At 37.1% G+C, this 72,089-nt stretch overlaps 2 protein-coding genes and 1 pseudogene across 2 annotated transcripts; 1 reads left to right on the top strand and 2 right to left on the bottom strand.

Annotated features, from left to right (window-relative positions):
* Nucleotides 1–26,230: 26,230 nt before the first annotated feature.
* LOC149245503 (putative disease resistance protein At4g33300) lies at nucleotides 26,231–27,920 on the bottom strand (annotated as a pseudogene).
* Nucleotides 27,921–28,298: 378 nt separating this feature from the next.
* LOC149245502 (putative disease resistance protein At5g66890) lies at nucleotides 28,299–28,994 on the top strand. The gene is made up of 2 exons (XM_089438952.1): nucleotides 28,299–28,697; nucleotides 28,821–28,994. The coding sequence occupies exons 1-2, from the start codon at nucleotides 28,299–28,301 to the stop codon at nucleotides 28,992–28,994; spliced, it is 573 nt and encodes a 190-aa protein (XP_089295078.1).
* A 467-nt stretch (nucleotides 28,995–29,461) lies between these two features.
* LOC149245501 (uncharacterized) lies at nucleotides 29,462–30,554 on the bottom strand. Its single transcript, XM_089438939.1, has 4 exons — nucleotides 30,498–30,554; nucleotides 30,163–30,339; nucleotides 29,954–30,026; nucleotides 29,462–29,826 (listed from the first exon to the last, which is right to left on the bottom strand). Exons 1-4 carry the CDS (start codon nucleotides 30,552–30,554, stop codon nucleotides 29,462–29,464), a joined length of 672 nt encoding a protein of 223 aa, XP_089295065.1.
* Nucleotides 30,555–72,089: the final 41,535 nt, after the last annotated feature.

Raw genomic sequence — 72,089 nt, 5'->3', positions numbered from 1 at the left:
ACTTTTTCAAAGATTTTTTTGCTTTTTTAGAGTAGAGTAAGTTAATTAATTTATGTTAATTAAATTTTTATTTTCAATCTATTGGTGCCTTCAAATACCCACAAATACCTACCTTAATTAGATTTTATAATATTAACATTTAATATATTAAAAATATATCTTATAATATTAATATTTAACATTTTTAAATGTATAAATGGAACAATTTTCATAGATTTAATTAAAAAAACACCCACAAAGTGATAACACAAATTTCCAAATCTTAATGAAATGTTAATGAACGAGTCTTTACTGCATCCTTGGAGTAGGGTTGGGAAGTGGAGCATGGATTGACACCTATGGCACATCCAAAAAGCTTAGGAGAAAATGCATTATAGCATCTTTGTTGTTGACATCATATGCTATAAGGAAACTTTCGATGATTTTACTTCCCACATGTAGAAACCTCTAATGGTTTTTGGTGTGATACACTCCTTCATTTGGATTGGAAAGTTTGAAAAACTTTATGAAAATGCATGCATTCAACAGTGGCCTTTGTTAGTGGTGAGATGACATTCAAATATTCTATTCCTTAGGCATACCTATGTACCTTTAAAAGCAATTATTAATTAATAGTTTAGGATCCTGAGCAATTGTTAATTAATAGTTTAGGATCTTGAGGTATTGGTTCTTCTCCTTTTATTAAGGTCCATAAATTTTGATGCATAAAATGCATTTGTATCTTCATCCTCCAAGTATGAAAGTTTGATAGATCGAACTTTTCAAGAACTATTTGGTTGAAACAACTACAATAATTACGCCATAAAGCGTTTCCCTAGGAGAAAAACTCCTCTGCTACCCACTTGTTCTTATCCATCGATTTGTTTTCCGGTCAAAATCCGGCAGCAATTTTTTGGAATCGCAAGTTTGATAGCTAGTTTCTGCACAATCAAGGCGTCCCAGGGGTTTTTCAGGGTGCTGAATCCAAATATGCAGTTAAAAATCCATTTTAACTGCAACAAATCAAGATTTAACCTCAATTTCTTACGCCGGATTCCGTCACCAAAATCTCCAAAAAGTCACATTATAGACAACTCCGTTTCTTGATAGACCGCCTTGGGTTGTAAATGGCTATGGATTCATCTTGCCCAACGGCTGTAACTGACCAAGGATTCATCTTGCCCAACAATGATATAGTAGCAGAAAATCTGTTGTGAGTCACATATTGTCTCGTTCTCGATGGTTCAGGTGCCAAGTGTCAGGAGATCGTCGTTAACTATTCCTAGGGATTCATCGAATGGTCATCCGATTAATGGGTTCGGTTAAGGTCACTACCAAATCTCTACCCCAACACGACCCTATTTGCATGCTTCCCAATCTCCTACCTTCCATTCCTGCTACACCATGGGTTGCAGCCGTCAGGGCATGAATAACTCCACATTTCTATATTTCTCCACTTTGATTTTATCTCTGAAGGCCCCTCTTTTTTTTTAATCCTAAACCTAGTTTTCTTGTATTAAGCCAGGGTCGACTTCTTATACAGATAATAGTCTAACTCAGAGCTCATAATTAGGCCCAGACACACTCCAACCCACCCTTACCCGACGCATTGAAGCTCCTGTAGATTGGGTTCTGGAACTGGGTGCTTGCTCCCTGAGAATTTGCACAGTAATAATGATGGGCTTTCAAAGTAAGGTTACAAATCCACTGGATTTATTTTTTTAAAACTATTATTTTATTCTTAAAAGAATCATTTCATTCCTCTGTTGCTTCTCAACCAAGTGAATGTTTTCTTTGTATATATATACATTTTAAATTATGTGTTCTTTGTATTCCTCTTTTTATATATATATTAAATTCACCGAGAGGCTAGTCTAAGTCCATGTTATGCATTTTTTTTAACTTATTTTTTATGGTTTCTTCTTTTAGAAAAAGTTATAACAGTCATTCGAACACACCAGCATACATTCTGAGCCGGTTGCTTGATAGATTATGCTAACAGTTATCAGACATTGTTCGGTTGCCTGATAGTTTATGCTAACACATTGTTGAGACACAATTTGGACCCAGAACTATTAAGAGGGTGCCGAAACTACCTGCCTAGGACTAATCTGGACAACAATAAAGTGAAAGCTTAAACAATTTAATAGGTTATTGGATCCCTGTTCTTTTTATTTCCCTGGAGTCATATCATGTTTTTTTTTAGGGAATATGACGTGGACATGTGATACGTTCTCAAATGAAAGTATTGTGTTTGTTTTTAAATGGGTTGCAGTGTAAAGTGGGTATGTTCTAATGTATTTGATTTATTTGTTTTTTAATGGTGTAGTAATAAAAAGTGGGTATGTTCTAATTAATAGGTTTGTTTATAGAATTTTGTGTATTGTTTTTTTTAAGTAATTTTAGTGATAGGAATATGGTTGTTTTTGTTTTTCCTTAGATTTAATGTGAAAAAATATGTTTGGTTGTTTGTAATAAGACTAAAATGTTTAGGCACTCCATTATGATGTCTGAATATTTTTTAATTTATTTTAATGATTTTTTTATTGTTTTTTTTTAAATTTTGATTATTTGTAATTTGGAAGAAAAATGATTAAAAAAATTATTATATTATAGTCAATTTGTTATATGAGTAATGTATAACTTTGCAATAAAATTATAATAAAAATGGTTTACTTTTAAATGTTGATTTTTGTAAACCATCTAAAAATTTAATTACTTTAGTGTTCTTTGAGTGTCTTTTTGCACTCATGAAAGGATGGGCCGATCGAATTCATTTAATGAAATAGATGGACTTATTTCCAACATCTTCTATGGGGTTTCTTTTCTACTCCAGAAATGACAATCAATTTCATTTAATGAAATAGTTGCTATTATTTTTCAAGATCCATTTTCCAAAAGTGAGGAATGGTATTAAGCCATTGAAATAAACATTGGTATAATTGTTGTAGAATGAATATGGGAGGAATTTAAGCTTAGACACAATCAATGTGTGTTGATTCTTTGTTACTAATTGTTGCAGATATGGAAAATGGTAAACCATTCAAAAATTTAATTTTTTTAGTGTTCTTTGAGTGCCTTTTTGCACTCATGAAATGGGTGGATTGAATAAATTTAATCAAATAGATGGACTTATTTCCAACATCTTCTATGGGCTTTCTTTTCTACTCCAGAAATGACCATCAATTTCATTTAATGAAATAGTTGCTATTATTTTTAAACCACCTTCCAAAGCTTCTAGGTTTTGTAGAAATTCGATAGTGCTTGGCAACATTGAAAGATAGGATAATTCATGTCATTTGAGGAAGATATAAACCAGAAAGATCCAGTTTTCAAAAGTGAGGAATGGTATTAAGCAATTGAAATAAACATAGGTATAGTTGTTGTAGAATGAATTGGGGAGGAATTTAAGCTCAGGCACAATAAATGTGGTTGATATAATTTCCATGGGCTCTATTGCAATATCCATATGTTTGGGGCAATTCAGTTTGGACACTCTACATCATGCCTCTCAGGAAGCAAGTCTCATTACTTATAGGATAAATTATAAAAATAATGCAACCATTGCTCTCTCAAATGATTTATAGTGCAAACAAAGAACTTTTAGCAAGATTTTAAAGTTCAAAAACACTTGAAAGTATTGGAAACTACATAAACATGAGATTCCCACAACCATTCCATTTTCATTTCTCACATTAGGGTCTTTTTTACCTCATTTGTTTTCGTATGGGCTTCTCATGATGCATGCAATCTCTTGTCACTTTGGTTGCCTCCAAAACTCAATGAATTACACTTGATACCTTAGAAAGAGTGCAGAAAGGGAAGAAGGCCACACAAGAAGGGTGCACAAACAGACATAAAACCAGTCATTTTGAAGGCTGAAAAGCATAAAAAAAAACACAAATGACTCTAATATGAAAGGCTCTTCCCTTACGCACTAAAAGAATCTAATCTCATCCCTATGAAAACTTTTGTTGCATTACATATCAACTCCACCGACGATCATAGCCATGACCAGTATGCTACCTAATGCAACACTATAACATGAGCTATTTTGGCTTACACGTTAGGGGTTGTGGTGTAGAACATGAGTTGTATTTGGCTTAAGTGCTACATCAAAGGGGTTTCTATTCAGCAAAAATCATCTGGGACTTGCTCCTAGCTTCATCCCTTGTTTGAAATGTGTCACTTTGGTTTAATTTTATATTGTTAATGCTAAAAACTGTGTGTAATTCACAGACTCTTTTGTGATTTTGATTCTGAAAGTTAAGGGTTTATTACATCTTAACAAAAAAAGTCAACACAAGAGAACCATCGCATTCAATCAAGGATCCATACCTACATTCACCAACAATCCATCTCCAAATTTCCAGGCTAGCCAATTTCCTAAAAGGGCATAAAACAAAACTAAAGCTGCAAGTACAATGTTGAAATTGCTAAGCATTCCCTTAATTGACATATTGCAACCCAAATCAATAGGATAGTGAAAGAGGAGTTCAATTTACTTTTAACACCATTTTATTTCTCACTCAAATTGTAACATATCACATCTCTCTTCATCTATACTCTTTCTCCATATGTCATTGCCTTACAACTTTCCTTTGCAACAGTTGGTGCAATTGCTAGTTATTATTACCCTGTGATGGATCCTATGACTGGCTCCTTTAAGCAATAGTAATATGGGCTTCTATTGCTCCACCTAATTCTCAAATTCTTGCGGTGTTGGTACGCACTAAAGTTATGTTTTACCAGAAACGAACTGGACTAAACTCTAAAGTAAGCTTTCGGGCACTCTGCTCTATATAACTGCCCCTAACCTTCGAATAGATAGGGGTAGTCGAGAGTTGTCCAATCAACCCTGGTCGAAAAAAATTATCAATTAAATGGTGGACATTCATTTTTGGGTTGCGCCTTCTGACGACTGAACAATAGAGCACATCTCATATTAGAGCTTGATCCCTTTCTACATCAGATATTGATTGTAATTTCAAGTGCATCTAACTAATCTATGTTCATTGATACGTTATTCCTGAAGGAGCCACCCACAATTACGTCCAAGTAGAAAGAAAGAATTCAATTATTTCTTGAATGCACTGCCAAAACAATATATGACTCTGAATCTTGTTGTTATTGCAAATGATTTAGTCAGTACAAAAAATATTGTTCTCCACTGCAGAGGAACGAGCCTCCTTTGACAATTTTCAAGTTATCAATGTTAGAAAACGACCAGAGGGACGCAGGAAATTTCCACGCAATGGTTGTAATAATGGCCCGGTCGTGAGTGTTGACGGCTTTTTATAAAATGAACCAAGGATCACAAACAACCCACCCTTGGCAACTCTTCGAAAGACAATATCTTCTTATTCCATATCTGATGAGATGCAACAACAAAATTTCAATTCCTCACATTTTCATGGAGGATTTAACCCAAAGCTACCAACTCTGATATTATCATAGAAAATAGACACTTGATGAATTTTTTTTTACACAGAGAGGTAGAAGGGTGTGACTTTCGTGTAGCTCAATTTTGCAGAGCACGCAGCTCGATTTCGCAGACCTATATTTCGTGCACCTCGATTTACGTGCAGCTATACAGAGATTTAGAAACCCAGTATTTACTCATGGCAAAACAAATAGAACAGAGTAAGTCTGGAGAAACACAATAAAAAACTTAGGATTGAATTCTAAATCATGAAAATACATTCACCTGAGACTGTGGCTCATTCACCAAGTAAAACAAAGGTTTTACAGTGATTTACACCTACACGAAATAACACAGTAAAACATAGTAACTGTTGTTTTTCACGCGCCGACCAAAATTTGTGCCACCATTTTCTCCTCAGAGACTCACCCTCTCTTTTTCTCTAACATGCAAAATGATTTTTACATACGTATTTATCTCAACAAACAATTTGACATTAATACATGACAGATCAAAATAATTAACACATTGTTGTTGTTGAGTGTGGAAATCGCACAAGTGTCTGTGGATTATGGGCAATGATCGCAGAATGAATGCTTGCCCATATCTAATTACCAAAATACATTAAATGCCTTTAATTCTTTGCTATGTTGAGGAATGGTTCACGCGGTACTATGTTCTGGCTCCAGTCCTTCCATCTTCAAACAGAGACGCAACATGCAAAAATACTTCTCACAAGTATGGTTGCTATCAGGGTGTTTAACGTGGCGGTTGGGATTAATATTTCCAACACTCCCCTTTAATCATAATTGCCGCCATTGAAAATTCTCAAACAGTTTTTGAGATAAACAAAACTTTCACATGCCAATGGCTTTTTGAAAATATCAGCAAATTGCTCATGTGACCTGCAGTGCTGCAACACAATTTCATCATTGTTAATCAACTCTCTAATAAAATGATATTTATCATCAATATGCTTGGTCCTCTTGTGAAAGACAAAATTCTTTGACAATGCAATTGCTGAGGTGTTGTTTCAGAAAATAGTTGTTGTTCCCTCTTAGTCATGATGAAGATCCCTCACCATCCTTACTCATCCAAACTGCCTGACACACTACTGTTGTTACTGCGACATATTCAGCTTCTGTTGTTGATAATGACAGTATTGGCTGCTTCTTGGAGGCCCATAAAATGGCTCCAGAACCCAAATGAAAAACATATCCTGATGTGCTCTTTCTATCATAGACACTTCCAGCCCAATCACTGTGAGCGTAACCAACTAGCATGAAATCACCTGTTGTTGTGTACAAAATGCCATAATGTTTTGTCCCATTGACATACCTAAAAATCTTTTTCACCGCTTGCCAATGTGTCTCCTTGGGTGTCTCCATAAACCTTGACACCAAACTTACTGCATTTATTATATCCGGCCTAGTGGCGGTCAAATACATTAAGTTGTCTATCATGTTTTTGTATAATGTCTTATTGACATTGCTGCTGCAATCTTCTTTGCTCAACTTCAACCCCACGATAGTTGGAGTTGGTGTGGACTTATTGTTCTGCATTTTAAACCTCTCCAAAATATTTGCCACATACTTTGCTTGAGAGATAAAAATGCCAATTTTTGTTTGCTTCACTTCTATGCCCAAAAGATATCTTAACAATCCCAAGTCATTCACTTCAAATTCACTCTTCATGACTTGATTGAAATCAATGATGAGGAAATCATCATTGCCTATAAAAATCAAATCATCTACATATAAAGCGACAATGAGAATCTTACCTTCGCTCTCTTTGATGTAGAGAGTGGGTTCACCGTCAAATTTGTGGAAACCATTGTCCAACAAGTAGGCATCTATTTTGTTGTACCATGTGCGCGGTGCTTGCTTCAACCCATAAAGAGCTTTCCTCAATCGGTACAGTTCGTCTTCTTGGCCTTCTACCTCATAACTATGTGGTTGCACAACATACACTTCTTGTTTCAGCACCCCATTTAAGAACATTGATTTTACGTCCATTTGACACACTCTCCATTTATGCTGTGCAGAAATTGCCACAACTACACGCACTGTCTCCATCCTCGCGACTAGTGTGAACATCTCTGTGTAATCTATGCCACGCTGCTGCTTGTATCCTTTGACGACTAGACTTGCTTTGTGCCTTTCGATCTTTCTCTCAAAGTTTCTTTTGGTCTTATAGACCCACTTTACCCCAATGACATGTTTTCCTTTTGGAAGGTTCACTAACTCCCATGTGTCATCCTTTCTATTGCTTCTATTTCTTCCTCCATTGACGCAACCCATTTTTCTTCTTTGAATGCATCCTCAAAATGGATTGGGTCATATACATGAAAAAATAAGGAAAATAAGGAATTCAGACCAGTACTACTATCAACTTCTTCTTGCTCATAAATTTCATTTAAATTTCTGAATTTTGGTCTTCTTGTGCTTGCTAAAGATGGGCTTGACATGTCACTTGATGTTGCGCTCTTTGATGTGCTTAGAGAAGCACTTGCTTGGCTACGCGAAGCTGTCCTATCATTTGTTGATGGTGTTGCTTGTTGCCTGCTTTGTTGCACTTGGATAGGAGTAGAGGGAGTCACTGTTGACAAATTACTTGTTGTTGTTAATTCCTCTTTGTCCTCATGTGGTATGCATGCTTTGACATTGGCTGTATTTTCTAAACTTCCATCCCATGCCTCCTCTTCTATAAACTCCACATCTTTGCTGATTATGACCTTCTTGGTTAATGGATTGTAGAGTTTGTAAGCCTTGGATTCATCACTATATCCAACAAATATACATTTCTCCCCCTTGTTGTCCAACTTCTTCCTCAACTCATCTGGGACATGTGCATACGCCACACATCCAAAAAATATCATGTGAGTGACTTTATGCTTTCTTCCACTCCATGCCTCTTCAGGAACTATGTTCTGGACGCTATTGGCTGGACATCTATTCAAGATATATGCTACACAAGTGACATCTTCAGCCCAATAATCATTTGGAAAATGCTTTTCCTTAAACATACTCCTTGCATTTCCATAATGGTCCTATTCTTTCTTTCTGATACACCATTTTGCTGAGATGTATACCTTATTTTGATTTTCTTGTGAATCCATGCTCCCTATAAAAACGAAGGAAATCATTTGAGTTGTATTCTCCACCTTTGTTAGTCCTAAGGACTTTGATGTAGTGTTCACTTTACTTCTCAACAAGAGCCTTGTATTGGCGAAAGCGCTCAAACACTTCACTTTTTTGTTTTAGGAGAAAGACCCATGTCTTCCTTGTGTACTCATCTATGAAGGTCAATAGATAGTGGTTTCCACCAATTGATGGTGTCTGCATTGGTCCACATAAATCTGAGTGGACAATCTTCAAAGGTGCCTTTGCCCTTACTAACTTTTTTGCTGGAAATGTCTCTTTATGTTGCTTTCCCAAGATACATACTTCACATATGCTATGTTTTTCTATGAGTGGCAAACCCTTCACCATGCCTTTCCTATGCAGCAAATTCAAACCTCCAAAGTTGAGATGTCCAAATCTCAAATGCCATAACTATTTTTCATCTTTGACCTCTGCTTGAAATTTTACTTGTATGACAGCTGCATCTTTTCTTCCATTCTCTTGTGAGTTCATTGAGAGTTGTGCTTGTGCACCTTCTTTTTGCAAATTTTATTTTAATTTTAGGGGAAACATTCTATTGTTTGTCATATGAACCTTTGCAATCAGTTGTCTTCTTGGAGGCCTATCCAAAATTGTGCACACATCATTTTTGAAGAAGACATTGTTGCCCTTTCGCATGAGTTGTCCAATGCTTATGAGGTTATGCTTCAGACCGGCGACAAAGTTAACATCTGAAATGTACTTCTTCTCCCCCTTCTTTGTTAGGATATTAAATCTACCTTTTCCCATGATAGAGACTTTGCTATCAGTCCCTAATGTCACTTCAAATTTCACACTTTCATCTAGATTGGAAAACATTTCTTTGTCTCCTAACATGTGGTTGTTGCACCCTAAATCTAGATACCATATATCACTTTGTTTTTCTTGTGTTACATTACAAGCTAAAAACATGTTATAATGGTTTTAATTTTCTTCTGTGAAATTTACACTTGTTTTGTTACTAATGTCATATTGCTTCTTTCTACATTCATTTTCATAATGAATACTTCTTACAGTAATGACATTGAACTTGAGATTTATCATACCTCTGACCTTGTTCTTGATTTTGGCTTGGGCCTTGACTTGGATTGTGATTGTTACCTCTTCCACTTGAGCTTGAAGGGTTGCTTCTTCCACCTCTGTGTGAGCTTCCTCCTCTTCCTCTAGCATATGATCTTTCTCTACCTCTACCTTGACCAAAGGAAACTTGTGTCTTGAAAGCATGCTCCAATGAGAAGCTTGTTTCTCTATTCAGTCTATGTTCATGAGAAATCAGTGATGCATTAAGATCATCCACTGAGAACTGTGAGAGATCCTTTGTCTCTTCTATGGCCACAACAATGGCATCAAACCTTGCTGGCAAACTTCTCAAAAATTTCTCAACTATTATTCTTTCCTCAAGTGTCTCACCATGAGACTTGATTTGAGTAACCAGCCCACTTACATGTGTAAAAAATGAATCTATATTCTCAGACTCTTTCATGCAAAGTGTTTCAAGGTCTCTTCTCAACATTTGTAGCTTTGTTGTCTTGAATTTTTCCATGCCTTGATAGGTTGTCTGGAGGGTTTCCCATGCTTGCTTGGACTTCGTTGCTGTTGCAACCCTTGGGAAAATACTTTCATGAACTGCTTGGAAAATATAGAATAGGGATTTTGAATCCTTCTTCCTGTTGTCCCTTAACAAATCTATTTCTGGTTGAGATAAGGCATTGTATGTTGCTGCATCTGCTAGTTCTTGGAAACCATTCTCCACCAAATCCCAAATGTCTTGAGAATAAAACAGGGCCTTCATTGTAATAGCCCAATAATCATAATTTTTTCCATTGAACTAAGGTATCTGAGGATTAGCCAAGCTTGTGCTTGATGTTGACATTTCCGAGTGAAGGAAAAAAACTTTCTACCTGCTGGTAAATATGCTAAGAACAATCTAGTCAAGCTTGTGCTTGATGTTGCCATTTCTGGGTGAAGAAAAAAAATTTTCTACTTGCTGGTAAATATGCTAAACACAATCTGCCCTCAAAACAATTTTAACTGTTAGTAAAAACACTTGTTTTTACACTAACAGAGTTTAACCCGCTTTGATACCATGATGAGTTTTTTTTACGCGGAGAGGTAGAGGGATGTGACTTTCGCGAAGCTGATTTTGCGCAGCTCAATTTTGCGGAGCGCCTAGCTCAATTTTGCGGAGCTAGATTGCGAAGCGCCTAGCTCGGTTTTGCAGAGCTAGATTTTGCGCACCTCGACTTAACACAGTTATACAGATATTTAAAAACCCAATATTTACTCACGACAAAACAAATAGAACAGAGTAATTTTGGAGCAACACAATAAAAAACTTAGGATTGAATTCTAAATCATTAAAATACATTCACATGAGACTATGGCTCATTCACCAAGTAAAAAAAAGGTTTTACAGTGATTTACACCTACGCGGAATAACACACAGTAAAACACAGTAACTATTGCTTTTCAGATGCCCACCAAAATTTGCTCCACCATTTTCTCCTCAGAGACTCACACTCTCTTTTTCTCTTACATGAAAAATGATTTTTACATACATATTTATATCAACACACAATTTGACATTGATACATGAAAGCAAAATAATTAATACACTGTTGTTGTTGAGTGTGGAAATCACGCAGGTATCTGTGGAGTATGGGAAATAATCGCGGAATGAATGCTTGCCCATATCTAATTACCAAAATACATTAAATGGCTTTAATTCTTTGCTGTGTTGAGGAATGGTTCACGCGGTACTCTGTTCTGGCTCCAATCCTTCCATCTTCAAACAAAGATGCAACCTGCAAAAATACTTCTGACAAGTATGGATGTTGTCAAGGTGTTTACGTTGAAGATAATGGGGAATCCCATAATAGTGTGACTTGGTTCACGAGACCTTAGGATAGGAATTGGTTTCTATTTCTTAGGGTATGGTTCTAACTTCCCTATAGATATGTATGCTATATAATGTTTGAAGTATATTTAGAATTGACGCAGGAAGTTTATGAACAATGAGGTGGTAGTCTTTAATTAGACTAATCGTTAACTTTATAACCAATCAGCTGCACGCAAACAGGTTCTGAACGTGTGTTTTCCTTATAAGGGTCCTGCTTATCTTGACCAATCACTGTCGGTCCCACCTTGAATTTTCCATAGACCGAGTGCTTCAATCTACGTCATTGATCTCACTTCCCTAGATCCAATAGATATCAAGTCATCTTCTTGCAAACTAGCCAGACGATCTCCACCGTCGAAGTGACCCATCCAATCTAACGGTTGTCGCACAATCTCACGCAGATTCTTGCACAGTCGATATCAAATCGAGAGGACGTGAGAAAAGTGGTTTTCCTCAACTATGTGTCGATCTCTAAGGTTAATCATGCGGACTTGGAAAAATACCATTTACAACCATTTTGGCGCACGAGAAACCGCTTCCCACTTATCAAATACAACCCACGTGATTTAATTCATACTTTAAGGAAAAGCACTTAAGGAAAGGTTTTTAGTACTTAAGCTCGATATTAACCTTAACACTAATTGACTGTGATTTATAAATAAAGTTATAAACAGAGAAAATACCCGATTAGGGTCCAAAACGCCGATACACAAATACAATGAATTTCTACACCAGGATTAAAACGCAAAAACACACTTGATCATTTATTCAACAAAAATGGAAATTATAGTCTTGGCCCTCTCGGCTCAATTACAATAGTTTGTTTGACCTCTGTTCAGTCTAAAACCTTATCTCTATCATTCAAACTCTCGCTTGCACACTCTATTCTCAATCATCTAAATCTCTTTGTCATTACACTCTTTTTCTCTTTTATGAATTGAATCCTATCCTAACTGCATTAACAACTCGATCCCTATTTTTATCAATCTAACTATTAAATCTCTATTCTCAAGCTTTGTTACACACCTATACTAACAACTTATCTCTTAGTCTAAAAATAATATAATATTATCATTATTATAATAATTGAGATAAATATTAATTCGAGAGATCCAACTCTCTCTACTAAAACTAATTTTGACCACTCAGGTCAATGAAATTTATCTCTTGTTAGCCACAACATGTGAACATAAAATTACATTGTTGGCTAAGTCCGGATGCTCCTGCATCAGACTTCCAGGGAATAAAAGAATCATCCCTCAGACTTTCAGGGTTTACCCCATACTTCTGCAAGTCTACTGTTGTCAACCAACTAGCATCCTCTATTGGTTGTCCCCTCCATTTGACTAGATACTGAAAATAAACCTGTCCTCTGGTTCTTTTGGATACTCTTTTCTCCAAAACAACTTCCACCTCTTTCTTGATTGTCTTTGGCATTTGTTTTTCCCAGCTTAAAGTTTTAATTTCATCCCCTGCAGGTTCCTTCTGTAGCTCTGACTCTGTCTCCTTGTATGGATACAAATATGCAACATTGAAGATAGGTGATATTCCAATTCCTTTTGGCAATTCAATTTCATAAGCATCAGTTGAAAACCTTTTCACAATTCTACATGGTCCTATCTTTTTCATCTTTAGTTTATCTTAAATCCCAACATGAAATCTTACTTTTCTCGAGTATACCATCACTAGATCTCCCACTTGGAATTCTTTTTCTCTCCTCTTCATATCAACTCTCTGTTTGTATTTGCCACTGCTTTCCTACAATCTATCTTTGACATCTTCTTGTAGTCTATGCATCTGCTCTGCAAACTCTTTAGCTTTTGCACTTCTTGTCTCATGTTTACCCAAATTTATGAGTTCATACACACCTCTTGGATTCATTCCAAAAAAACTGAAATGGACTCATTCCAGTACTTTGGTTTGGAGTGTCATTATAAGCAAACTCAGGTTGAGCAAGTGCTAAATCCCACTGTTTAGGATTTTGATACTCTAAACTTCTCAATATGTTCCCCAAGCTTATGTTTACCACTTCGTTCTATCCATATGTTTGAGGGTGATATGATGAACTAAAACTAAGGTTGGCACCTATTTTCTTCCAAAGAGTTCTCCAGAAATGCCCAACAAACTTTGTATCCCTTTCAAACACAATACTTACATGCAATCCATGTAACCTTACAACATCTGAAAAAAACAGATTAGCAATATGTGTTGTATCAGTAGTCTTTTTACATGCAATGAAATGTGCCATTTTGGAAAATCTATCTACCACAACATAAATGTAATCATTTCCTCTTTGAGTTCTAGGTAAACCTAAAACAAAATCCATACTAATTGCATCCCATGGTCGGTCTGGTATTGGCAATGGCTGGTACAATCCTGCATCTTAGCTTCTCCCTTTAGCATTCTGACATAACCTACACTTCTCAACAAATCTCTTAACATCAGTTTGCATCTTTGGCCAATAGTAAAAAGAATTTATCTGAGCAAAGGTTTTGTCTTGTCCAAAGTGACCAGATAATCCTCCACTGTGTTTCTCCTTTATTATGTTTTCCCTCATAGAACATTTGGGAATGCACAATTTGTTACCTTTAAACAATAAACCTCCTTGGATAAGATAATCTAACCACTGACTTCTGTTATGAACTATTGGATTTTGTACAACTGCATAAATATCTTTGAATTCTGCATCATCTTTATACATATCAACCATTTCTTCAAATCCTACAACACCAACTTTTAGTTCTTGCACAATGAAATTTACTCTGCTCAAAGCATCAACATCTTTGTTCAACTTACCACTTGTGTGTTTTATCACTAAAGTAAAACTCTGTAAAAACTCTATCCACTTGGCATGTTTCTGGTTCAATTTTAGTTGGTTGTTTATAAACTGCAATGTATGATTGTCAGAATATAATACAAACTCCTTTGGTAGAAAATAATGTCTCCATTTTTTTAAAGCTTGCACAACAACATAAAATTCTTTATCATAAGAAGAATACTTTTTCTTAGCTTCATTTAGTTTCTCACTAAAGAAGGCTATTGGTCTCTGTTCCTGACTCAAAACTGCTCCAATTGCAACTCCACTAACATCAGTTTCAACTTGGAAAACTTTCCCAAAATCAAGTAAAGCTAAAACTGGTTTCTTTGTAATTTTCTTCTTCAACAACTTAAAATTTTTGTCTACTGCTTTTGTCCACTTGAATGGTTGATTACTCTCTTTGATTGTTTAATTAATTGGTGCACAAATCTGACTAAAATTTCTGATAAAATTTCTATAAAAACTTGTAAGACCATGAAAGCTTCTTACCTCAAATATGTTTCTTGGAGTAGGCCAGTTCCAAATTGCTTGGACTTTCCCTGGATCCATTTTCAAACTTTCTTTAGAAACTACAAATCCCAAATAGATTAATTCTTCTTTCATGAAACTACATTTCTTTAGATTTATTAGCAGTTTCTCTTTCTGCAGAGTTCTTAAAACCAACTTAAGATGCTCCAGACGTTATTCTTTTCTCCTACTGAAAACTAAAATAGCATCAAGATAAACAATGACAAACTTGCCTGCATATTCCTTCAAGACTTCATTCATTAATCTCATGAATGTACTAGCTACATTAGTGGGTCCAAAAGGCATCACTAACCATTCATACAACCCACTATTTGTTTTAAATGCAGTCTTCCATTCATCTCCTTCTCTAATCCTTATTTGATGATATCCACTCTTCAGATCTATTTTAGAAAAATACTTTGACCCACTCAAAAAATCCACCAAATCATTCACGCTGGTAAAGAAAATCTATACCTAATTGTTCTTTTGTTTATGGCGATGGAATGTGTACACATATGCCATTCACCACCTTTCTTTGGACTGAGTACTGTTGGTACAACACATGGACTAAGACTCTCTCTGATCAATCACTTATGCATCATTTCTTGCACTTGTCTTCCAACTTCTGCATTCTCTTGAGGAGTTAATCTATATGCTACTTTGTTTGGAAGGCTTGCTCCAGGTATTAGATAAATGTGATGACTAATACTCCTAATTGGTGGTAATGCATTTCGTAGCTCATCCACAATAATATCGGCACAATCATTCAACAGAGTTTTGATTTCTTCAGATAAATCATCTAAGTTTGTGGAAGTTAAAATTACCTTAGGTCTCCTTATGATAGCAAAATTCATTTGTTCATCCTTCTTGGCTTCTTGCAGCGATTCTTACCCACTCATTAGCATGACATTGTTTCCAGACGCTTCTTTTCCTGCTTCATCCTTTAATGGCAGTAGTGTGTGTTTATTTCCATCCTTCTCTAGAGTGTAAGTATTCCTTCTCCCATCATGGATAGCTTTCCGATCAAACTGCCAAGGTCTTCCCAGCAATATGTGGCATACATCCATTAGCATTACATCACACAATACCACATCCTTATAAGTACCAATATGTATCTCTACCTTGCATTGTTTTGTCACAATAAGCTGATGTCCTTTTTCTAGCCATGACACTTTGTAAGGAGTAGGGTGTATTGTTTTCACTAGTCCTAACTTGTCCACCATTTCTGTAGAAACAAAGTAGTCAGTGCTTCCACTGTCAATTATCACTTTGCAACATTTTCCTTTGGACTTGCATGTAGTTCTGAATAAACTCTTCCTCTAAGTTGGTTCTCTTGTCTCTTTCTTTGTTTTAAGCAATACCCTTTTCAACAACAAGGATTCTCCTACTTCAGGTGATTCTTCCTTGTCTGCAATTTGAGGTTTTGCTTCCCTTGCCTCATCCAGATTCACATTTATCTGATTTGTTGCTTTATTATGAGGACAGTCCCATGATCCATGTCTCCATTCTCCACATGTGTAACACTGAATTTCTCTTCCTCGGCCTCTTCCTCTGGGTGCAAATCATCCTCTACTAAATTCTCCTCTCTATGGTGGTCTACTACTTGAACTTCCTGCTTCACTCTAATGATGTTTAAATCTTGGTCTGGTAGTTCCTCTACCTCTTGCTGAACTCTTCCCTATGTTCCTTTGATTTTGCTTCCTCAACATCTTCTCTTCTACCTTCAAAGCTACTTGATAGGCATCTCCAATTGTCTTCAGACTCAGCGAGCTGATTTCATCCTGTATGTCGTATCTCAAGCCATTGATATACCTGGCTACCTTCTCTTCATCATCCTCTGCATGTCCTACTCTAATATTCATCTTGTAAAACTCTTCTGTATATTCTTTGACAATCATCCCTTTTTGTCTCAAGTTTTGTTAATTGTTTGAAAAGATTTAACTGATAATCTTTTGGCATAAATTTAGCTTTCAATTTACTTACTATTTTATCCCATTGTTTGATCTTGGACTTCCCATTTCTTGCTCTAGATGTTTGTAATTCATCCCACCAGATAGGTGCATGACCCTTCAATCTAGTAACTGCAAATTTCACCTTATTTTTGTCATCAACCTCCTCCTCATAGTAAAAATACTTGTCTAATGAACTAATCTATTCCATCAACTCTTCTACATTGAGATTCCTATCATACAAAGGTATTTCCATCTTTGGTCTTCCACTTGTTTTGGCCAACAACTTGAGAACTTTGGCAACTTCACTTTCAGTTTCTTCTTCTTCCTTAGAAGATTCTTCTATCACTGTGGCATCTCCTTCATCAATTGCTCTCCTCTGAGCAGTCTCCCTTGTATCCATCCTTGTATGCAGACTCCGGAACTCATCCAGCAAAACTGCATTTGCTATAGGTCTTCCCTGACCTATGCCAACTCCTCTCCTCGGTGGCATGTTTTCTGTAGCAAAACTTAATCTGTGGGCTCTGATACCAAAATGACGCAGGATGTTGACGAAAATGAGGTGGCAGTCTTTAATAGACTAATGGTTAACTTTATAGCCAATCAGCTGCGCGCAAACAGGTTCTGAACGTGTGTTTTCCATCTAAGGGTCTCGCTTATCCTGACCAATCACCGTTGGTCCCACCTTGACTTTTCCACATACCGAGTGCTTCAATTTGCACCGTTGATCTCACTTCCCTAGATCCAACGGATATCACGTCGTCCAATCGCAAACTAGCCAGATGATCTCCACCATCGAAGTGACCCGTACAATCTAACAATTATCGCGCAATCTCGAGCGGATTCTTGCACAGTCGATATCAAATAGAGAGTGCACGAGAAAAGTGGTTTTCCTCGGCTACATGTCGGTCGCTAAGGTTAATCACGTGGACTTGGAACAATAACATTTACGACCTTTTGGGCACACGAGAAACCGCTTCCCGCTTATCAAATACAACCCACGAGATTTAATTCATACTTTAAGGAAAAGCGCTTAAGGAAAGGTTTTTAGTACTTAAGCTCGATATTAACCTTTAACACTAATTGACTGTGACTTATAAATAAAGTGTTATAAATAGAGGAAATACCTGATTAGGGTCCAAAACACCAATACACAGATACAATGGATTTCTGCACCAGGATTAACACACAACACCACACTTGATCATTTATTCAACAAAAATGGAAATTACAGAGTCTTGGCCGTCTCGGCTCGATTACAACAATTTTTCTGACCTCTATTCAGTCTCAAACCCTATCTTTGTCACTCAAAATCTCGCTTACACACTCTATTTTCAATCATCTAAATATTTCTGTCATTACACTCTTTTTCTCTTTTATGAATTGAATCCTATCCTAACTGCATTAACAACTCAATCCCTATTTTAATCAATCTAACAATTAAATCTCTATTCTCAAGCTCTGTTACACACCTATACTAACAAATTATCTCTTAGTCAAAAAATAATACAATATTCTAATTATTACAATAATTGAGATAAAGATTAATTCGAGAGATCGAACCCTCTCTACTAAAACTGATTTTGACCACTTAGGTCAATGAAATTCATCTCTTGTTAGCCACAACATGTGAACATACAATCACATTGCTAGCTAAGTCCGGATGCTCTTGCATCAAGAATGTAGAGCATTCTTCAAACCCAGACTCTCGTGGTTCAAACTCTCCTTCGTAGAGCTGACCAGTGAGTTTTTTAATTATAAATTCAAGCTTCTCAATTTGACATGGTATTAAAGCTTCAGGGCTAAGGAAGCCTGTACCTGAGTGGAGAGAGGCCAATGTGATTGAGGCAAAATCACTGCATATTTTGGTGAGAAAATCGCGTTGGTTTCACTACTAAACTTACGCGGTTTTTTGTATTCAGATCGGTGCGAGTGCTTGGAGGAAAATCGCGCCGACCTTGTGTGAGGGGAAAAGGCTGTGTTTTTTCTGTATTTGAATGTTACGTGCATTTTTTTTTGGTATGGTGGACTGTCGTTTGGGAAGTGGATAGTTGCTAAGTCATGATATGAAAATCCAATCAGCCACTACTGAATCGCTACAAGAGTGAATCCCTGGACGAGGCTAGGAGTAGCTGCTGGTGCAGTGAGGGGTTTCGCTGCCATATCACCGTGGATTTGTGTGTATTGTTTTTTTTGGGGGCTACTGTCTAAGGAGGCTGCGTTGGATGCCTGGAGGTGTGCATCCAATCCAATAGCCTGTTGGATCTGAATCGTTTGTGTTAGGCCAAGCAGGTTTGAGGTTGACGACAACGCTGCGTGGAGAATCCATGGTCAACGCCAGCACTGCGTGGAGAATTCGTGGCCGAGGTCAGCACTACATGAAGCAACCGTGGAGGAAGGCAAGATCGCTTGATCGCAGGAGGCCACATTTTTTTTTTGTGTAGCATTCTGGGTCGCTGTGGATTGTCGTGGAGAGCCTGAATTCGCTGTCAGATCGCAACATTTTTTAGTCGCAAGATGGAGATTTGCCCGGAGGCCACGTGGAGGATCTTCTTAGGGATCATAGGCCGGAAACTTGTTGTTACTGGCGGTCATCCAAGGGTCATGCTATTTTAAAAGTGCAGTGTGCATTCAAAGAGGGAGTCGGGTCTCAGAACACAATGCTTATGTTCTATAAACAAAACAAATCTTCTACCTCGACCAACGTGGGACCAAGCCAACGAAACCAAGACCGGACTTGACCTCTGCTGGATTGGTTGGTACTAGCACCAGTTGGTGTAGACTGTTGTTGTGGAGTCAGTGTGCATGGAGTAATTGAAGGATTGAATCTAGTTTTAAAAGGAGGGTCATATTTTTAAAGTTTTAATTCTTTAATTAAAGTTTTTAAAATTTTAATTCTTTAATTAAAAGAGAAGGAGGGGGCTGGTTATTTAAATTGGGGTTTTTTTATTTAAGTTTTTTTTAAAGAATTCTAGTCTTTTTATTCTTTAATTAAAAAGAAAAGGAGGGGATCTGTATCATTTTGGGGGGGCGATTGAAAAAAGGAGATCTGGCCTTGTTTCTTTTTTATGGATTTGGCATTTAGCAGTTTATTTTTTAAGAAGATCGGGGTTGTTTTTTTTAATTATTGGGGTTGAAGTTTTTTATTCATTCAAGATGAATAATAAATTAGTAGAAGCTTACCTCAATGAAAACAAGAAGCTGGATGGATCCAATTACTTTGGTTGGAAATTCAGGCTGCAAACCCTGCTTGAGGGACACAATGCATGGACAATTGTGAACAATGATGAGGTGAAGCCAAACTTCGTTGCAGGAGGAACAAAAACAAAAATCGAAGACTAGGACAAGTGGGAGACTAAGGCAAGAATGCTCCTGAAATTGTCAGCCAAATATTACATTATCCCCCATATCCGTGATTACAAGACTGCACCAGAGATCTGGAAGATGCTCAAGGATCTCTATGAGGTTAAGAACACCAATCAACCATTGTTCTTGAAGAGCAAGATTCTCTCCATCAAGGTGGAGGAGAATGAGACAGTTGTAGCATTCATTTCGCGGATCAAGGAACTCAAGAACAAGCTGGGAGATATCAGTGAAGCTATGTCAAATACAGATCTGGTCACGATCACCATGAATGGTATGACTAACGAGTATCAAATGTTCATCACTGGCTTGAATGAAAGAGAAAAATCCCTCGTATCTGAAGAATTGGTAGGAATCCTCATGCAGGAGGAGGAAAGGCAACTCACTCATAAACCCCAGAGTTCAGATCTGGCCTTAATGGCGAAGAAGAAGCCCTTTAGAGGAAAGCCAAATCTAGCACAGAAGAGTAGCATAGCCCCATAGAGAAAGATGACCTCACCTCAAGGTACGTCTTTCAATAGAAATGACTCTGTGACCAAATGTCTTTATTGTGGTAGAACTGGCCATATAGCCAATTATTGTATGAAAAAGAAATTTGATGAAGGTCGGAAGAGACATAAGCAGCATGTAGGTCATTTTGCTAATGAGGAACACAGTCAGAACATCAAACTGTTCATATTTGACTCTCCACTTTCGACTAAGGAGGATGAAACAAATACTTGGTTTGTTGACTCAAGTGCATCCATCCACATGATAGGGAATAGATAGTGGTTTGAAGACTTCAAAGAGACTAGCAGTGGAGCAAACATCTATCTTGGCGATGATAGAGGGTACCAAAACAAAGGTTATTGTAATATTCCTATTGTTTTTCCTGATGGGAATATTCGACATATCCATAATGTTATGTATGTACCCGAGATAAAAAAGAATCTAATCTCTATTTCTACTATGACTGATCAGAATCTCAAGGTATAGTTTTATAAATCATATTGTGTCATTAAAGACCTGTTGGACTTTATGAAGCCTATTGCATCACGTATTCATGTGGGAGGATTGTACAAGTTAAATGTCAAAAGTGCACCACATCAGGCATTGGCATCATCTGCCATGACTATAGTGGACTTATGGCACCAAAGGTTCAACGATATTAACTTCAATGATTTGCTACTTTTACAGAAAAGGGGTATGGTCAAAGATCTTCCTATTTTAAAATTTTCTCATATTAGTTGTGATGCATGTGCACTGGGAAAGTTGCCTAGAGATGAATTTCCTATGAATCCTCCTAGAAAGAAGAGAGATATACTTGAGCTGGTACACAGATCTATGTGGGCCTATGGATACAAGATCATTAGGCGGTGCATACTATTTTTTATTGTTTATTGATGACTGTACTAGATTTACTTAGGTGTATTTCCTCAGGAAGAAGAGCAACACTTTTAAATACTTCAAGGAGTCTAGAAGTATGGTTGAAAAATAGACAGGGAAATGCATCAGGATTCTCCGCTCGGATCAAGGGGGAGTGTACAAGAAAGCTTCTGTACTCAATTACTGAAAAGATAATGGCATACAACAACAGTTTACAGTACCCCACACTCCTCAACAAAACGGGGTTGCAGAGAGGAAGAACAGAACCCTTGTGGAGTGTGCTCACAGTATGTTGAAACATAAGAATCTTTCTAACGAATTTTGGGCTGAAGCAATTAATACTGCAGTATATCTAAAGAATAGGAGTCCAACAAGAAGTTTAGATTTTAAAACTCCTTTTGAAGCTTTATTTGGTTATAAGCCTGCAATTAAGCATTTGAGAGCTTTTGGCAGTAAAGCCTTTGCTCATATCCGAAAGGAAGATAGACAGAAACTTGACTAAAAGGCCATCAAATGTATTTTTGTTGGCTATTGTATAGAATTTAAGGCTTACAAACTGTTTAATCCCTCTACTCATAAAGTGTTTGCGAGAAGAGATGTAGTGTTTCATGAGAAGGTTAATGATGGAAGCCATGAGTGTGCTAAGGAAGACTAGCATGTTCCCTTGTTGGTGGAAGAAGGAAGTGATGAATCAGGTGACAGTAATGAGCAGCAGTAGATGCAGCATCAACAACAACATGAAGGGAAAGAAGATGATGTAGCTGTCAAGCCAAGTCTAGAAAATGATGATCAGACAAGGTTTGAAGCTACCCCACCACCCAGGAGATCAGGTAGGAAAGTTCAGTTGCTAGCAAGATATAGGGAAAATGCTTTTATAACTAGTATGATGAATGATGTTGAACCTTCTAGTTATAAGGAAGCAAGTAAATGTAGTGAATGGAAATCATCTATGGAACAGGGATATGAATCTATAATTAGAAACAACATTTGGGAGCTGGTTGAACTTCCTGAAGGGAAACAAACCATAGGTTGTAAATGGTTGTATAAACCAAGATTAATGCAGATGGAACCATAGATAAATTAAAAGCTAGATTGGTAGCAAAGGGGTATTCACGAAAATAAGGCATTGACTATGAAGAAACCTTTGCCCCCGTAGCTAAACTAAATACTATCAGAAGGCCGATTGCTTTAGCTACTAAGAAACATTGGATGATTCACCAATTAGATGTAAAATTTGCATTTTTAAATGGGGAATTGAAAGAGGAGAATTATCTAGAGCAACCTGAGGGGTTTGTCGAGAAAGGGAAAGAACATTTAGTCTGTAGATTAAAGAGAGCTCTATATGGACTAAAATAAGCACCCAGGTCTTGGTATGAAAAGATTGATTCATTTTTTTTGCAACTTGGTTACAACAGAAGTAAAAACGACCCTAATCTGTATACCATGAAATATGAAAAGGGGCTCATAGTGTTGATTTATTTGTATGCAGATGATTTAATTATTACTGGTGATGTTATTGCTCTAATGAAAGAAATCAAGCAACAAATGTCACAGGTGTTTGAAATGAACGACCTTGGTGAATTAAGATACTGTTTGGGTCTTGAGATCTGGAGAGATTTAGGACAAAATTTTTGTCCCAGGGTAAGTATGTTAGAGGTCTACTGGAAAGATTAAGGATGGATCAGTGTAGGCTGCAGTAGTACCACTACAGGATAACTTTAAACTTTAGAGTGAGGACATCACTAAAGAGGCAGATGCGACACTTTATAGATAACTAGTTGGGAGCTTAATCTACCTGACCACTAGTAGACCAGATTTGGCTTATGCAGTCAGTGTGCTAAGTCAATACATGTCCAAAGCACTTGAGAGTCATTGGAATGCAGCAAAAGGTGTTTTAAGGTATCTACAAGGAACTATAGACTATGGTATTATTTATACGGATTCTTCTGATGTTATATTGACAGGATTTACAGATTCCGACTCAGCAGGAAATGTAGACGACCGCAGATCCATAATAGGATATGCATTCAAAATTGGATCCGGGGTGATTACATGGAGCAGTAAGAAACAAAACACAATTTCCTTGTCTTCAGTGGAAGCAGTGTATCAAGCTATGTGTGCAGCAAAATGTGAGGCAGTTTGGTTGCAGAGACTTCTCCAAGATGTCGGGGAAGAACAGAAAGATGCAACAACAATCAGATGTGACAACCATAGTTCAATCAAACTTGCCAATAATCCGATGTTTCACAAGAACACTAAACACATTGATACAAAATTCCACTTTGTCAGGGAGAAAGTTCAATCAAAAGAAATCCATCTTGTATATTGTAAAACATGTGATAATGTTGCAGACATTTTCACTAAGCCTCTTGGAAAAATTAAGTTTGAAATGTTTAGGGATATGTTAGACATATTTGTGAGCCTCTTCTCCATTAAGGGGAAGTGTTGAAGATAATGGAGAATCCTATAATAGTGTGAGTTGGTTCACGAGACCTTAGGATAGGAATTGGTTTCTATTTCTTAGGGTGTGATTCTAACTTCCCTATAGCTATGTATGCTATATAATGTTTGAAGTATATTGAGAATGTAGAGCGTTCTGCAAAGCCAGACTCTCCTGGTTCATACTCTCCTTCATAGAGCTAACCTGTGAGTTTTTTATTTATAGATTCAAGCATCTCATTTTGACAGTTTAATGCGGTGGTTGGGATTAATATTTCCAACAATACTTACAAAAAGATCTGCTATACTCACAAAATCATTCAATTACATCACACATATATGGCCTTTATGAGATCTAACAATTTCTAAAGTGAAAGATTGTTGTTGAGAAAATATCTCAATAACCTAATTCACTCAACAAATTAATCCTACTGGTAAACCTTATTTGCAAGTAAAAGAATAATGATTGAGCTATAAATTTTTTTGTATTGAGAAATAACTTGAAGTCTCTTTTTAATATTTAATATCTATTTTTTTAGATTACACTTTATTTTTGAGTTTTTGTTATTCATATTACTAAATTTTACTAGCATGTTTTTCAATACTAATAAAATTGATTCTTTTTATATTTCATTATTTTTTGATCATCTTAAATGGACAAAAAAATTTAAACTTAGAAATAAGTAAATACATATCTTCTTGAGAAAAGATTTATTTCAATTTTTTTAAATTTTCAAAAAATAATAATATGGTAATCTTTATAAAATATATACTCTCAAATTTTACATACAGTAATTTTTTTTTTTATCCTCAAATCTAATACGAATTCAAATTTGATAACCCTACATTGGATTATTCTATTGACTTTGACTTCAATGATCGGAATTTCACCCCAACATAAACCCAAGTTCCCACTATAACTGGGAAGATCTTCCAACAGCTCGTTTCCTAAAGAAGAAATCTCAACACCTATCCCTGATTTCATAAGATTGCATCTTCTGCCACTGAGTTCTCTTTTCCTCTTAATTCGACATCAAAGGGTAAAAGTTGAGTCTAAGTTTTTTCAATGAATGGTGATAATTCTTGTACGTTTGTTTACACACTAAAGAGTATTTTTCTCTTAAAATCTTTAATATGTTTAATTTTCTATAAAGATTAAATTTGGAGTTTCACTTAAAAATATATATATATATATATATATATATATATATATATATATATGAACTTCTAAAATTTTGCAGGACGCAAACATTCCTCTCAAAATAGATAAAACTTGCAGAATAAATGCCTACTACAAAAAATATATATAAATATATCATAGCGGAATTTGTAATGGGGAAGACAGCCAACAAGGAATAAAAATTGGACTCTCAAGTTCATAAACCCTCTGATAACAGTCCAGTAGTATTACAAATAAATAAATCTTGTGATAAAGTCGATTCATGGTATCCCAACAGCATGCATAAATATGGGATTTGCATAGAAAATGAACACAAAGGCAAATTTACTTCAGACTGTGAACTTTAAATGTAATGCCAATAGGAATTTATCAAACCTGCAATCAATTTAAGTAACACCGGTTCAGAGAGCCTAGTGAAAAGACTCCAAGGAATTTACAGACACCCTTTAAAGATGTGGATAATTAGATTTTAATGGGACATGAATAACATGTCTATTGTTGTCATGTTCTAGAGAAGAGAAGTGGCCATTTACATTGCCATTCATGGACTTCACTTTCAGATTATTGATAGATAAATGGATTAAAAAAACAAAAAGAAAAGCCTTGTAAGAGAAGTTGCCATTTACATTTGCATCCATGGACTTGTAGGGATGTTTCTTGGATCTGGCATTAATGTTATTATTTTGGCAAATAATTTTGCTAAATGTTGGTAAATTTTTCTCTCAATATTTTTCATATCACACGAAATTCAAATTCGAACTTTGTAACTATGATTTGAACTGAGAAGAGGCACGCAGGTAGCTGGAATGGCGCACAATCGGTAACTATGCTTTAAACTGAGCAAAGGCAAGTAAGTAGTTGGAATGACGCAGTGATAAGGTGGAAAGCTAGAGAGTTTGTTAACAAAAAAATAGCTAGTTACAAAATTTATGGAAAAATGTCTGTTTATGCAGTTTATGACATTGATTTAAAAATTAAAAAATATGAGAAACTATAAGCAACATCACCTCTGCTCAGCAAGGAATCCTAGAAACATTGAAAAGAATCCTAAAACATTGAAAAGAGAAAAATACTCACACTAAATAAAACAGATAATTTTATTAATTAAGAAAAAGACTTTTTTTACAACTACATTCTGGAGGGCCTGTCTTTGCAAATTGCAAGGTGAGGCCCATTATTCTTGGCGCCTTATTGAATTACAATATTCAATATCATGGATAAATAGTATGGGTGGTTAGTATTCTTGGTGCCTTATTAAATTACATTATTCAATATCATGGGTAACGCTTTCCATTGAGATCAATGTGCAAAACGAAACCCCTTATTTAACTCCTTGCTGTCTAAGTAGGATATCAAGCATCCAGCCAATCCAAGCTGAAGTGTGCATCTACCACTTCAAGTCTAAGCTCTGGAATGGCAGAGCTCTTGAAACGCATCCATTGTTGTCCAATATTCTCGTCGCAGATAACATGCTTTAGATATTTCAGCCTTCCAACTGATTTAGGCAGCTTCCACAATCGAGATCACTCTCTCATGTCAAGCTCCTCGAGTTTCTTTAGTTGTCCTATCTCTTCGGTAAGTTGTTTTAGGCATTCACATAGCGAAATGTCCAGATATTCCAGCTTCCCAAGTTTTCCAATAGATGCTGGAAGCTCTTTCAAACCTAGACATGCAGATACGCTTAACATTCTTAAATAGCGGAGCTTCCCAAAGTCATCAGGCAACTTTTGCAGAAGGTGGCAGCTAGTGATAGACCACTTCTCAACTGAAGATGTTTCACAGATACCAGGGGGTAACTCCTCTAAATTACAGCAGTGGTCCAAGTTAAAATCTTGGATTATGGGAAGCTTTAGGCTTGACTGGGAGTTGTTGAACCTGGACATATTTCCAAAGTCAAACCCTTCACATAATCTCAGAGATATCTTCTCCAAGTTCTGCAAGACTTTACTGTGCTCTTGAAGTGGTGGCACATTCAACTTCTCCAAGTGAATAGCCTTAACCTGAGTAAGTGAAGACAAGGCTGGTAGACCGTTGACTGTGGCTTTCTTGTTACCATAATTAAACACTATGAGGACTTTCAGTTTCCTCATAGAACTCAAAAATGACGGAAGAAAGTATTTACTTTCAGAAAAGACTAAAACCAAAGCCTCTGCTCGAGAAAAATGCATCTCACACCACTGATCGTCTTCCATTGCACCTACATAGGTGAACCACAGATGCAAAGTTAGATTAGAACATCATTGGTCATTACACACACTATGAAATCATTACATATCTTTTTTAAGAACTTTTGAATCAATGATGAACACCTATATATCATTGCATATATTTTCATGCAGATTACAGAGTGACAGCCTATGTGATGTAGGATAAGGTTGGCATGACAATTCTTTTGACTCCAATGTTTAGAAAAAATTATGTATGCTTCAAGCAACGCTGTTAAAATCACCCACCTGTGTGAATGGAAACAATTTGAGCATCAAACACTCGATCCTTGAACTCCCATTTTGCTGGCAAACTGTCCTCCTTTCTGGGCATAAGCAACCTCTTCCTACGAGTTATGCTGCCTCGGGATGCCAAATATATGGCCAAATCCTGCATTACATCATGTTGAGAAAAGTACAACTCAGAGGCACTGCCATAATTGATTGCTTGGCTCCTACTACATCCAATTACCAAGACAACAACACAATGTATAAGACAGAGGAAGCCAAGGTTAAATGAGCTTGAGCACATAACAATTAGAAATGAAGTTTGTTACCTGAGATTGCTTGTTAAATTCAACAGATTTCTGCTTGCAAGCTCTAACAAGATGACAAAAGCATCTTGCCACTCCATCTTTCGCACATAAACCCAAATATCCAATAATGCATCCACTGAGATTTTTCTATCCTCTGGAAATGACCCAGTCTAAGAAGCACTCCCGTGCTTCCTCGTCCAGGGCATCAATACTGGTCTCCAAGCATCTAAGAAGCCCTTCTTCGTGATAATCCGATATTGATTCCCCATTTAAGAGCTTGTTCTTGGCACCCTCCCAGGCCGGAACAAGGCTCTCACTCTGTAATCCGCATGAGAATCTATGCAATGATATATAGGTGTTGATTATTGATTCAAAAGTTCTTAGAAAAGATATGTAATGATTTCATAGTGTGTGTAATGACCTATAATGTTCTAATCTAACTTTGCATGCATCTGTGGTTCACCTATGTAGGTGCAATGGAAGACGATCAGTGGTGGGAGATGCATTTTTCTCAAGCAGAGGCTTTGGTTTTAGTCTTTTCTGCAAGCAAATACTTTCTTCCGTCATTTTTGAGTTCTATGAGGAAACTGAAAGTCCTCATAGTGTTTAATTATGGTTACAAGAAAGCCACAGTCAACGGTCTACCAGCCTTATCTTCACTTACTCAGGTTAAGGCTATTCACTTGGAGAAGTTGGATGTGCCCCCACTTCAAGAGCACAGTAAAGTCTTGCAGAACTTGGAAAAGATATCTCTAAGATTATGTGAAGGGCTTGGAAATATGTCTAGGTTCAACAACTCCCAGTCAAGCCTAAAGCTTCCCATAATGCAAGATTTTAACTTGGACCATTGCTGTGATTTAGAGGAGTTACCCCTGGTATCTGTGACACATATTGAGTTGAGAAGTGGTCTATCACTAGCTGCCACCTTCTGCAAAAGTTGCCTGATGACTTGGGGAAGCTCGGCTCTTTAAGAATGTTAAGGGTATCTGCATGTCTAGGTTTCCAGCATCTATTGGCTGGAATATCTGGACATTTTGCTATGTCAATGCCTAAAAGAACTTCCCGAAGAGATAGGACAACTAAAGAAACTCGAGGAGCTTTACATGATAGAGTCCACCCGATTGAGGAAGCTGCCCAACTGTTTCAAGAAGGCCTGTGAGCAGCTGTTCTAATCTAGAGCAGAGTCCCTTGCAATTTAATGTAACCATCCTCTAAAGGATGTCGCCTCCTCAAATGGAGAATGTGAAGATAAACGTTATTAAGAAAAGAGAATATTAAAAGAAGAAAAGTGAGAGCGTGTTATTAAGAAAAGAGAATATTAAAAGAAGAAAAGTGAGAGCGTGTTATTAAGAAAAGAGAATATTAAAAGAAGAAAAGTGAGAGCGTATCTCCAATATATAGGTCTCTAGTGTCTAGAAATCCTCTGTCTGGAGAGTTTATGACGTCGGCACTTTCGCTCTTTGATGATGTTTACCTTTCCTTTCCTGCGTCGTCGCTTTATAACATCCGTAAGTCGGGCGTTTTGAGATGTTTTGCTGTCTGTGAGTATGCACATTTTTATAAGAAAACGCTGCTGCGTGGCAGCCATGACACGATAACAAGCGTGTCGCTTGATTGACGCGTTAGCAGGTAAAGATGACTATGTTTCTTGACTTTTTTCTACAATGTTAGCATCAGCATCATCCAGCAATGGCAAATCATACAGCGTGGTAGAGGTTGTTGTGCGGATGATAGAACGATCTCGGGTTGTCACAAGGGTCTTATAACCTTCACCTTCAAATAACAATTTTTCCAGAATTGCCATAGACCAGACATCATCTAACACCACAAGAGTTCGCTTGGCTCGCCTAAACAGCTGCTGCTGCAGCTGTCTACGTGCATCCTCTATATTCTGAAAATCAGGTTTCTTCCTCGGAACAATCTTCTCCCACATGGTCTCTAAAATTTCCTTCAGGTTCGGGGATTGTGAGACCGTGATGAAAATGATATTGTTTTGGAAAGCACCTGCCATACATAAAGAGCAATTTGTTAGGATGGAAATTCCATAAATTGAACAGAAATCTAAATTAAATACAAAAAAATAGCCTTTCAGGATATGAAAATGGTTTGAATAAATAAAATCCCTAATCACCTTTAATTTCTTGATCATTGCAGAGGGACGATGCCATAGTTCTTAACATTAAGAACAGTTTTCTCCAGTCCCACTACAAAATCAGATTTCACTGAACCACTACGATCAGAAGTGGAAGCTTCGTCAAAAGCTCCATCAAACATACCATGTGGACCCATTTGTTGTAACATGGTGGCATTCTCATCAGGATCATTGGTGAGCCTGGGAACGATTGTTTCATTCAAGTTTCTGTCATCCACTGCCTCTAACTCATACAGATGGCGAAGACCCTTGAACTCCGATATGATATTCTTCAACTCAAGAGATAGTTGGTCAGGCATCTGGTATTGGACGAAGTCACGGATCTCGTTTTCCAGCTGGTGGATTTCAGAAGCATATCTGAGGTTCTGGAAAGTATTAAGTGTTGAAAATATAATTTCAACTATGCAACAGTTGAGCCATGCAGCAGCATGAAGACTATAGCCGCACACTTCACCAAGGATCGGGAGGCAGAAACACTCAAAATTTAAAATTGCAGAATAGAGGATCCACTTTAAATCTCAACCGTTAAATCTGGCCGATCAGCGGTCCAGATCGTGTCGGCATATCGGCAAGTCGGCATATCGGCGGGTTGGAGCATCGGAGGCAGTCAGTGGCAGCAATATGAAACATCGCCGATGAGCGATCGCCGATATCGCATCAGCACATCGCTATCGGCAATGTCATAGGGTCGGGGTCTTTAACATGAGTAAAGTTGCGATGCGATGAAGTGCGGACCCGATGGCTTCCCAAAACCAAATTGTATAATGTTTGTCTTTTCGTTGACCGCCGTGGAGGAAACGCTGAGGCCTTTAATGCATTTATGAAGGTTGGTGGAGGCCCGTCTTAAATGATTATGGGCACATACGTAATTTTTGGTGGAGTCCCATTAATATGAGCATGGGCGCACAGTTTTAATTTTTTTTATATGTTTTATATTTCTTATATACGGCATGTGTTAAATATATAATGTATGGCACACGGGAAGTTTTTTTTAGGGTGTGCTCACAAAAATACGAGGGAGCAGTAAAAGGAAAAACACACAGCAGTGTGTAAAATGTGAAGAACCAGATGATGTAATTTTTGGTGTAGGGAAAAACCATGTGTGGTTTTGCACAGCAGTGCATAAAGGAAATGGTGGAGCGATTTTTGTAAACCTGTGTTATTTTTATTTACAGCAGTAAACTTATGTAAACTTTTATTACAGCAGTAAGTTGTTGTTTTTCACAGCAGTGAATATAAAAGGGATTTTACAGTGGTAAATCTTTGCATCAGGTTTTAATGAATAGAATGTTTTAATGGTGGTGAAATACTCTGTTTCTTCATGAAATTTTTTTTAAGCTGTCTGTGCACAAAAATCCTGTGGAGGTAAAACAGAGCATTGCCTCTGTGTTTAGTTTGAATCTTGGTTTTGGTATTTTCCCCATCCAAAAAAAATACCCAACAGTGGTATCAGAGCAGGCTTAGGCTCTTTGAAGGTGACAAAGAAGCTGAAAGAAGGACCTGTTGCAGCAGTAAAACTTCTCAAGCAAAGTGAAGGCTCAGTCAAGAGAATACTCAGGTATTTCACAAAGTTTTTTTTGTGTTGCTGAAGAAACAGTCAGCTGTTTAAACACACAGTCAAGGATTTAGTGGCATAGATCAGAATACAAGGAATGGCCAGCACAAGCACTGGTATGGGTTTGTTTAACACCCAGCTCCCACAGTTTAATGGGAAGAACTATGATTATTGGTCAATAACTATGACAGCCCTGCTTGCCTCCCAAGACTTATGGGAAATAGTTGAAGATGGCTTTGAAGAACCAGCAGATGAAACTGAGTTCAATGCATTAACTCAGGGAGAGAAGGATCTGCTTAAGAACAATAGGAAGAAGGATTCAAAAGCCCGAGTGTTGTTGTATCTAGCAGTAGACCAGAGTATGTTTCCAAGGTTAGCAGCAGCTAAGACAGCCAATGAAGCATGGCAAACCCTCAAGACAGCCTATCAAGGCATGGAGAGAGTGAAGACAGCAAAACTTCAATTGCTGAGGAAGGATTTTGAGAATCTGAACATGAAGGAGTCAGATAACATTGACTCATTCTTCACTCATGTGATTGGTGTAATCACACAAATGAGAACTCATGGAGAAACCATTGAAGACAGAAGGATTGTGGAGAAAATATTGAGGGTCTTACCCTCAAAGTTTGATGCCATTGTCACCACCATTGAAGAGACAAAGGATCTCTCAAACTATTCAGTTGATGAGCTACATGCATCACTGATAACACATGAGCAGAGGTTGAGTAGGAATGAAAACTCATCTCTTGAGCAAGCCTTCAAGACCCAGATGTCCTTTGGAAGAGGAAGAGGTCAAGGAAGAGGAAACCGAAGAGGAAGAGGCAGAAGCCAGAACAGAGGTGGAAGGAACAGCCCATCAAATGCACAAGGAAGAGGCAGCAATCCAAATCAGAACCAAGGCCAAGGCAGCAGCCAACAAGGAGGACAACATCATGCTCAAGGACAAAGGTATGAAAAATCCAATGTCCAATGTTATTACTGTAAAAAGTATGGACATTATGCAAGTGATTGTAGAAAGAAACAACATGATATGAACAGCAGACAAAATGCAAATGTTACAAGGGAAAACAACAGTCAAAGTAATGTGTTGTTAGCCTGTAACATGGCTGAAACAAACAGTGAGGAAATTTGGTTTTTAGACTCAGGTTGCAGCAACCATATGACAGGGAATATAGCCATCTTTTCAGCCTTAAATCAGAATTTGAAATCAGAGGTCACACTAGGAACTGATAGTAAAGTGTCTGTTATGGGAAAAGGGGAGGTAAAAATATTTACAAAGCAAGGAGAAAGGAAAACCATAGCAGATGTCTACTATGTCCCCGGAATGAGATGTAACCTATTGAGTGTTGGACAGCTTATCCAAAAGGGTTACAATGTTTATTTTGTAAATGATGTGTGCACCATCATGGACATACCACCCAGCAAAAGATGCATTGCTGAAGTGAAGATGACAAGGAACAGGATGTTCCCTCTCAGGATCCAGGCAGATTTGAAAAACAAAGGAGAAATTGCAGCAGTTACCCAAGAGGTTTTCCAAAGCGTGCCAAAGGATGAGAATTGGTTGTGGCACTTGAGATTTGGACATCTCAATTTTGGAGGTCTGAATTTGTTGAGTAGGAAATGAATGGTGAAAGGATTGCCATTGATAGAGAAGCCGGACAGCCTTTGTGAAGGCTGCATATTGGGAAAACAACATAGAGAAAGTTTTCCATCAGGGAAAAGCATAAGGGCAAAGGCACCCTTAGAGATTATCCATTCAGATTTGTGTGGACCAATGCAAGCTCCATCATTAGCAGGCAGCCTATATTTCTTGACATTCATTGATGATTTTACAAGAAAGACTTGGATATATTTCCTCAAGAACAAAAGTGAAGTCTTTGAGAAATTCCAAAATTTCAAAGCACTTGTGGAGAACCAAAGCGGGCTGCATATAAAAGTTTTGAGAACTGATAGAGGAGGAGAGTATATCTCCAAGGAATTCCTAAGATTTTGTAGAGAAAATGGAATTCACAAACAATTTACAGCAAGGTACACTCCGCAGCAAAATGGAGTTGCTGAGAGGAAGAACAGGACCATCATGGATATGGCGAGGAGCATGCTGAAGGCAAAGCATTTGCCAAATGAGTATTGGGCTGAAGCTGTACATTGTGCAGTTTATATATTGAACAGGTGTCCTACAAAAGCAGTCATGAACAAGGTGCCAGAAGAGGCATGGAGTGGGAGAAAGCAAGGAGTCACCCACATGAGAGTTTTTGGATGTGTGGCCTATGCACACATTCCAGATCAGCTAAGGAGGAAGTTGGACAGCAAAGGGGAGAAATGTCTATTCATTGGATACAGTGAGGAATCCAAAGCCTACAGGCTGTATATCCCATCTACCAAGAAGTTTTTTGTCAGCAGAGATGTTCAATTCATTGAAGAGGAAGCTTGGGATGGAAGCATAGAGAAGACAGTTAATGTCAAGAACTGTTTGTCTCATGATGAAGATGAAGAGGAAGTGGCTGAAGTACATCCCCAAACAGCAGCGCCAACACAAGGACAGCAAGGAACACCATTGAGGATCAATGAGAGTGCTTCTCCAAGCACACCACAAGGAGGAAATTCAAGTGCATCTTCAAGCACTTGCACACCAAGTGAATGAGGTAAGAAATTTAGAAATCTAAGTAAAATTTATGAAGAAGGAATGAATTCCTTATTTGCCTTGTACTGTCATGTTGATGATCCTATTCATTTCGAAGATGCAATCAAAGATAGTAAATGGATAGAAGCTATGGATGAGGAGATGAATGCCATAGAGAGAAACAAAACATGGGATTTGGTTGAGCTACCAAAAGGCAAAGAAGTCATTGGTGTGAAATGGGTCTATAAGACCAAGAGCAATGCTGAAGGCAAGATTGAAAGGCATAAAGCAAGGCTGGTTGTCAAAGGGTACAAGCAGCAGTATGGGAGAGACTATGAGGAGACTTTCGCACCGGTTGCAAGAATGGAAACCGTGAGAGCAGTGCTGTCCATAGCAGCACAAAACAAATGGAAAGTCTACCAAATGGATGTGAAATCAGCATTCCTAAATGGAGTGTTAATGGAAGAGGTCTATGTGGAACAACCTCTCGGATATGAGAAGAAAGGTGAAGGGCACAAAGTGTGCAAATTGAAGAAAGCTCTTTATGGACTGAAGCAAGCGCCAAGAGCATGGTACAGCAGGATAGATTCATATCTATTAGATAATGAATTTGACAAATGTGAAGGAGAACCCACAGTCTACATCAAGGAAAATGATGGTAAAATTTTAATTGTTGTCTTGTATGTAGATGATGTTATTTTCACTGGAAATGACAGTTATCTTATTGAGAATTTTAAATCAGTCATGAAGGATGAATTTGAAATGACTGACATGGGTTTGTTGAGATACTTCTTAGGCATAGAAGTAGATCAAAATGAAAAAGGAATTTTTATATCTCAAGCAAGATATGTAAATCAAGTTTTGGGCAGATTTAACATGGAAGAATGCAAGGCAGCCATCACTCCCACAGTAATGGGATTAAAGCTCAGCAGAGAGGACAGCAGCAAGGATTTTAATCCTAGCTTGTATAAAAGTATTGTTGGCAGCCTTATGTATTTAACAGCAACTAGGCCTGATTTAATGTATGCTGTTAGTTTAATTTCCAGGTTCATGGAGAGGCCAAAGGAGGCACATTGGCAGGCAGCAAAGAGAATTTTGAGGTATGTCAAAGGTACCAAAATGTTTGGCATATTATATAGTGTCTCAGAAAGTTCAGATTTAATTGGTTACACTGATAGCGATTGGGCTGGAAGTGTAGATGATCGGAAGAGCACTTCCGGTTATGTTTTTCATATGGGTTCAGGAGCCATTTCATGAGCTTCTAAGAAGCAGTCCATTGTAGCATTGTCTACAGCAGAGGCTGAATATGTGGCAGCTACAGCAGCAGCATGTCAAGCAGTGTGGATGAGAAGAATGTTGAGAAGCCTAGGCCAAGAGCAGGCAAAAGCAACAGTAATTTATTGTGACAATAGCTCAGCTATTGCATTGTCAAAAAATTCAGTGTTTCATAAGAGAACGAAACACATTGATACAAGGTTTCACTATATCAGAGAATTGGTAAGCAATGGAGAAATCAGTTTGCAACATTGCAGCACTCAGGGACAGGTTGCAGACATCTTGACAAAGCCATTGGATCAGAAAAGCTTTGAATTTTTGAGGAAGTGTTTGGGTATGATTGAATGCCCGACAGTTGAAATTAAAGGGGAGTGTTGAAAATATAATTTCAACTATGCAACAGCTGAGCCATGCAGCAGCATGAAGACTATAGCCGCGCACTTCACCAAGGATCGGGAGGCAGAAACACTCAAAATTTAAAATTGCAGAATAGAGGATCCACTTTAAATCTCCACCGTTAAATCTGGCCGATCAGCGGTCCAGATCGTGTCGGCATATCGGCAGGTTGGAGCATCGGAGGCAGTCAGTGGCAGCAATATGAAACATCGCCGATGAGCGATCGCCGATATCGCATCAGCACATCGCTATCGGCAAGGTCATAGGGTCGGGGTCTTTAACATGAGTAAAGTTGCGATGCGATGAAGTGCGGACCCGATGGCTTCCCAAAACCAAATTGTATAATGTTTGTCTTTTCGTTGACTGCCGTGGAGGAAACGCTAAGGCCTTTAATGCATTTATGAAGGTTGGTGGAGGCCCGTCTTAAATGATTATGGGCACATACGTAATTTTTGGTGGAGTCCCATTAATATGAGCATGGGCGCACAGTTTTAATTTTTTTTATATGTTTTATATTTCTTATATACGGCATGTGTTAAATATATAATGTATGGCACACGGGAAGTTTTTTTTAGGGTGTGCTCACAAAAAAAATACGAGGGTGCAGTAAAAGAAAAAAAACACACAGCAGTGTGTAAAATGTGAAGAACCAGGTGATGTAATTTTTGGTGTAGAGAAAAACCATGTGTGGTTTTGCACAGCAGTGCATAAAGGAAATGGTGGAGCGATTTTTGTAAACCTGTGTTATTTTTATTTACAGCAGTAAACTTATGTAAACTTTTATTACAGCAGTAAGTTGTTGTTTTTCACAGCAGTGAATATAAAAGGGATTTTACAGTGGTAAATCTTTGCATCAGGTTTTAATGAATAGAATGTTTTAATGGTGGTGAAATACTCTATTTCTTCATGAAATTTTTTTTTAAGCTGTCTGTGCACAAAAATCCTGTGGAGGTAGAACAGAGCATTGCCTCTGTGTTTAGTTTGAATCTTGGTTTTGGTATTTTCCCCATCCAAAAAAAATATCCAACATTAAGAGGCCTGGTTTTCTCGCACATTTTCACCAATTGAACGCCTCTATTGAGGATGCTCAGGGACTTCAAGTAGATGGGATTTTGTTCATTTTGAGGTTTTTCTACGTTTGGCGAATAGAGTTGCCCAACTGTTTCAGGAAGGCCTGCGAGCAACTCTTCTAACCTGGAGCAGAGCCCCTTGCAATTTAATGTAACCATCCTCTAAAGGATGTCCCCTCCTCAAATGGAGAATGTGAAGGCAAACGTTATTAAGAAAAGAGAATGTTAAAAGAAAAAGAGTGAGAGCGTATCTCCAATACATATGTATCTCTGGTGTTTATGACGTCGGCACTTTCGCTCTTTGATGATGTTTACCTTTCCTTTCCTGCGTCGTCGCTTTATAACATCCGTAAGTCGGGCCTTTTGAGATGTTTTGCTGTCTGGGAGTATGCACATTCTTACAAGGAAAGAAAACGCTGCTGCGTGGCAGCCACGACACGATAACAAGCGTGTCGCTTGATTGACGCGTTAGCAGGTAAACAAACATGACTATGTTTCTTGACTTTTTGGCGCCCATCGATAACGAATCACGATCCCGCAGCAGCGCAATGAAGGCCGTGTGAGTTTTTGCATTACGTCCTCCACCATCTATGTTTTAATTTGATATTTTCGATTGTATTTTTGATTAATCACATTATTGAATTTGGGTTTTTGGTTAACGTTTTATGATTGATTTTCTGAATAAAAAATTATTGATTTTTTAAATAAAAAATTATTGATTTTTTAAATATATTAGGTTATATTAGTTATTAAGTTAAAATTTAGTATGGGCCTGGAGTATGCCCTAAAACTGCTTCTGCTTGGCTAAGAGCTCGTCTTCCTCGGACGTAAGGAAACAGGTTAACGGCCCAAGAGCTCGTCTTCCTCGGACGTAAGGAAACAGGTTAACGGCCCAAGACCCAGAGGCATCTGGCAGGAGTGAAAGCCTGCTCCCTTACAGACCACCAGCGGGTTATTTTAGGTGGCGTGGTTTTCCTTGATAACAGTGATGTGTCAACTAACATTTGCGGATAGCAGCCAGAGATGGCTGTCCTCACTGTCGGTTTGACAAACTGAGTTTGATAGGTTTTTCCACCTTTTGAAAAAAAAAAGTTAAAATTTAGTAAAAGAAAAATTTTTACATTTAAATAGTGGAAAAATTTACAATTTAAATTTAAAATATTTTATAACTTAAATTTTTAATTTCAAAAATTTTATAAATTTCTAAATAAATTAAACCAAAAAAATTACTTTAAAAATAAAATAAAAAACAAATAGATTATTGGTTAAAAGTCAGATGCAACCATACACACCATAGTTACCAAATTCGAATTCGAATACGAATACAATTCGATAAGATACTGAAATAATTCTACTCTATAAAATCTAATATGGAAAAAATTCGACAGTACACAATTTATAAATAATTAAACTTATTAATTTTTTTAATAAAAGTTATCTAATTGAAACTAAAATTTATTATTTTATAACTTTTTCTAATATAGAAATTACAGTTTTTTATTATTTTTATATAGGAATCACTTATTTACAACCAATTTTCTATTTTATAATTTTTGCTATCTATTTGAAACTTTATCCAATATAGAAGTTACAATTTTTTATTATTTTTATATAGAAATCACTGTTTTGCAACCAATTCGCTATTTTATAGCTTTTGTTAATTGAAAAGTTATTACTCTATATTTTTTCATATTGCTATTTATTATTTTATAAATTTTTAATATAAAAATCACTGTTTTTTTATTATTTTTTTTGGAATTTGCAGACTGCAATTTTTCAATATAGTGTTTCTCTTCTTTAATTATTTTTCCCTATCACAGACTGGCTAAAAATACCATATTAATTTTTTAGCATGATTGGATTTCAAACTCAAGCCTCAAGCCTCGGTTACGTGCCTTACACATCACCATTAGCATTCCTCAGCGCTTCATCATTTCTAACTCCCGACAGAATGTGGCGTGGAACAATTTTCGTCTTTGTTGTTATCTCTTGCGGCCTTTCCCGCCAACGAGCACCTCGGTGACGAGATATTTTGGCAATATGCCCAACGGAAAACTAAAGAGCTATGGGAACAGGTTTCTTACCATCAGCTCATTTCCCCCTCCTGCCATTGCTCAAGCCCGATGGAAAAATATTTCATGCACCATACCGAATTCGATTTGGCCTAATTTTTAATCGTATCTAACCAAATCAGCAAATTTGTTTTGCCAATATGCCCGAATTTGGTAACTATGGTACACACCATTCACACGGCTAACAAAGCGATTTTTGGAATCAATTCTCTTCTTGATTTCCACAAGGCTAACAAGGCAATTTTTAAAATCAATTCTCATATTGAATTCTACACAGCTGAAGAGGCCATTTTAAAGATGGATTTTCTTTTCAGCATGAAAAAGCTCAATATTTTTATTATAATGCATGATGATTACATAACAGCGGCTCCATACAAAAAAACTATGCAAACAGCCTGTAGACGACAATGGAAAGATAATATCGTCATCCCCACATAGAATCAGACAATGAAAGTTCCAGAATAATAATTACTCGGATACTTCGGGGAGTCTGTGTGGAACTCAATTGAAAATAAGCTCAAAAAACTGTAATTCCAATCCATGAAGATCCCTGCAGCGGCTTCATTCAGATGGATTTTCTTATGCCATCTATAGAATCGACTTTTTACTGATTTAGCTATTCCAAATTTAATTCTCACTCGCAAAGTTTGCGGAATTTCTCTCTTTACAATTGTTCTTTTTTAATATTGAAATTATCTTTTATTTAAAAATATAATTTAAGTTACAAAACATTTCAAATAATAAAAAAAAAATTATTGCAAAGTTCTTTTTAAAAAAGTTCATTCATTTCCTAGGGTATTTTTCACTTCCCCTTTACTACCCACACCTTCCCCTTGTCCTTCAGTCAAGACTTCTTTCTTTTTCTGTTAGGGTGAGACTATAATTCGTTGTGTTTCTCCTCGGATTGTTGTTTATTGTTCTGTGTTTGTGGTCAAGTGTTTTATTGGTAGGTATTATATGGTTTTTGTTTAAAGTTTATTTGTTCGTTGGGGTGGTGCTTCAGGGTGTTCTCTTCAAAGTACAAGTATTTTCTGCATTTTTTTAGGTGGGAATCAATGGCAAATTTTTTTGACGCTGCCTTTCTTGAAGTCCGAAAGGAAATACTAAGCCCGGAAGCCAAAGAAATTGGTGATAGCAAGTAATTTTTCTGATTCAGAGATCAATGGAAACACTATTAAATAGGTGCCCAATCCAGAAAAAGTTTCAGAAAAGAAGAATTCATTCCCTTCACTCCATCACTCACCATCATCAAATAAAGACTATACTTAACATGATAATCCGTGATAAACATGTTGATAATTACAACAAGATATCATATATAACCTTAACGATATAATGATACAATTGAGCTAAATAAAAAGTGCTTTGTAGTATCTGACTTAGACACTAATTCAAATGACCATAAAAAAACAATTATCAATATTATGCCTCTCAATACTATTCATACACATTTTGATAGGACAATCTATACCAAATTTCTCTTATAATCAATATTATGTCTCTCAAAACTAATCATACACATTTTGATAGGACAACCTATACCAAATTTCTCTTATAATCAATATTATGTCTCTCAAAACTAATCATACACATTTTGATATGACAATCTATGCAAACTTCTCCCTGTGCTCTCAATACGATTCATGCACATTTTGATATGACAATTACCATGCAATCGTCTCCCCGGACTCACCACTTATCATCTTCTACTAAAATACTCATCAAGCTAGCAACTTAAGTGTTCGAGGTGGAAAAAACATGCTACAATTTTTATTTAAATCTTATTACACTACATGGTTTTTAGTAAGTTTACAGTAGATGTCCATTTTTATTTAAATCAATAACGTTTGTAATTGTTGTCAAGGGTCCTATTTTAATCGCTGATTTTAGTCACATTTTGTTAAAAACATGTCTACTGCGCTTTACACTATGGACTTGGTAGGACAAACTCATCTTCTTTTCGGTATCGCTAAGGTTTTGAAAAATTTCCACACTGTAATATCTTATATAATATTTTGGGTTATCAATAAAAAATTTAGACATTTACCCAAAGAAAAAAATCTGCAGCCTTCCATGCTTTGCGGCGAAATGATCGGTTTCTGGGTTCTTTCTGGAACATTCGTCTGGATTGGTCGGCGGTTGAAGCATGAATTTGCCACTTTCTTTTCTGCAACATTCTTAATTGTTTCGTGGATCATTTATGACGTGTCGATTATAGGTATTGGTCACCCGTTGAACAGTGGCGGCTAATTAATGAATATGTTCCTTTCTACGGTGTTTCTGGCTGGTTTCTTAAAGTCGCTTGTTGTGCGGGAGTTAACTGTCGTGAATCTTCCATTGTAGTTTTGTTTGAATCAGAGGTTACTCAGGTTTGACAGAGAGAAACTTTGGCCGGAGTCTAATTAGTTAGAGGAATTGCTTTCAAAGTTATCGAAATTTTAATCAGATTTTTGTAAATCCAAGTTATAGTTGTTAAATTTTAAAATTTTAAGTGTTTTAGAACTTTTTTATGGTACTGAATCCATTTCCACCCTTAAAAACACAATTCAAATAATAAACCTATAAAATTTTTTCAAAATTTTTCCTCATAGTCCAACCACTTTTAACTCTCAAAACAATTCCTCCATCTCAGTAAACTACTCCCAAACTTTATATCGTTCTTTGATTTCCTCTACTGCCTCGCATTGACCATCAATGGGAAAGTACGTTTACACTATAAAAATCAACAATTTGGATCTTTAATTAATTTGCAATAAAAATAAATAAATTATATATATTAAAAATAAAAGTAATACTCCTCAGGAAAATTGATTTCATATACATCTGAGGGAAACGTATATCCTAGTTTGCTACTTAAGAATATATTATTTTTAAGGAAATATACATATTTTAAATATTAATAAAATTAATTTTATATATATAATTTTTTGAGTTGCTAAATTGTTTTTTAATAAAATAATAATTTATCTGAGTTCATATGAACACTTTAATAGAAGATTATATATAAATATATTTTTGGTAGTTTAATTGATAATCTGATACATGTGAAATTATTGAAACTAGAGACCTAGGTTTAAAGCTTCTCTTTGTGACATGGTTTATGGAGATGAGGACATGTTATAGGCCTCAAAATTTTACTAATAGTTACGTGTCAAGCAGGCTGCTGGGTTCTCTAGGTCACATATATATATAAAATTTAATAAATCTTTATTTTTGGGTGGTATAGTGGTAAATGTGTTGATTATATATATGTTTAATATATTATTGTTAAGATAATTTTTTTCTTAATTTAATTATTGTTAGGATAACATCTATCATACTACGGACTTTTTTGAAATTAGTCAATAAAATTATAATGACTTAGGAATGTTTCTTTTTCTCCTCTTTCATCATAGAAATAAAATATTAAAAAAATCAATTAATCTTTCATTTTTTTAAGGTCATTGGTCTTAGTGGACCTTAATCATGATCATGATAGTAATTCTTTTGAAGTTCTTATCAACATGTTTAATTTTTTGAATCTTAAATGATAATAACAATGAACATTTTTATAAAGTAAATTTAATAAAAAATTGAATTGGACTACCAGATTGATTTTTTATTATATTTCTTTCAATGTTACAATACATATATATACACGCCGAAGCATTAACACTGGATTAGAATGTAATTGTACTTCCCTTGATTGGATCTACAAAATATCATGGGTAGAAAACCATCATGCCGAAAACCTTGTGCAAAACCCATATACAAAACCATAGGTAGGTCTGACCACCATCTTTGGGTCTGCCCAACTATTATTGGAAATAATATAATGCACACCCAACATTCTCCCACTTGTTGTTTTCCTTTCACACAAGGGGTCACATGAGAGCTTAGTCATTGGTCCATCCCTGCAACTCCCATTGTTTCTCTACATGAAGAAAACTTCTCAGTTCTCACAGACTTCGTCAATGCATCTGCAACATTCTTCGAAGTCTCCATATTTACCAACAACACCTTTTTTTTTCTCAAACATATCCCTCACAAAGTGATACTGAACATCAATGTGCTTTGTATTTGAATGATAAGTAAGGCTCTTTACCAAGAAAATTGCACTTTGGCTGTCACAATCTATCCTTATAGCTCATTGTACCAACCCCATACTTCAACACAATCTTTGCAACCAAACTTCTTTCTTGCTTGCATGGGTGGCTGCCATGTATTCTACCTCTGTCGTTGAAAGTGCCACTACAAACTGACTATTGCTCATCCAACTGACTGCTCCTCCAAATAGGGTAAACACATACCCACTTGTAGATCTTTTTCAATCCAAATCTCCATCCCAATGTGCGTCAACAAAGCCATGAATGTCCAAAACTTTGTCCAATCCTAGTCTTCCTTATTAGCACCAAACCATAATGATCACTAGTGCCACACAAATACCTAAAATATTTCTTCATTGTTGTCCATTGTTCAATCCCTAGATTTGACATAAACTGTTATGCTCTTGACCTGCGAGAAATTCCAAAATACCATAAATGCGAAGAAATATAACCCAGAATACATAATAAAATGAGAAAAACAACAAGTATTTTATTATTCAGAAACAGATTCAGTGTTCACTTCCCTCTTCGAGGGGGCAACCTCCAGTAGAGCAGAGCTCGATTACAATAAGACTCGATGATCTTTCCCTTATTAACTACCATTATTTATAGCTAAATGACCTCCAACAACCTAACGACTAGTGGTCCTTTGTATAACATGGGCTAACCACTTTATTTATTAACTATGGCTCGTTTGCAACTAACTATGGTCCATTTCTTAAATGTGGGTTAACCACTTAAAATTATTAATACGAGGTTTATTGAATCTTTAACTAACTATGACTATGACTTGGCTCAATTTGGCTTATTACATAAATAAAGGGGTTAGGGTTGGTGATTTAGGAGCATTGACTCGAAACTATCATTGTATTTTAGTACACATAGGGGTCCTTGTGTTTTCAAGGATTTTGGATTCCTATGTATGTAATTATTAATGTTTTGAGTAGTTAAAGTAGGAATCAATTAGATAAGTGTGAGGATATTTGTAAATGATCTAAATTGTAGGCGAACATGAGTGATTAATGATGATGAGAGAGTTGGAAATCAATTGTGACTCTTATAGGTCTCATGATTCGAGGAACGAGAGAGGATTTTTAGGCATAAGTAGGAGTTAAAGTGGACTTAGAAGATTTTAGGAGCTAGTTCAGTAAATCAAGGATCTGAACTAGAATTAGTTCAACAAAACCTTTTTGTATAAAGGTAAGCCTACAAGGCTCAGAGCAAGGGAGTCTGTCAGTAGTTAGAGAGTTAGGAAACAGGGTTTTTCTATAAGCCTACGGGCAGATAGGAAAACAGAGCCCACTGATCAGAAAATCAGGCTAGAGAGAGAGACTCTTGTGTAAATACTTGTTTATTAATTCAAACAACTTGATTTAGAGTTCATGTGTGTGTATTGAGTAATTAAGATATAGATCATGTATGATTTTGAGTTATTCTGCATAACTTAGGTTACAGGTGCAGAATTAGAGGCGAAATACAGAGAAGAGTGACTGAGAGGTGTTATGGCTTTACACACACTCACCGTATAGGTGGAAGCATAAAGGTGCAAGTGGAACTAACTTAAGGAGGAAGTTGTGATGCAGAAGAGCTAAAGACCAGAACCCTGGAGAAAGCTGGAACCATAGAGGAACATTGAAGGAACGACAAAAAGCCAAAGTAAAGAGAAGGACGAGGAAGTGAGATGTTGATACATAGGAATCGTCAGATCATTTAGATTGACCGATATGAATGGTAGAGAAATGGACTACGGGGATAGGAGAGCGTGGAAATTCTAGATCGGGGTTGAAGACCTGCACTGAATCACACCTGTCGATCTAGATTTGAACTGCTTACGTCATAATCAACTACGGGGGTTAAGTGTTTGGTAAGTAGCGTGCTAGTTTAAGGGTCGTAGGCCATAGGAATTGATGGCCTCCGTCATCCAACAGATATTAGACTGTAAAGAGATCAAAATTTAACTACAAGGGCGGACCCGAACATTTATAGATTAAGGTTGTATAATCCTTATCGGCTCTGTAAGGCGGTTAAACATTGTGCAAATGGTCTGTGTGATATCATTTTAGACTATCAGATCAAATGGGTTTTGATCTACGATGTAGGATCACTGAGAAACTCTGTTGATCGGGGGAAGACATCAACCGTCGGATTGAAGGTAAGATCGACGGTGGAGATTGAGTGATAAGGCTTGGGTAGAGCGGACCCAAAAAGGTTATAGGCATGGTTTCATTCTATTTGAAGTCTGGTTGTGTTATCACATATCACATGCAAGAGGTGATGAAGTCACATGTTGGTGTAATGCGAGATTGCGACAGTCGTTTATTTGGTGGATGAAATCAATGGTGGAAAGGGTAATCACATATCGTGAGTCAGGAGTTCTGAATGCATATGCTATTGAGTCTTTGTAACTCCGTGATTGCGATAAAGGATGAGCTGGCACATAGAGTGAGGTTTGGTAAATATGCGTAGATAGAGAATTAACGAGAGTTGTTATTAAGGCTGAAGGGTTGAGATATAAGGTTCCGCACCAAAGGATTAACTAAGGGTCAGACTAAGGTTAGTTACTAACTCGTTTTGCATGAGGGTTTAATTAAGGGGCCTTAAACCTTAATTTATGAAGGTTGACCAGGCAGGTCATTGAAATTCCTGGGATAGATGAGATTATGCATTTTATGTACATACTGTGGGTATACGCAGGTTTTCCTGCGCATGTGGTATCAGAGCAGAATTGGGGTTGAAACATTTGATATTAAGACAACACAAAGAAATTCTGTGTGAAAATTTCTTTGAAAATAATTTAGAACAGAGTTATGTTTTGAAGGTGTGTATATAGGCAAATGGTGATAAAAGTAGGTAAGAGGAGATCAAATTCTAATATGACAAACAATATGCACACAGAGATAAAGTATAGTAGAATAATGGGAGAATTTGCAGATGCAAAGAAACAGAGAACTATCCATTCAAGGTGCAGGCAAATGGTAGAACCAGATCATGCAGAGATCTTACAGGTGAGATGATATGTTTTGGTTTAATTTGATTTGAATATTGGAGAGGTTGTGGTCTTTATATTAATGCACAGGTAGCAGCATAAGCAGGTGAGAAGATTGCAACAACCTAGAGCAAGGAGTGCTCAATTGGTTCCAGGGGAAAGAACCAGAGAAATGCTAACAGACTAAGCTCAGAGGAGAGAAGCTTAGTGAGGCATATGTTGCAACAAGGAGACTTGTTACTATAGAGGTATTGTTGCAACTCACAAGAAGATAATAAGGAAAATTCAACAAAGGATATGGGTATATTTGCTCAGTAATGAAGGAAGCTGATAAGACTTTCTAAGTGGAAGAAGAGGAGGTAAGAACCAAGTATCTCATTGTGATTGAAATACAAGAGGACAGTTTTGTTCTTAGAAGATGCAGATGAGTCGAAGCCTAGAGGGAGCAGAGAGAAGTGCTCAAAAGAGGTTCCAGAGACAGAGAACCAAGTGCTTGCCAAAAGACTAAGTACAGAGGAAAGCTTGGTGAGGTAAGTGGCAGCAGGGAGGACTTGTTGTTGCAAAGGTGTTAATGTAGCTCATAGTGAATGAGTGAGGAACTAATAGAGATGGAGAAGAATATGACTATTGATAGTCATAGTGGAGGTTTTGAGGAAGACCACAACAAAACAAAAGTGAAGAAAGAGAATGTCAAGGTAAATGGCAAGAGGATGATTCAAGAGGAAATTGACAAAGAGATTGTTGAGATGAAAGAACAACTTAATGTATTAATGATGATACTTGATGAAAGCCAAAGACTAGGTTGGGCTTGAAGAAAAATCCAGTGAAGTGGCATAAGTTACAGAGAAGGCTACGACAGAGACAAGTGAAGAGCCTGGTGGAAGAATCTAGAGAGGCTGAGTTGGAAATGGAAGTGTCCATATGTGAACCAGAGCAGGTGAAGCTATGGGTGAAGATGAAGACTTGAAGACTGAAACTTCAAGTGAGACCGAAGGGTCACATGATTTTAAATCTAATAATTTGGGTATGTTTGCTGGTGAAACATGTGAAGAAGGACAATTTGCTGATATTGTCGTAAAAAGGGAGGAAGAAGACATGCATAATCTAAATTCTGTTATGAAAGAAGATGAGATAGATAGGTCTCATGTAAATACATGTACACACTTGGGAAAAGGTTTTATTTTTCAGCATATTGCAAGGACTGAAAGCAGAGGAAGTTCGACTCATGAGGATGGCCAAAAGAAAGAAGAATTAGAGAAGGACCTCAAGCAATCAAGTGAAGGACTTGATGAGAATAAGGGAAGACCATTGAAATATTTATGAGTCATGTAAAAAACTTGGAACAATAGGAAGACTGGGTGGTTGAATCATCAAATGAGATAATGAGGTTTTGCGGTTTTACAACTGACAAGTTGTGTGTGAATACAGGTATTGCAGAAGACAAACCATCTTATGGAAATGTTTTGAATGAAGTTGAAAGTTTCCAAGTAACTTATGATGATGATTGTCTTTCAAATGAAGATTAAGTTGAGTTATTACAGCAGGAGTTCATAAATTCCTTGCTTAGTGGAGGAGATATCTTCAATAGAGATGAGATAGTTATGTCTTATGATAAGGAGTTTGCTATTGGTAAGAACAACAAGGAATTGATTTTCTTAAATGGTCAAAGGGAGAGTGATGGAAAGTCATTTAAAACTATCACAAATATGAAGGAACATAACGAAGAAGTAGTGTCAATAAGAAGTTATACTTGTGACAAAGAAGAATATAGTGAGGGTTGTACAGAGTTTTTAGGAGAAATTCCAAGTGAGATGGAAAATTTATGGCATGAGTTAAGTCTTTTGGAGGAAAGGCTAAAAAACCAAAAAGTAAGTGTTTAGGTTGTAAAATTAGAACTGAATGAGAATGAAGAAGTTCACTACAGTGTACAAGGACAGGAATACATCATTAAAACAGATGGTGTGGAGGAGAGACTAGCTGACAGTCTTGTGAATTCTGTTGAGAATTCAAATCAGCATACTGATGTGTTGAAAGAGGAGGAAGATTCAGAGCAGCAAGCTAAATTGTTGCCAAAGGAAGAAAAGGCACAGAAGCCTTATGATTTTTATTTTAATAATTGTTTGGTGAATACAGTTTTAGTTGCAGATACTGGAGAAAATTTGGCACAGATGAGCAGCCAAATAAAAAGGAAAAAGGAAGATTATGTGGAAGTATTTAATCCGTGGAACAGAGATGTTCAATTGCTGGAGGAAATGTTGGATAGTTAGGATTCAATACAGAAAAAGATAATCATGAAAGAGGGTAAGGATGAAAGGGAGGCAACAAGAGCAAAAATAACTGTAAGAGAAAAAATAAGAGTAAGAATTCGACAACTTCAAAGAGAAGAACAAAAGTTTGAAGGGCTAGTGGAGAACAACAACAAACTGAAGCAAAGAGAAAGAGATAGTAGTAAGTGGCAAAGTATGGACCAGCCCAAGGATGTGGTGGAGATGGAGATTGAAGAGTTGTGGAAAATAATGATGAAGCAGTCTATATGGAGGAGAATGATAGCAGCAAGAAGAATGATCAATCATAACTTGAACTTGATTGACAAGGAGAGGAAGATAAAACAGAAGACAACTGACATACAACAGCAACAAAGGTGCAGAGCATTCAAACAACTACAAACTAAAGTTTGGGACCCTGAAGGATTCCTATCAACACATGAAGACACATGATTAGGAGATCATGAATGTTTTCTACTTTGGGATTCTGATGCAGGAGCATTGACTCAAAACTATCATTGTATTTTAGTAGACATAGGGGGTCCTATGTTTTCAAGGAAGTTGGATTCCTATGTATGTAATTATTAATGTTTTGAGTGGTTAAAGTAAGAATTAATTAGATAAGTGTGAGGATATTTGTAAATGGTCTCAAGTGTGGGAGAACATGAGTGATTAATGATGATGAGAGAGTTGGAAATCAATTGTAACTCTTATAGGTCTCATGATTCAAGGAACTAGAGAGGATTCTTAGGGATAAGTAGGAGTTAAAAGTGGAATTAGTAGATTTTCAAGAGTTAGTTCAACAAATCAAGGATCTGAACTAGAATTAGTTCAACAAAAACTTTTTGTATAAAGGTAAGCCTACAAGGCTGAGAGCAAGGGAGTCAGTTAGTAGTTAGAGAGTTAGGAAATAGGGTCTGTTTTCCTATGGGCAGGGAGGAAAACAAAGGCCACTGATCATAAAATCAGGCTAGAGAGAGAGACTCTTGTGTAAATACTTGTTTATTAATACAAACAACTCGATTTAGAGTTCATGTGTGTGTATTGAGTAATTAAGATATAGATCGTGTATGATTTTGAGTTATTCTACATGACTTAGGTTGCAGGTGCAGAATTAGAGGTGGAATATAGATAAGAGTGACTGAGAGGTGTTATAGCTTTACACACACTGACAGTACAGGAGGGAGCATAAAGGCACAAGTGGAACTAACTTAAGGAGGAAGTTGAGATGCAAAAGAGCTAAAGACCAGAACCCTGGAGAAAGTTGCAACCATAGAGGAACATTGAAGGAATGACACAGACCCAAAGTAAAGAGAAGGGCGAGGAAGTGAGATGTTGATACACAAGAACTGTCAAATCATTTAGATCGACGGATATGAATGGCGGAAGAAGAATGGTGGAGAAATGGACCACGGGGATAGGAGAGTGCGTAAATTCTAGATCGGGGTTGAAGACCCACACTGAATCACGACCGTTGATCTAGATTTCAACTGATTACGTCATAATCAACTACGGGGGTTAACCGTTTAGTAAGAAGTGTGCTAGTTGAAGGAACGCAGGCTGTAGGAATTGATGGCCTTCGTCATCCAACGTATATCAGACCATAAAGAGATCGAACTTTAACTGCAATGGCGAACTCGAACATTTATAGATTAAGGTTGTATAATCCTTATCAGCTCTGTAAGGCAGTTAAACGTTGTGCAAGTGGTCTGTGTGATATCATTGTAGACCGTCGGATCAAATGGGTTTTGATATACAACGCAGGATCACTGAGAAACTCTATTGATCAGGGGAAGACATCAAGCATTGGATTGAAGGTAAGATCGACGGTGGAGATTGAGCGATAAGGCTTGGGTAGAGCAAACCTAAAAAGGTTATAGGCGTGGTTTCATTCTATTTGAAGTTCAGTTGTGTTATCACATATCACATGCGAGAGGTGATGAAGTCACATGTTGGTGTAATGCAAGATTGCGACAGTCATTGATCTGGTGGACGAAATCAATGGTGGAAAGGGTAATCGCATATCGCCAGTCGGGAGTTCTAAATGCATATGCTATTGAGTCTTTGTAACTCTGCGATTGCGATAAAGGTTGAGCTAGCACGTAGAGTGAGGTTTGGTTAATATGCGCAGGTATAGAATTAACCATAGTTGTTATTAAGGCTGAAGGGTTGAGATATAAGGTTCCACACCAAAGGATTAACTAAGGGTCAGACTGGGGTTAGTTATTAACTCGTTCCGCATGAGGGTTTAATTAAGGGGCCTTAAACCTTAATTTATGAAGGTTGACTAGGCAGGTAATTGAAATTCTTGGGATAGATGAGATTATGAATTTTATGTACATACTGTGGATATATGCAGGTTTTCCTGCATCAGTTGGACGATAACATTCCCTCCCCCATCAAAAGTAGCCTTGTCCTCAAGGCTAAAGTTGTGGAAATTGTTGAAGAATAGTGGTTGGTTCCTAGCTTGCATTTGGAGAGATGTTTTTCCACTTGACAAGGAATTCCTTGATCATGTGACCATAGAGATGTATTTCATAAGTATCGAGGACCTATTCTAGTTAGAGCTAGAGTGAACCTTCCTCATCCAATTCGGGTATACTTGTTTGAATTATGCAATTGTTCCCCACCACTTTGTTGAGGCATGATACATGGAAGGCTGGATGGATTTTTGAATTTGGTGGCAAGGCCAGTTTGTAGGCGACCGCTCCAATGTGTTGAAGTATCTGATAAGGTCCATAGAATTTCGGTGCTAGTTTTTGGCAACCCTTTTTTCTTAGAGATGTTTTCTTATATGTTTGTAGTCAAATGAATACCTGATCCCCTTCTTGAAATGTGTGCTTGGAATGATGTTGGTTTGTCTATTGCTTCATTTGATTTTTAGCTTGATTTAGATTATCTTTGAGATAAGCTATCAACGACGCATGTTTCTGTAGGATTTTATCAACTGCCTGCACCTTATAACATCCAGGGATATAAGAAATAGGTGAAGGTGGGAGTTAGCCATACACTGCCTCGTATGGAGTCATCTTGGTGGCTTCATGATAGTTAGCTTTATACCACCACTCAACTAAAGGTAGCCATTGTAACCATTGATGGTTATTTTAGGAAGTCAAGCACCTTAGATATGTATCCGAACATTTGTTGACTACTTTTGTTTGACCATCGGTTTGGGGATGATAAGCAGTACTTAGTTTGAGTTGCGTGCCTTGTAGCTTGAAAATTTCTTGCCAAATTTTTTTGGTGAAAGTGGGGTCACGATTAGACATAATGGAAGTCAAAATGCCATGTAGTTTGAAGATCTGGTCCATGAGATCTTGAGCCACCAAAGTGGGGGTAAATGGGTGGGGTAGAGCGCAAAAATGAGCATATTTAGAATGTTTGTCCACAACCACCATGATGATAGATTTGTTTCCCGACTTTGGGAGAACAGTGATGAAATCCATGGAAACATCTACCCAAATAGAGGTAGGGAGTGGAAATGGTTGTAACGCTCTCAATAAATTGATTGTTTCTCTTTTGTTGCATTGACACACATCACATTCAGCTACAAAAGTAAGAATGTTGTTTTTCATGCCATTCCAAAAGAAAGAACGATGAGTGTGAGCATAAGTCTTCTGAAACCTTGAATGCCCTGCAGTTGGAGATGAGTGAAACTCTTCCAAAATGTAGGTTTTGAGGGTTGATGTCAGCAATATAACTACTCAATCCTTGTAGCAAAGAATATCATCCTTCCAAGAGTATTCGGTTTAGGAATTCAGATCTTCTCTCAAGTTATTAATAAGTTTGGAGATAGAGGGGTGTGAGAACCATTCCTTGTGGGCCTCCTCAATCCATTCTGGTATGGGAAGAGAGATTGATAACAGGGTGCTTTCATCCTCAAATTGGTATGATAAAGCATCAACTACTACATCTTCATGCCATTTCTTGTAAATTATCTCGTAATCATATCCCAACATTTTTTCCAACCATTTATTTTTTTGTGGCGATGATAAATGTTGCTCCAAAAAATATTTTAGGCTTTGATGGTCCGTGCGGATTTCAAAATGTCCCCCCAACAAGTATGTTTGCCAGGTGTCTACTACATGTATGATGGCCATCATTTCTTTCTCATAGGGATCTTGAACCAGATGTTTTCCACTCATTTTTTGGTTGGTGAAGGCCAATGGTCGACCTTCCTGCATTAATACAACACCAATACTCGTACCAGAAGCATCACATTCAATTACAAAAGCTTTGGTGAAGTCTGGTAGGGCCAATACAGGAGTGGAGCACATGGCCTATTTGAGAGCCATGAATGCCTATTGAGTTGCCTCAGTCCAGAGAAATGATTTTTTCTTGAGAAGATTAGTAAGGGGTCTAGCAATGCGACCATAATTGCAGGCAAATTTGCGATACTAGCCAGTGAGACCTAAGAATCTGTGCAAAATCTTCAAGGTTTTTGGTTGGGGCCAATCTTGCATTGCCTGTATCTTTTTTGGATCAACCCTCACTCCTTCACCACCCATAATGTGTCCCAAATACTTAACTTCTTCCACGCCAAAAGAGAACTTGGACAATCTGACAAATAATTTGTGATTCTGGAGCAGTTGGAAGATCAAGTCTACATGTTGAAGATGTTTGTCCTAGGTTAGATTGTAGATGATAATGTCATCAAATAAGATGAGGACGCATTTTCAGAGATATGGTTTTAGCAGATGGTTCGTGAGGCTTTGAAAATTATATGGAGTATTACAGAGACCAAATGGCATGACCAAGAATTCATAATGGTATTCATGAGTTTGGAAGGCAGTCTTGGGAATGTCTACTTCCTTCATGCATATTTGGTGATAGCCAAAGTGAAGATCTAGCTTGGTAAATAATTGAGCACCATGTAGTTCATCAAGAAGATCATCAACAACCAGAATAGGAAATTTTTGACAGTGAGCTTGTTGACGGCCTGAAAGTCCAGACACATGAGCCATTCTCGATATTTCTTTAGCACCATGACCACTGGTGATGAATACGGACTGATTTTGGGACGAATAACACCATTTTCAAGGAGTTCCTTGATGATTTTTTCAATTTCATTCTTTTTTGGGCGAAAGGATATCGGTATGGGTGCACATTAGGTGGTTGGGCCCCTAGGACCAAAGGGATGATATGATCATGTTCACCCCTAGAGGTTGGAAGCTCTTTAGGTTTGTCAAATCCCTGTTGGTGGCAGTTTAAAACTTGTTGCATCTCATGATGAATATGAGGAGTAGCGGATTCAATGGCCTAGATGGCACTAAATTGGGTGATGACTCTATGATGACCCTTTTTCAAAAACTTTTCCATTCGATTCGAGTTGATGATAGACCTGCCTGGAATCCACGTGATGTATGAATGTGGTCATTCCACTTAAAGCTCATCTATAACTTCGGGAAATCCATTGTGATCGGACCTAGTGTGTGAAGCCATTCAACACCCAAGACAATGTCACAACCACCCATTTCAATAGTAAACATGTGGGTCTTTAGGTGGTAGTCTCCCATCTGAGGTTTAATATTTTCAAAGCGACCTTCAAATTTCATGGTCCCCTCATCAGTGATAAGGACTTGAGAATTAGATACTGCCCATACAAAACAACAAATAACTTTGATGACTTTCTTATGGATTAAATTATGAGTGTTACCACTATTAATCAATAACACTACTGGTCGATGTTTAAGAAAGCCTCAGATTTTGAGAGATTGAGGCAAATAAATGCCCGCCAAAGCATGTAATGAGATAATTGGTTCATCTGCTGCAGTTGTGATATCATTGTTAGTCTGGGTTTCCTCAATTGTGTCCTCGAGCCTATTTTTGGGAAAACTGGTGTCTTGTTGAATGACTAGCCCTCTAGGTTTGGCAGCTACCCTAGTAACAACCGTTTAAAGCAATTCAAAAATTTCTTCTATGTGTAATAGATAAGAGAAAGATAACGGAACCAACCTGGAACTTCCTCTTAATCCCTTTCTTGATCTCTCTCCCCCTTGACAGAGCTTGCAACTCCTCCCCGTACTTAACTCGCTTGGAGAGTACCTATAGAAACACAGTAACAAAGAATCATCAAAGCACCTTGATCTATTACAACATAAACATTACATAATCAGATATATAATGAACAAATGATAGCATTCACAAATGATAACATTCACAATTGTACAATCATATGCAAGAAAACTTGAAGAAATTTATTAAATAGAAGGGAGAATTACAACCCAGTTGTCTAATCGAGCATCATCCTCCCAGCATCAATCCCTCTTCACCTCATGAAATAGCAAGATCACACCAAAAATACAATGCTATTTCCTCAATTACAAACTATCAGCACTTCCTTGAAATTCACAATATTCCAGCCTCTAGATCTCTTAGATGAGGGATCTATTTATAGATGTGTGCAAGGGTGTGAGTCATCTTTGGGGTTTTGATTAGTGTCATTCCACTTGTTACAATTGGTTCAACTTGGAGATTTCTTGGATCTCGTACTCATCCCAGGGCGAATACAAAGAGGCAAGTGGCATAGGAGAAGTTTCTAGAAGATTCCATGAGAAACCACCTAGAAAACTGTCTTGGACTTTTGCCCATCGTCGCCCATCACATCCTATAGAAGGCCTAATCAGTATTCATCACACCTTGGTAGTGTACCATTCAATATGCATCGCACGTGGCCAGTGGAGTAGTCAGTATGGTTCAGTTTAGGCCATTTCTGGATGGTTTCTTAGGTGGAACTTTTGGGGAATGATGTAATCAGATGACTATGTTCTTTTAGGGTATGAAACAACTCTTTTAGGGGTCGAAGAGCCCTAGTTTGTCGACATATAAGTTTGGGGTTGATGTGCCCAAATATATCGATAACAGTTGCCCCTAAAGCATGAAGTCGTAAATATTGATGTCAGGTGAAATTCTTTATCATGAGGATCCGAGGTTTCGAACTAGAAGGTGACCTGCATAAGTTACAATACAATACATCATCATAATATAATCTTCATGATCTCGTTGAGGTAGGCATTCCCATGCTCAACTTTATAAATTCATTTCATGTACATAGATCAGATAGTCGTCTGTAGATGCAAACTGGTGATTATTCAGATGTAGAGTCATCATCCTTGGATTAGATGACCATCTGTGCAGCGCCTTTGTACATTTGATGTTTTAATATCCCTGAATATATCGCAGCCCGAATGGATGAAACTAGATCCAGGGTCTTCAAACTCGTTCAATCTTCGCTCGAAGTACAAGTCAATCCATGTGAAGAGATGTTCTGAAGTCGAACATGGAAACACATCGCCTGATTACCAGCCAATGATGTAAGCTGTTAACGGACGTGAGAGGAATCACCAATAATTATAATGACCCTCAAGGTACTACAATACAATTCACGTGGCATGAAAATATGATCCGATGTTGAACACCACGCAAAATCTTTCAGTCAAAGGTCATTGATGTCAACCTGTCACTAGAAGTGAGAAACTTGCCATTGAGGCATGCAAGCTTCAAAGCACTGAAAGGGGTGTTTCTAAGTCAACTTCTTGGATAATGAGCTGACATCGACAAGAAGTGACTCGTCGTAGGAGGGGTTTAATGTATCCTGCATCTATGACACGAAATGAAGCAAATGATTTCTAGAGGTGAAAACGATCTAGTGACACAAGGTTCAAGAATGGCGGTCATGAAAAATGAAGGTTGAAAGTATTGCAGTGGATGAGGCATTAACTGGATTATGGTTTCTCAACTGAATGAATTCTCTTGAACATGTCGGTGACACTGAGATGGATTGGTAGCATTAACCCCAAAAGATGGATGGTGTGAAAGACCAATGGTGAGATGACCGATGAATGAAATAACCCAACCCGACTCAATAATGGTGATGGAGTGAAGGTGTCATGCTCAAGAGCGACCTGCTACCATAAGTTCTTCAAGTTTTTTTCCCTTTTTCCCCAGTCATTGCTGACCAGCACCTCTTTATTTTTGTCAAGCTTGAGGAGGATAACATATGCTTATTCTATAATTTTCCCTTCGGGCAAACCTGTCGCTATGTTTTAACGAGTCTAGTGACAGTGAAAATCGGTCTCGTCTAGAATGGACAAGTTTGTCGCTATTGTTTAATGAGTTTAACGACAAGGATAACTCGGTCCTTTTCATGTTTAGAGAGTTTGAAAAGGGACGAAAAGAAAACTACATAAGTTATTTTTTGTAAAATAATCCCTTAGGTCTGAAAAAGGATAAAATAATACAGAAGGGATAACTTTTCTGATCACTTTAATGAGCCGAAAAAGACAAGTGCTCGAAATTTTTGTTAAGATAATCCCTCGGGTCTGAAAAAGGATAAGATAATACAGGAGAGATGGCATTTCCAATCACTTTAATGCGCTGGAAAGGGCAATTGCTCGACCTTTTTCGTAAGATAATCCCTTGGGTCCAAAAAAGGATAAAATAATACAAGAGGAATGACATTTCCAATCACTTTAACGAGCTAGAAAGGCCAATTGCTCGATAAAATTTTCATATTTAACGAGTCTGAAAAGGGTTTAAAGGAGACTCGATTTTGAGGAACGAGTGGTGTCTAGGGTAGCAACTGGTTTCGGTGAATTTGGAACTTCTCAAAACATGGTGAATTCTATGAAGAGGCTGGCTAATAAGACCACTCATTGCAATTGTTCCTCAAAAAGGGTAAAACAACCAAGTAAGAGCATATGATTAGCCAAAGGGATGGAGGTGATGAGAGGTACACAACCAAGGCTCAAAAGGCCGATAGAATGGCAATCACAAAGGTTATTTAGTTGAAGGTGGGTTCTTTTTCTGACAAGATTGAACCATGGGGGAACTATGCTTGGATTCGGTTTCATTTTTTACAAGCTTGAAACGAACAAACTATGCTTGGAGTCGGTTTCATTTTTACACAAGCTTGAAATGACAAAACTATGCTTGAAGTTAGTTTTTTTTTACACAAGCTTGAAAGAAAAAAATTATGCTTGAGAAAAGGTTTGCATACCCCCAGCATGATGAAAAGGAAAGTCTTCTGTAACTAGATGGAAGTCACTATGGTGAGGCAGGACGGTTATCCAACACCTCTTTGGCTTCCTCCAGAATAGACAAAGGTGAAGCAGGACAGTTATCCAATCCTCTTTGGCTTCGTCAAGAATAGAAAAAGGTGAATGGTGTGATAGACCAATCATATAACCTACAGGGAAACTATCTTTACCACTAGTAGACTACTTATGGCTATCAGGTGGATGGAATGAAGGTTCTTTTACGAGATCAAGCGAAAGACTCAACTTAGAACTTGGGACCTTGTTTCATTTTTTAAAAGAGCGTGACACAAGATAAGTAATTATGCTCGCACTCCTTGGTTTCATTTTTTAATGAGGTTGACACAAGACAACGAACTGTCCTCTGCCTTCGATCACTGAATTGATCGTTAGTCGATGTAGGTATGGAACAGGTTGCCACATAATTAATCCATGGCGGGGATGATACCATTGGTAAAAAAGGACCATTTAGGGAAGATGGTTGACTAGGAGCCATATTTGGACCGGGAAATGAACACTGGTCAACGGTGATAATCCTGCCTTCATGCGGGAAACAAATCACTCGAAAGAGTGTTGAAACAATAGCTCCCATGTGATAAACATAGTCATGCCCAAGAATTAAATTGTAATATAAAGGTCCTGGGACTACCATCATGTTCAGATAAACAGTTTTTCCTCCCAAAGTGATAGGTAACTGAGGAAGGATCCCTAACAGTCAACTGTTTCCTTTGTTAAAGCCCAACAGATTCTCTGTAACAGGTACAGGCGTTGGCGAACCGAGCGCTTGCCAAGCCGTAACTGAGGAAAGGATACTCACTGACGCACCTTCATATATAATAGTGCCAGGAACAGTCATTTTACAAGCTTGTACTATGATGTGGAAAGGCACATAAGAAGGAAGGCGGGATCTTGCCAGTAGATTCCAATCAAAGGAAGTGACTAGACTACTTGGAGGGGGTACCGAAGAAATGGGATAATTAACCCCTTGAGTTACGAGAATTGGAGGATTTTCCTCATGTCTTGATGGAATAGGCAGATTGCCATCAAGCTCGTTAAAATATGAAGTAACAAAAAGGACTTCGGTGGTATCAGTTTCACTCTCTTCGGAAAAGGTACGATTTGCTGAAGGTGAAATCGGGTCAACTGTTACCTTGGCCTGCTGATTTTGGTCAGGTATAGACTCATAGGATTCACTTTCATAGAGAGTGGTTTCGACCGACAGTTGATTTAAGTTAGTCGGTTCGTCAGTGAGTGAAGGATTCAGGGAGAGTTTCCTGTAACCAAATGGAAGTCGTTGCAGTGAAGCAAGACGGTTATCCAACACTCTTTTGGCTTCATCCAAATAGGGACAAAGGTGAAATGCATGGTTCCCTTCACATAACCTACATGGAAACCTTACCTTTCTCGTCTATCCATGAAATTTACTATCACTAGTTGAAGGTGTGTTATCAACATGATCTCCGGAAGTTGATGACACAGGATGTTGTGAACGGGGAGACCATTCTTTCAAGATCCGAGGAAACCAAGGACAGTCTCGAGAAAAATGGTCACTCGTACAAATTATGCATGGAAATTTGGCTTTAGGAAGTTTAATGTGCGGATTTTCACGAGATGATGCATTCAGAGCAATGGTTGCTTGGTTGCCCCCTTGTTGAATTGGCTTCTTCTTCTTCTCCTTCCCTTTCTTCTTCTTCTCAACCACCTGGTTACTAGCATCACTACTTTCACCAAGTGAGAGGAAGAAGGGGAGGGAGAAACAAACAAAGAAGAAGGCGAAGGATCAACTTTAGTATCAACTGGAAGAAAAAGGACTAGGATTCCCTTCGAAAGGGATTCCTTGATTGGTGGACTTCAGATTTGTCTCCATATATCTCAACCTAAGATCAACTAAGGAACAGGGATGTTATTTCGAATTCAATTAATTTTATTGACGCTTTAACACAACTTTGCTTTTTCAATTTTTAAGAGTCGAGAAAAAGCTAAAGATGACTCTAGTCTCCTTCAATTTTTAATGAGCTTGAAGTTACAAGTGCTCAGATGAAACTTTTCTTTTAAAGAGTCGAAAAGGAATGAAAGTGACTACTCTGGGAAATCTAGACAGAGGGATTACCAAACCAATCACAAAACTGCAATATACACCTTGGTGATAAATTAAAGAGAAATTACCAAGGACTTATGTACAACAGTCAATCTCCCTGAATGTTGTGTTCAGTGCATTGCGATCAATAAGGCGACAGACTCAGCTTCCTATGGATAAAGGATATAACCCTATTGCGGTCCTTCGATATATACACGATGATACGAGGAGCACAAGTCCGTGCTAGTATTTGTCGTATCAAGGAGGAGTAATCACCCAAACTTCAATGAAAACAATAGTTACTAGTTTTTACGACACTGGAACACGTCTCTAGCCTACACCTCTAGATATGTTGCGTTAAGTTCCAAAGCATTGTTAGGTTCATTGAAATTTATTTTAGAGTTGATCTTGTTTAAATTTTTCCTTTCAATGGTTCACCTCATGATGTTGATTTGAAATTCCTAAAATGCAATCTACAATGATAAACAATATTTGTTTATTTTGAGCAATGAAAATCCTATCTACTAGGGAAAGAAGATTTGAATTCTTTCAAACAGAAAGAAAAGAGCACTCACTAGTGCATTTTCCCTAAATCATTTTTCACACACAAACAAAAAAATTCCAAATGAAAATGCATGTATTTGTTTTTCGTTCTCCTTAATGTGAACAATGGCAAAAAGGAAAACTAAATGCAGCAAAGATTTGAAATGTTTCTTTCAAAATGACACTTTCGACAGTTTCTTCTTCAAAAGAGAAAGGAAGACTAAATGACACTTTTCAATTTTGAATGAAAAATGCTTTCCACACTACCAATATAAACAAATCAAACCAAAGACTTGACGAAAAGTTCAATCAACTATCAAGGGAAGGAAGAATCCACGACACTTCTCTTTTTGACACAACGACAATTACGACACTTGTTGTACCAAAGCGAAAGATCGATTTAAGCAACTTTTCGACAAAGGATTATAAATGATGAACAAATACAAAAAAACATTCATTAATCCTAATCTATGGAGGCTTATCTATGTGATGCAAGTAGGCTTCAGTAAGTAGGCACTATTCATAAGCAACAAAACAACTAAAAAAAATTGAAAACAAGGTCAAAACCCCCCAATTTTTAGAATGTAAAAAGGGTTTAGTCAGTCATCACACCTGGGCTTCATAGAAATAGGGATGCATTGCACTTTACACACTTGGGATGTTCAATGCATACTAGGTAACAGTGACAGACAGTGCGATGGGATAGGGAGCACAACTGAAATGGGTTTGGGCTCAGATGTGCAATTGTTTTCAATGAGTTAAGCTGAGCTATGATGAACAATAAAGAGAAAAGTATGTAGGAATGTCTTGAGAGGTTATTGAGCTACCAAAAGGGAATCTAGATGTGCTTGCAATTCAAACATGTAATTCATAAACCAAACCAGAGATTGACTGAAGCAACATTCATCTACTATGCAATTGCAGAGCAAGAGCAGTTCGAAGGCTACCTAGCTGACTTTAGGATCTTTCTATAGTTTATAAAGAAAACAATAACAAAAACAAACATCTATTCATCCCTAGTGGAGTTGCAAATTTGTTTATGTGAAAACTAGTGTCATGTCGAATGATTAGCCCTCTAGGTTTGGCAGCTACCCTAGAAACAACAGTTTAAAGCAATTCACCGATTTCTTCTACATGTAACAGATAAGAGAAAGATAATGGAACCAACCTGGAACTTTCGCTTAATCCCTTACTTGATCTCTCTCCCCCTTGACAGAGCTTGCAACTCCTCCCCGTACTTAACCCGCTTGGAGAGTACCTGTAGAAACACAGTAACAAAGAACCGTCAAAGCATCTTGATCTATTATAACATAAACATTACAAAATCAGATATATAATGAACAAATGATAGCATTCACAAATGATAACATTCACAATTGTACAATCATATGGAAGAAAAATTGAAGAACTTTATTAAATAGAAGGGAGAATTAAAACCTATTGTCTGATCCAGCATCATCCTCCCAGCATCAATCCCTCTTCACCTCATGAAATAGCAAGATCACACCAACAATACAATGCTATTTCCTCAATTACAAACTATCAGCACTTCCTTGCAATTCACAATATTCCAGCCTCTAGATCTCTTAGATGAGGGATCTATTTATAGATGTGTGTAAGGGTGTGAGTCATCTCTAGGGTTTTGATTAGTTTCGTTCCACTTGGAGATTTCTTGGATCTCTTACTCATCCCTGGGCGAATTCAGAGAGGCAAGTGGCATAGGAGAAGTTTCTAGAAGATTCGATGAGCAACCACCTAGCAAACTGTCTCGGACATTTGTCATCCTCACCCATTGCACCCTATAGAAGGCCTAATCAGTATGCATTGCACCTTGGTAGTGTACCATTCAGTATGCATTGCACCTGGCTAGTGGAGCAGTCAGCATGGTTCAGTTTAGGCCATTTCTCGATGGTTTCTTTATGTGGAACTTTTGGGGAATGATGTAATCAGATGACTATGTTCTTTTAGAGTATGAAACAACTCTTTTAGGGGTTGAAGAGCCCTAGTTTATCGACATATAAGTTTGGGATTGATGTTCCCAAATATGCCTATAACAGAGCCCCCAAGGGGTGCAACTTTCTCAGATGATCTATTATCAGCAACATCAATTTGAAAGAATTTTGGTTCCTTGCATTTATGCCCTATGGAGTATTTTTCATCATAGTAGTAGAAAAATCCTTGTTTTCTTGTTTCATCCATATCTATTGGAGACACCTTTTGAACCTTAAGTGTTTGGTTAGGGCCCTGAGTCTAGTGGGGATGCCCCTTGGCTACGAAATTTGGATGAGTGGATTGGGAAGCTAAGGCAAGTTCCACCTCGAGAGCAATTTTGTAGGCGTCCATCCATGAAGCTGAGTGGTGCATCTCAACATGGGATTGGATGGATTCTTTGAGACCACTGAAACACTCCAAGTAGAAGTCATGTCCTAGACCGTCAATTCTTATGGCCAATGTCTCAAAGGTTGCAATGTAGTCTTTTATTGTGCATGTCTGTCTGAGATTAGTGAGATGACCCAAAAAATTAAGTTCCCTGTCAAAGCATTCACATAGGGCTCTTGAGAACATGTGCCAAGTTATGTTCCCAAGATAACATTTCTAATGCCACTACCACCATTTCCATCTCTCTTGGTCCAAGTATAGGGCTCCCACACGTAGTTTAGTTTAATCTTCGCAGATATCATTAAAGGAGAAATATTGTTCCATTTGGGCTACCCATACTGCAGGATTAGAGCCATCAAATTTGTACATGTCCAGCTTGGGTGGCTGAGGGTGGGAATGTTATTGATTTCCATGGAAGTGAATGTGATGGCTATATTCTCCTTTGAGGTGTTCATCAACACTAAGCTCCTCCCGATCAGACCTCTACATCATATTATTGAGCTATGAAAGCATGGTGGTAATGCAGTCCATATTTCCCTGGAACTCATCCAACCTTTTTTCAAGGATCTCGATCTTCTCATAGGCCATGACTTGAGATCTGGTACCTACCATACACAAAACACAGTCAATTACTTAAGAGTAGTCCTCTTGGAAAGAAGGCGAGCTCAGGAATCTATTAGCAGGGGTCACTTGAGGTCACTTCAAAAAAATTTGAGATTGCTTGAAAATTGAGGCTGATAGGTCAGTGGTACCACTACAATTAGCTTGTCATCCTGAAGCTTATGGGCTAAGTCTCTTGCAAGCATCCAAAAGGAGTTTTATTGCCCGCTCATTAATACTGCAGTGGCTGAATTCCAGAAAAATTGATCCTACCTAGTGTCCTATGAAAATAGCGCTCAGACTGTAGTAGCAGTAAGCCTCACTGCACAAAGAGTCTGAAGGACACTATGAAACCCTAAATTTTGAATGTGAGTTGCATGGGGACGAAAGAACCCCAACTATTGGATTTGATTTGTATGGCGGTGACACAACCCCACCTGTTGGATCTGATTTGCACTGCGGCAGCAGAACCCCAATTGCTGGATCTGATCTGGAAGATAAGATAGTGGGTGAACTTCAGAGAGTAGAGGGAACTATGGTCATAAAGGAGTTTCAGGTGCTACAGATCGCAATATACACAGGGGTCCAACAATAGTACTCAACCCAATCTTTCAGGGAACTAACTAAGGAGGATCGACCATACCCTTAGCCGTACTACACGACTACCTTATCGTATGGGTGAGTAATCTTCCTAAGTGTCGTTCTCAGTGTACTATAGCAGCAAGATGACCGACGGATTATCTAAGTCTAGGTTTCAGGTGAGCCGAGGGGGCTTCTGATATACCCAAGGGTACGTGGAAGTGAAGTCCGTGTGCAGTTTTGTTTAATGCGATACTACTCGAAGCGGTACCCACAGGGGTTATAAGGGAGTCTAACAAGCATGACCACCTCTTGTAGTTCCTGCATGCATGCCTCCCCAAATCCACAAGTTTATGCACTCAATAGTACATCCCATGGTTTAAAGACGCTAGAACACGTCTCTAGCCTAAAAAAAATTCTCTGAAAATTGGAGGTACAACTGGCCCTAGAAAGTGCTATGATACCACTTGTTATGCTCTTGACCTATGAGAAATTCTAGAATACCAGAAATGCTATGAAATATAACCCAGAACACATAATAAAATAAGAAAAACAACAAGTATTTTATTATTCTGAAATAGATTCAGTGTTCACTTGCCTCTTCGAGGGGGCAACCTCCATCAGAGAAGAGCTCGATTAAAATGAGGCTCGATGATATTTCCCTAACGAATTACAACTATTTATAGCTAAATGACCTTCAACAACCTAATGAATAGTGGTCCTTTGCATAACATGGTTTAACCACTTTATCTATTAACTATGGCCCATTTGCAACTAATTATGGTCCCTTTATTAAATGCAGGTTAACCACTTAAAATTATTAATACGGGCATTATTGAATCTCTAACTAACTATGACTATGACTCAGCTCATTGGGCTTATTACATAAATAAAGGGGTTAGGGTTGGACCCTAACATAAACCTGCTCAATGCTTCCACTACATGTGTAATGTATGGTCTAGTACAGACCATTACATACATTAGGCTACCAACTACACTTGCATTTGGAACACAGGACATTTCCTCTTCCTCTTCTTGTGTCTTGGGGCATTCTTTAGCAGATACATTTACACCTACAGGAATAGGAACCTTCACTAGTTTACTATCCTGTATAATAAACCTCTAAAATATTGTCTCGACATACTTCCTCTAGTTTAACCAGAGCTTCCTCTTTGCCCGATCTCGTTTACTTTCCATGCTCAAAATATAGTTTTCGGCACCAAGATCCTTAATATAGAATTTGGAGGACAATTGGGTCTTCAATTGTTGGATAATTTCTTTGTTATTTCCAACAAACAACGTATCATCCACATACAAGACCAAATAAATAACACGGTCACCAATTAATTTAAAATACACACAATGATATTATTTTCTCCTTATGAACCCAAGTCTCTATATATATGTATCAAATTTCTGATACGACATCCTTGGTGACTGTTTTAATCCATACAAAAACTTTTTTTAACCTCAATACCAGTTCTTTCTTACACTTTGTTGGCCCTCAGTTTTGGTCTATTTTTGCTTAGGGAAACCTACTTAATCCTTATATTTTCCATCTATTTTCCATCACATCCATCTCATTTTGATGTATTTTATGCATATTCATGTGTTTGATTTTAATTTTGCAATTTCTAAAAGTTTTTATGAAAATTGAGTTTCAAGTGCAATTTTGGATTGAATCTGAAATTCCCGTAATAGCTATGTGGATGACATGTTTGCAGGACACTTGGGCTCGAGTTTGATGCATGGATGTACAGCTTGGAAACTAGGACTAAGCTAACACCACTTGGTTCGGCCAGAACAAGCTTTATTAGGCCCGGTCAAGGCTGGTCAAACATGACTAGTCACCAGAAAATCCCTAGAAAATAGGGCAGTTTTGAGATTTTATGGGATTGACCATATTTCTTGGGATGAATTGGATGAGTTCGACTTAGATAGGTGGATATGAGTAGATATGAGTGTTAGAGATAATATAGATCAGTTTTTTTCATTAAACCTCTATTTAAAGCCAAGACTTTGATGGCTTTTAAAATGGAAAATGAAATTTGTATGTAACTTTTGTATAATTGGAGTTGGGAGCTAATTTGAAGAACTTGTTTCATTCCAATTTGTTTTTCATGCTTGGTTGATATACTAAAGTTGTTGTAGCTGAGATTTCTTCAAGTGTGCAAGGCAAGGGTGGAGGGCCCCCACACCAAGCTAAGTACACTTCTTGGTTCAATTTTCATAGTTTTCATGATTAGTTCTTGTTTCAAATGTTTTTAGATGTGTGATGGTTGTTGAATAAATATTGGTTTAATTCTAATCTACTTATGAAGGGACACAAAGGAATTTAAGTTAAATTCCCCTTCTAATTGATCTTGAACTAAAACTGAATTTCATTCTCCATTTCTTATTTGAAGTTATTTCTGCATTTATGGTTTGAAGCAATGGTGATTGTGATATAGTAGGATTGTGAAGAAGGACAATTTGGACCCCCTTAGTTAGGAGCCTCTTCTTTTACATCTTCTGGATCACAAACCATTGTTAATTAGTGCTCTTATATTCATCTTCATGAAAGTAGTATTGTAGGGAAGGACAACCTGGTTCTCCTAAGTTAGGAACCTCTTCTCTTATATATTACATAAGTGAATTAGAAATTGTTAAAATAGGTTTATATTTGTAATATTTACTTCTTTAAATCTTCAAATTTTATCTTCTAAACTTGATTATATCTGATGTCCATATACAGTGGATTTTCCTCCAAGTTTTACAAACCCGGATTGATAATTAAATACTTGTGTTAATTTAGTCAATAAATTAGCCCAACATTTTGGCGCCATTGCCAAGGAGGTAATTATCAGCATAGTTAAATATAAGATAAACAAAAACACTAAAAAAAATTAGCTAGCATACATTTCTCTTAGTTCTGTTTCTTTATGCCTAGAAATAGAGATCCTAAAATTAGGTTTCCAAAACAAAACCCCCCAACAAAAACATAAAATCAAAAAAAAAAAATAACTACAAAATCCATTTGCAAGACAAGATCTAAAAAATGATGTTAAAGAATAGGCTACAACACTACTCCATTATTCAACATTCTTTCTCATCAAATCTTTATGATCAGATAAATTTTCATGTCCAAACATTCATTAAAGTATATTTTCCAAATTTGGATATGAGTTTACTTATGATCTTGTTACGAAAATGGATGCACTGGAAATTCTCTTATACTTGAGAGAATGAATTATTTTTCTAAAATAGAATAGGATAGGATAGAATAAATAAACAAGTAGAATGAATTCACAATAAAACTTCCATAATAAATTTGTTTCAAACAATTTCTTCAAATCACGGTTCAATATTCATTTGAAAGGACTACATGGCAAAAATGCAATAAGAGAAAGCCTATTTTGGGTAGTCATATAGGATCATTTTGAAATCATGGTTTATTTTAAATATCTATTGAAATCTAGTTTTGGAATCCATTTTGAAGTTTTCAATTTATATCACAAATAAAAATGTGATGAAAATCAAAACTAGGTCTCAAGTGAAATGTTGAGGACAGAGTTAGTACAGCCTATATTTGAAGTGTCTAATGGAAATTTTTTTATCTGAAATTCATAGGGAAGATAGACCTTGGAATCTATTTTTCAAATCAATTTGAATCACTTCAATCAGGTATCATATGAAAAAGTTATTCTTGAAATACTAACTGCTTGTCGAAAAATCTGCATGGTGACAATTCTAGGTCTTGACTGTTCATTGGCATATTTGACATACCAAACCATCTTATTTTCAAAACCTGTTTATATGGGAGATACATATTCAAGTCTAGTTTAATACACAATTTGAATCATCCCATTTGGAGGTGAAATTAAAAAGTTATGCTACATTTAGTGACTACATGTCTTCAAAACAATATAGTAAAACTCTTCCTCCTAGGTCTGTTCATCACCAATTTTGTGATATCAAGCTTAAGAATTTTTAAAATCTGTTTCTACTGGAAATACAAAAATGAATCTAATTTAATCTCCAAGTGGAATCACATTGATCTGATCTTTATCGAAGACGTTACGCTTCAAACAGTGACTGTTGGTCTAGTTAAAAATTAACAAGCAGCTCTATCAAACATGGCACTCCTTATAATTTTTACCATATCATTTTAAATCATTTTGAAAACATATTTATACAAGAGGTATCCATATGAATTCACTTCAGCTTGGCTTTGGAATCACTCTAATTGGATATAAAAAAAAATATTTTGTAAACAAAATACCACTAGGAGGTCTAGGCTGGCCACCATTCCTCAAGGGGTAAATAAATGCAATTTGTTTGCATATAATATTTGGACTTGTTTTCTAAGAAATGATTGTAATGATTTACATGTTTATTGGAAGAAGAGAGATTGTACACCTCTCTTCCTCCGTCATCTAATGTTGTATTGCAGGCAAGTGCTATGTTTTTGCAGGTCATAGGAAGAATGGAGGAGTGAACTCCATGGATGAAGTAATTTTCAAAGTCAAATTCATATTCCAGAATATGAACACAAATTTTCAAGTCAAATCAAAGTGAAAATTCACCTGATGTTGAGTTCATTTAATGAAACTCAAACTCTTGAAGCTTGCTCTTCAATGTTGACCAACAACACCACCAAACCCTACAACATGATCGAGATCAAGGAAAAAAGACATGAAGACAATCATTAGAAGAAGCAGTCAAGTTCAGTACTATGTCAAGTCACATCAATCTTAAGACTTTCATATTGAATTCATATTGTTCATGATTTGAATTCATATTGTTCATCATCCATATTGTATGTTAAGCTCCATGACCATGCATGTTGAAGTCCAGACTTACTACTAAATCATGACTTCAACATAACCTATTTTCATAAGCTTTTCATACTTCCCTACTCCATTACACCCCACCTCCATCTAGAAAAGGAAAACATAAAAAAAATAGAAAAATATCAAAAATAATAAAGGAGTTTGGTTGTGAAAATCCACAAAAGTGGCACAAAACAAACTCGAATTCATATCGGAAAACCAACTTGTTTGGCCAATATGAATTCTCTATTTTGTTTTACCATTTCTTCAGTTTGCATTTGCAGGAACCATCCTCCAGAATAAAGAAGACTTGAGGAGAAGTCTTCCCATCAGCAAGGGGGGAAGGTTTGCAAAAATAAACTTAGTTGTGCAGCTGAATTGACGACGAGACTTGTATTGTTGGCAGTTGGGACCTGAAATATTTTAGAAATCAATTGCGGAGGGACCTGAAATGCTAGCAAAAACATGTATATATTGCATCAAAATGTACATGACAGAGGGGACCTGAGTTATCATGAATCAATTGCAGAGGGACCTGAACGACATCAACAATCAATGGACCAAATTCAATGAAGGATGCTAGAACAGAAGGCATAAATAAGCTCTATCTATCTACGATATTTGATCAAGACAACTTCATTCAATATTGTTAAAGAACAACAACATTCATCCAATACTACAGGGAAGTACAAGTATCGTAAGTACAAAATTTTTCTCTTGTAAATTCACATTTTTGTAGAAAATTTTTAGACTTTGTTAAAATTGAGTTACTACCTGAATGCATATTTTATATTCATTACATTTTCCTCATCCTATACCCATCATCCTATATTCTACATTTACATTTACCCTATACCTAATCCAATGTACATATGTACATATTTTTCATTCCATAACCCTAATATGCCATTATCCTTATATTCTACATTCCCTTCATATATTCTATATTCATAACCCTAACCCTAAGTAGTTTTCCATAAAGCAAAATGGATCAAAGTGAGGATTTAAAAAAAAAAAGTTGAAACCTGCACATACAATTCAAATATTAAATATGGAAATAATTTTAAATATGACCATGGTGGTCATTTTAAAATTATAAGTATTTCAAAAGACCATACATGTGAATCTAAATGTGCATATAAATTTATATCTAATGCAATATGGAAATACTTGCATATAACTTTATATGATGTGCAATATGGAAATACTTTTAATACATATGCAAAATGGAAAGTGCAATAAGGAAAGACAATAAGGGAAGCATACGAAACTACATGAAAAAGGAAATATCTTATGAGGCAAAAGTTTGAAACGTATTATAAATAATTGCATGCTAATATCGTATAGTCCATGGAAGGCACATCATTTAACATGGATTTTCATGATGAAACAAGGAAGCAGAAGGTAGGATGATGGAACGAAGAGGTAAAGGCAAGTGGGTTTGTAGTTATATACGCCATCTCATCACATCATACGACAACCTCATGCAACATAATAACATGGTAAGGCAGTATAGTTGGAGGAAGGTGGAGGTTATAATTTAAATGAACATCAGCCAAGCACACAAGTCCAAAACAAACGCATGAATTACACAGATCTTCAAACGCATATGTGGTTTGAGCAACGTGGCATGGAGATACATGTAAAGCATGATAGGTGCACCATAAGCTGCAAGGCAAAGACAACCACAACCCGCATAAAGACAAACCTGTGATTAAATGATGCAAGCAGCCGTAGGTGAAAAACAAAATCATGATTTATGCAGCCAATGTGGAAATACAATATAAACAGCAATCACGACATAATAAGTTGGTATGCAGCAGTTTGATTGATATGTGCACGACATTCTGGTCAGAGCACAACAAATCAAATAGCAAAACAGTCAAACGTATTTTAAAAACAACAGTGAAAAGCCTGTGCATTTAACAAGTGAGAGCTCCGCCATTTTTGAAACAACAGACCTCAGAACCTTGAATTTTCTTTGCCATCACAGCTATTTGAAGCTCAGGAAAGATGGTACATGTGTTTGGCAAGTAGTTGAGAGAAGCAAAATGTTTTGACAGTGGAGGAGAGGATGCAACCATGGCAGCTACAGGTACGTAGGACAGAAGATGACTTGAAGAGGTAAACAAAAGTCAAACTACATTGTTTAAAAAAAAACTTTGTAATGTTATTTTCCATAATTGATATTTTCACCGTGAGAAAAGAAGCTGGAGCCATAAAAAAAACGCAGAATAAATAAGCAAGCTGTAAGAAGAATAATGCATTGGTTCAAAGACATAGGAGAGCGTAATTCTCTCAACATTAGCAGCGCTCCACCAGACTCCAGAAATCCTGTGAAAGAAGGTAAGAGATCGCCTCCAACTGTTAGCTGATTTCAAGGAAAAAATACTCGTGTTAAGCATTGCATTGTGAGCTAAAACTTTAGTTAAACAACCTGAGCGATTGCCACATATTTGCCATTAATTTAATGAACGAATCCTTGCAAATATCGAAGGCAATTTTATTTAATTAAATTAGCGCTGGAGATAAAGCTGAGTGGAAAAATCATAATTTCTAGGGAATAACGTGGTCATGGATTTAAAAATATCTGGAGCATATCTCATTAATTACACTAGCAAATTCTGAAATTGAGTTGTAAGTTACAAATTCCCTAAATCACGGTGCTTGAGCTTAATTGGGAATGCAGATAAATTAGTTTTTAAAACAACTGTCAGTGTAGATATCAGATCGAAGTGGAGGTGGGTTGTTGGCAATTCAAACTCGAAGTTTGGGACTTCAAGTTAATGCTAGAAGATTGAAAATCTTGTTCTAGAAGCGGAAGTGCAAAACACAAAGCCTTCTTTTCATTTTTAAAAAAGTGACAACCTAGAATTCAATATTTGGCATCGAGAATTTGATAGTAGACCAGAAAATCGATTTTCCAGAATTCGATTTCTGAAAAGGTATTCACTAGTGGCTCAAAGAAAATGTTGCATTAGTTTTGGTCTGGTAAAATTCAATGAAGTTTAAAAAAAACGATTGTCAGCATAGATAAGAGGTTTATTTTTACTTCAGCTTTTGGAATTGGGCAATTTAATTGTCTAACAAATTGCACCGACGAAGGCGAAATTGTCGCCTCTGTAGTGGAAAACAAGGCAAATCTTTAGGACATTTAGACTATTAGTTCGATTTGTAGGACAAGTAAAAACAAAACTATATGGAGAGCTTGTAGAGCCATATATTTTTGATTTTTCACCTAGGGGTATTTGGACTTTCTAGTTCCAATGGTGACCTCTATTTGTTGATTTTAGCACATCTAAGGACACTTTTTGTAGGTTCAAGCCTAAGGGTGTATCGATCAATCAAGTTTTTGGAGCAATTCTTGAAGGTGTTTAGGCATGGAGAAGGCCTTGTATGGCTTTTCTTACCTTCAAAAGTCTACTGCAACAGTTGTTACTTATAGGGTTCAATGCAGGTTTACATTTCTCACAATGTCACGTTGAGGAAAGCTAAGCTTTGTTTTTTCTCTTCAATGTGGAATTGAAGTGCTTTCATGCTCATGTAAGCTCATTTTTAGTTGGAGTATAGTGTCTTTGTAGGAGGCAAATTGTGTTGCTGTTTTATGTGAGAGTTATTTGTAGGAGAACATTTCCTTGAAGAGGAAATAGCCACATGTTTCATCATCAAAATTTTATGTACTCCTTTTTGCACTAAATATATGGAGTGGTCTAGCTATGTTGGCAACCCTAGAGATGTAACCCAAGAGGGGTGAACTCCGTCAACAAA

The sequence above is a fragment of the Pinus tabuliformis genome, chromosome 7 (assembly GCF_031772625.1).
Source record: "Pinus tabuliformis cultivar Carrire ecotype Pingquan chromosome 7, CPIR1, whole genome shotgun sequence".
NCBI classification, from domain to species: Eukaryota; Viridiplantae; Streptophyta; class Pinopsida; order Pinales; family Pinaceae; genus Pinus; species Pinus tabuliformis.
This window is presented reverse-complemented; position numbering and strand designations above follow the sequence as displayed.

Excerpts from the sequence above, each read along its gene's own strand:
- LOC149245502 (XM_089438952.1), top strand. The coding sequence starts at position 28,299 with ATGGAAGACGATCAGTGGTGGGAGATGCATTTTTCTCAAGCAGAGGCT. Across the intron at positions 28,698-28,820 it reads ATTTAGAGGAGTTACCCCTG|GTTTCCAGCATCTATTGGCT; the intron begins GTATCTGTGACA and ends CTGCATGTCTAG.
- LOC149245501 (XM_089438939.1), bottom strand. The coding sequence starts at position 30,554 with ATGCCGACTTGCCGATATGCCGACACGATCTGGACCGCTGATCGGCCA. Across the intron at positions 30,340-30,497 it reads CTGATCGGCCAGATTTAACG|AACCTCAGATATGCTTCTGA; the intron begins GTTGAGATTTAA and ends AATACTTTCCAG. Across the intron at positions 29,827-29,953 it reads CAATGATCAAGAAATTAAAG|GTGCTTTCCAAAACAATATC; the intron begins GTGATTAGGGAT and ends TATGTATGGCAG.